The sequence below is a fragment of the Pinus tabuliformis genome, chromosome 9, assembly GCF_031772625.1.
Source record: "Pinus tabuliformis cultivar Carrire ecotype Pingquan chromosome 9, CPIR1, whole genome shotgun sequence".
NCBI lineage: Eukaryota > Viridiplantae > Streptophyta > Pinopsida > Pinales > Pinaceae > Pinus > Pinus tabuliformis.
This window is the reverse complement of record NC_142307.1, coordinates 511121348-511193436: the sequence shown is the minus strand read 5'-3', so window position 1 is coordinate 511193436 and position 72089 is coordinate 511121348. Positions and strand designations below refer to the sequence as shown.

The 72089-nt window shown below is 36.6% G+C and overlaps 1 protein-coding gene across 1 annotated transcript; it reads left to right on the top strand.

Annotated features, from left to right (window-relative positions):
- The first annotated feature begins 39559 nt into the window (after window positions 1–39559).
- Window positions 39560–41387, top strand: LOC149149450 (uncharacterized). Its single transcript, XM_089440925.1, has 2 exons — window positions 39560–40306; window positions 40513–41387. Exons 1-2 carry the CDS (start codon window positions 40028–40030, stop codon window positions 40876–40878), a joined length of 645 nt encoding a protein of 214 aa, XP_089297051.1. The 5' UTR covers window positions 39560–40027; the 3' UTR covers window positions 40879–41387.
- The last annotated feature ends 30702 nt before the right edge of the window (window positions 41388–72089 follow it).

The following is a 72089-nucleotide window of genomic DNA, read 5'->3' as shown; positions in this document are numbered from 1 at the left end:
CATGAAAACTACATCCAAATTTCTCTCTTATTTCTAGTTCACTAAGCAAATAACTCAATGATTAAACTTGGGACTTATCCATCTAATCAATATTACAACTTATATGGCATAATTTAATGATTTGCATGTACATAATTAATTAAATATTAATTAATATTATGCACATAATTATGCACCAACACATGGCACCTATAAAAATGAAATGGAATTTGACATAATCAATAATTTGTTTGTGATTATTTTCCCATTTCAATCTTAATACACTCCAATGGGCCCATCTCTTTTATGTATAACTCCACAAGAATGCATGTTATAGTCCTATAAGCACTATTTTTATAGGACCCATCAATGTTAATTGTCTTTCTCATATGGTTTCCTATAGCCCTTTGAATATAATTAGAGTACAGTTCTAGGAGCGGACCTAATAGTTTCAGCCAAATTAGATTCTTAGTAGAAGCTTCACACCTCAAATATAAATAAATAGACAATTTATTCAATGATAGAAATATTGGTTCCCAATATTTGTGGCTTCCTAATATCTACTTGATATTTGAATATCAACAATAACCATCCTCTTGGCATAAAATGAAATTCCAGTGGATACCCAAAGATTGGATCCCAAAATTTTTGAAGCTAATCATTAAGAGTTATCTCCAAAATTTTCCTCATATAAATTATACCTGTTAAGGCTCCTCCTTGAAGTTCCATCACTAGTTTCAAGAATGCAACATCCTCTACTACCATTTTCATCAAAACTCATGTTTGTTTCATGCATCTCCAACTCCTATTCGTTGCATTGAATTTGGGATTTCCCAAATCATAGCCTAATGCTTCACAGAAACCCTAATCCATTGTCTCTTCCTTTGGTGTGATACCTCTTGTCAAATCCTAATTGTTTAGAAAAAAAAAATTGTTTCTTCAACCCTAACTAAATATTTCTTAGGGGTTGCGCGTAGATCACCCTTTGATAGCAGATAGTGATGGAACTCACTAGCACTTACCACCTCATAATTCCTTCTCTTCGCACTAAATTCAATGTCCCCATCCAATTCTCTACTTGTCATAGTTCCCATGTTGATGATATTTTCAAAGTCATGAATAACAACTTTTGTTGCTTTTTCATCCACTTTTCAATACTTTTCTCAAGTCTTCTCCTTAGGGCTAATCATCCCTACGAAAATGCTTTCATTATCCTTTATGATAGAGGGGGTTGGCTCGAGGATATAAATACTTATTCTTCTTCATACATGGTCTAATCTAACAACAACTCTTTCATTAACTCCATCTGTCCTCCTCTAATGCAATTTCTTTATTTCAATATGTTTCAAATAGTTTCAAAATATTGTTTATCATATATTCATCATTTTTGTTTGAGAAGAGAATCTTAACGAATAAACATTTCACATTTGTTCATTCAATGAACCTATGGCATAACACATGTATTCGTGGAATATTATATAATACCCTTAATTTCACTAAATGTTAAAGAATACCTCTCCAATTTATTTTGTTGAACCTACCTCCCAACATTGCACCTTTTCAATTAAAAAAAAAAACCCAAAACAAAAAATATTTTCTATCCCTATTATGGTGACATAACACCACTCTTACAAAGATTGGAAGAGGATTATGTGAACTAACTAATGAACTATGTCTTTTATTCCTTATTTTAAGCTAACGTAATTCACCCACCATATCTAATTATGACCCTCATGTTATATAATAATTATAATAATAATAATAATAATCTAATTTTAAAATCATGGCATGATAACAAATTAGTATGTGATACTTCTTTATTTGTAAATTCTATAGAGATGTACATACTCTACTTCTCTTATCTCTCTAGAGTTAAACTTTTAACCTCTTCTCAGTAATTGTAAAATAAGATTTTTAATTATATTAAAAAATATAATTATACTATACTATATCAACTAAAATTATATATACCCTTGATAATGTATAAACATAATAAAGGCTTTTTTTATTTTATTTAATTACATGTTTGTAATTGTAACAAAAATCTAACAATAGGCTTGTATCCAAACCAAAAGCAATACATACATATAAAAATTCATTTTGATTGGCCAAATCAATTATATTTAGTAAAAATATTCAATTATTGATATTTTTTGGAAATATATTATAGAATCAAGTAAACACTCTTGCAAAGATCAAAAGCCTTCTATTCCTAACTTGTGGTGAATAAGAATATGATGAATGTGTTGTGGGACATAATCAAATATCCTAAGATTTGTTATAAAATTTTCCTACATATTTACTGTAGTCATATTAAAGTTTGTGTATCCTTTAGCAACATGAACTACCCTTTGATACATGTATCAGATATTGTTGGAAAAATCCATCTGATCTTGTACTTGAGTACAACCAGAAGCAAGGAAATATTTCACGGATTTCAAGGTTGAGAATGCATATTGATATATTGACAGAATTAGTATATCACTAGATGTAAGGGCAGTTGACCAAATCAAACACACGTAAAAATATGCACATTAAAAAAACATAGAATATAATATAACTTTTAATAGTGTGGGGTTTTATTTAAACACACCGGAACTTTTAGAATTAAAAAAAATGGCTGCATTCAATTTGGGCTTTATCATTATATATGTATGTGTATTAGGTGAGTAATATTGGAAATGTTTAATCTTTTTTATATTGAATTAAATTGTGGTAGTTTATTTGGTATAGACCATGAAAGTTTTTTAAGTTGAATTATTTAAAAATGGATAGAGTTTTGTTAGAATTATAAATTTGAGTTGTAAATTTTTTATAATTTTAGTGCTTCAAAAGTTTTCTCAGTTGTTGAATCCATATATAAAATTAAAAATGTATTTTAAATTACAAAAATTTATGATGTAATAATAGTTAGGAAATATTAGTTAAATTAATATGTTGAAGGATTATTCTTATTATTATTATTATTATTATTTAAGTTGTGTGAGTCTTAAGATTATTGTACCCTTAACTTTTGGCTTGAGAAATTGTGACCCAAGGGCATCTAAGTTGTCAAAATCACTCTGGGATCTGAAGCGACCCCACACCAATCATTAACATAATTGGATTTTTTCCAACGAAATTTCAAACAAATAACCTTCACATGACAAAGTACCTTGACTTGTAATAATAATAATAATAATGTTAAAAATGAAATAAAATAGTTAATATATTTAAAAATTTAAATTATAGAAAAATGATTTATTTGATATTATAAAAAAAATGTTAAGATTATGGATTTTTTGAATTCAGGCTTATGTGATCCATATTGAACAATTAAGAAAATACTTTGTGTAGTAATCACATAGGAGAAGTTTTGCAGATGTGTTTACCATCCTGTGAGAAGTTTGTGGATGTGTTTACCATCCAATGTGGTTCATAGTCAAGACAAGATGAACCGCATTGGATGGCTTGAAACACGTTGGCAAAACTTCTCCTATGTGATTACTACTGAAAATATTTTCTTAAAGATTATAGATATTTACATAAAAACTTGGAGAGTAAAGCAAAGTTCATTCTGATGAAATGGAAGTATGTTAAAAATATATTTTTATTATAATTTTGCCTAAATAAATTATAAAAATTATCAAAACGATGAACCACACTAATTGGTTCGAAACGGGTCGACAAAGGTCTTTATATGTTTAATTTACGCCCAAGCTCTACTTATAACTATTATGGATCACAAAAGTCTCAATTCAACAATAAAAATTGTAGTTTAACTTAAACCACTTTTATTAAAAATAATAATCATAACAATTTAAAAACATATTTATAAGATTTTCAATGTTATTATTTAGAATTGTTTTTTCCACTATAAAATGTACAAATATTTAAAAAGTTGCACAAATTTTTTGTATGATCTATTTCTATGTTTCTTATAAATATTATTAAAAATTAATACTTTTGTTTACTAAATTATAGGTTTCTTATAGGTATTATTAAAACTTAATACTTTTGTTTGCTGAATTATATGTTGGTGATGATGATAGAAGTGGTACGAAAATATAACAACCCTAATTTATTTTAAAATCGATTCACATTTGCATAGAATTCAATAAATTATAATATTTTTAAATAATATTTAAATAAATTATTTTTCATATTATCATACATTAAAATATTTATTTTATATTTTTTAATTATTAATTTTAAATAAATTATAATAATCTATAAAAATAATTTTATTATATATTTTTAAAATAATAATTTTAACCCCTATTTATATTTTCTTTGTCAACTTACTTTTTAGATTTTTTTTTAGATATCTATTAAAAATTATTTTCCTTTAAACCAACTCAATCAACATTGCCAAATTCAACCCGACACCGTGTTACAATTTATCACCATGCTTTGGCATGTCATTATATTCCATGTGCTAGTACGACTCTCTGTTTTTCAATAGAATGAATCAAACCTAAAAGATAGAGTGGTTAATTACTTGGTCAAACACCTTGATTTCATTTTTTTAATGAAAAATGTGTAGAACTTGAGAGTATATTAGGTAGGTGGGTCTAGTCTCCACCTTAAGTAAATATAATATTGAATTTGTCTCTAGATATGTTTAAAGTTTCAACAAAATTTGGAACATGTCATAACATTTATAAAGTTGTCTCATAAGAGTGCTCATTTTCTCCTTTATGAGTTTGACACCATGGTAACATGTTAGGTCAATATTAAAGGAGATTCCAATCCCTATTAAGGTTTGAAAAGGATAGAGTTGAGTTCATTTGTGGTGGTCACAAAACATCCCAACAAAGAAAAAGATGTGATACTTATCAAGGGAATTGGATTGGATGTGAGGGGTGGAAATTTGGTCTCCTTTATGCGCGCATCTGTTAGGTTTGTGTGGGTGTGAAGGTGGGATGTATAAAAGGCAGTAAAGAGGATGGTGGGTATTTGACAATTGAAGCAAAAGATTGACAATGGAAGCTAAATATGGGAGTAATCATGAATTGAGAATCTGTTAAAATGGTCATGACAAAAGTGGAATCAGTGGTGAGTGGCATGATTAGTATAAGGGCTGCCATGGAACCTCAACAAACGCACAGACGAAAATATTGGTGTGCAGAGCACCGCGCCGTTCAGTCCAATCTTTATGAATATCATCGTCATCTTTTTTTTGGTAGGGAGCCGCATGTCGGTTTTTCTGTGTGTCAGACAGTACGATTATTTATATATATAGATAATGTTAGGAGGGCGTGGGAGTCAAAGGGAGGTGGTGGGCAGCGGTGGGGTAACGCTGCCGGCGTTCTGACTCACAAGCGAAGTTTTGGAGTTGTGGGCTGATCCAATCGTCATTTGGCGTTAGCGTTACCCATTTTATTTCAATTCCTCTCACCCGATGCTCTTTTTTCACTCAAATTCTATTCGAGGGCGCGGTGCGGCGCGCAGGACCCGCCCGCTTCCGCTGTAATCCTGCCGTACCGTGCACGGCGCACCAATGTGCCAGGATTAGTCCCATTGAATTTGGTGAACTTTATCCACGCTGCCACGCCATTAATAGTCGGACGATGATGGGTATAGGTGGGTTTTATATACCAATTTAATAGGAGTGGTAAGAGTTATCAGTCTTGGAATTTGAAATTCTATACAAAGTGTTCTGGGGTTTTTAAATGTATTTGAAATGTTAAAAGTAATCGATTGGTATTTATCTTAATCTTTATATTTATTGAGGGATATAATTTTTTAGGTGTAATGTTTTTTTTTAGTATAAAATTTGAGGGAAAGTTTGTATCTTAAGAGATTGGATTGGTTATATAATACTATATAATATCTATATTGTATTTATTTGTCTCTTTGTTGTTCCCTCTTTCTATCTCACCCCCCAAACATACACACTCTATTTCCATATCTATCTCTGTCTCTCCTTCCCTCTTCCTCTCCCTCTCTTCCCCTTCTCTCTCTATCTCTCCCTCTCTATATGTCTCCTTCTCTCTCTCTTCCCTACCGCTCTCCTCTCTCCCTCACTCCCTCTCCATGGCTCCCTTATCACTCCCCCTCTCTCTCTCCACCTTTCTCTCTCTATGTTTTTCTGCGTCCCTTCCTCTATCTCCCCCTCCAATTCCATCTCTTTCTTCCTTCCTCTCTCTCCCATCTCTCCACCTCCCTTTGTCTCTCCCCCCCATTACTCTCTCTCTTTCTCTGCCCTCCATCTCTGTGTCTCCCTTTCTCTCTCTCCCCCTTCTCTCCCTATGCCTCTCCTCTCCTCTTCTCTATCTTACCTCCTCTCCTCTCTCCCTCACTCTCTCTCCATCTCTCCCTTGTCACTGCCTCTCTCTCTCTCTCCACTTCTATCTCTCTATGTCTTTGTTCTCTCCTCCCTCTCTCTCCCCCTCCAGCTCCATATCTCTCTCTCCTTCTCTCCTTCTCTCTCCCCTCTCTCTATCTTCCTCTCTTTGCCTCTCTCTCACCTCGCTCCCCCCCGATCACTCTCTCCCCCTCCAGCTCCATATCTCTCTCTCCTTCTCTCCTTCTCTCTCCCCTCTCTCTATCTTCCTCTCTTTGCCTCTCTCTCACCTCGCTCCCCCCCCCGATCACTCTCTCTCTCTCTCCAGCCTCCAACTTTGTCACTACCCTCTCTCTCTTAAATTTAGACCTTTAATCTATTATTGTTAGGCACTTTGTTTGCTCTCATCTCTTGGATCCTAAGCTAAGATGGATCTATGTTGGTTCATATATATATATATATATATATTCTAATTTTTAAGTTTATTAAAACCTTAATTTAATTTCTACCGGAATATTTTTAGTAGTGGTGAGGATAGAGGGTTTAGATATATCTTATAAGTAATTTTAACTTTTTTGCTTTTAGATTCAATTAAAAAAATGTTATAAAAATAAATTAAAATAAAATATTTTTAACCATGAAATAAGTTATCGTTTTTGGGCATGTGGTATTGATAAGCCATGGTATTGCCCCACGATATTGTAACAAAGCCCACTTACAAGTGAACATCCATGGTAAAGTGGGGGTGAATATCCATGGTTAAGAATCTTGTCATATTGTTATAAAATATTTTGGTTTTGAAAAAAGTTATGGTTTTAGGCATGTAGTATTAATAAATCATGGTATTGACCATGGTATTGTAATAAAACTTATTCACAAGTTCATAATATCAATGGCAAAGTGGGTGTGAATATCCATGTTTAAGAATCTTTTCATATTGTGAAATGAGTTATGTTCATCCATGGGAAAGTTGAGGTGAATATCTATGGTTAAGAATATTTTCATATTGTTATAAAATATTTTGATTGTGAAATAAGTTATGTTTTTTTGGGCATGTGGTATTGATAAGCCATGGTATTGGCCCATGTTTTTGTAACAAAGCCTATTTTGTACAAGTTAATAATATCCACAATAAAGTTAATAAGTAATGGTTTTTGGGCAAGTTAATAATATCCACAATAAAGTTAATAAGTTATGTTTTTTGGGCTTGTGGTATTGATAAACCATGGTATTGGCTCGTGGTGTTGTAACAAAGCCTATTCACAAATAAATAACAAAATCAAAATATAACAAATTGAATTTTGTTATTTTTATTAATTTAACTTTTTATTATTAATTGGGCCAACATTTAAATGTTTACACTCGACTTTTAACTTTTTGTTTATTTCTATTAACTTCTTGTTTATTAATTTTATTTAAATGTTTGCACTCATCCCCGCTATCACTTTTAACTTCTTCTTCTTTATTTAGCTGACATTTAAAATTGTTTACATACTTACATTACACCTACACATATACCCTATATGCACTATCGAGTGCCTCTTAGTGAAAAAATTGAAATCATAAACTTCACGTCCAATATTTAAGTTAAATCATAAATTTCACCTCTAAGTGGTCACTTGGTCTATGGCATCTAGAAAGGACTTTTGAAAGGTTTACTCACTAGAGGTGGAAGAGTTGATAGAGATAATAGTTGAAGCTAATATCAATGCAAATGATAATCTGTGTAGTCATTTTGTGGGCACTTTGATGGACAGTGGAGTCGAGGTGACCCTTTGTTTTGTTTCAGATAATGATGGTAGCCAAATTGAGTGTAATGATCGGTTGGGTTTTAGTTTGAAATTTTGCGACCACAAAAAGATCGTTATTAAAACCTATGACAAATTCTAGTCTTATATCGGGGGTGGATATTTTTTGAGATAACTTGGTGGAAGGCCTCAAGCAAAGGGCGCTCGTTGGAAGGTGGAAATTTTCAAAAATGACTAGGGAACAAATGAAAGGATGGGTAGATAAGTGTTGGTACCCTCTTTTGAAGTACCGACCAAAGATCAATGTTATGTTCAATGGTTAGATTTCTTTTCATTCCCTGTTCTTAGAGGACGCGAAGAGTATTGTTGTTATTCCTTAGGTGAGAGGAAGGGGGTTTCTTTCGCTTCAGCAATGACATGCAAGTTTTAATCATATTAAGGAGATACCGAGGTGGAAAATATTATGGGTAAAATTGTTTGGCCTTCCTTTGGAGTTGTGGTCAAAGTAGGCCATTAAGGCGATTGCAAACAAAAATGGTACTTTTTTCTATTTAGAGGAAGGGAATTTGGGGAGTCTTGACAAAAGGATAATATGGGTGTTGGTAGAAATTGATTGTTCAAGGGGATTACCAATAGAGATTAATCTATATTCAGGGCCTTTCTATTTTAGAAAATGCATCGATTATTGCGGAGTTCCCTTTCATTGTCTGGGATGTCATAGTATAGGTCATTTGGTGGCGTAATGTCCCTAGAGGTTTGGTTTCGAACAAAGAAGGGAAGCTTGACACGAAAAAGTGGGTTTTCTTAACAAAGAAAAGCAGATCCAAGAAACGCTCATCCAATTAGACAGTCTCATCCCGTTCGTTCCAGGTACTCGTCCATCAGCTCCTCATCATAATATTGATGTTTCTCCTTCAAATGTTTATGATGGTAATAAAGATCAATTTGTTTATGAAAATTACAGTTCTATGAAATGTAAAGATCCTATCATAAGGGAGGGTCATTTGGCATACCGTTTATCATTTTCATCGGCCATAGGAAGACATATGGGCTGGGCTATGACAAGCCATATTTTCAGTAATCCTCCCTCCAATATATTGGAAAAATATTGGGAGGGAAGGGATCATATCTCTATCGGGGCATGTTATTCTTCCCTTGTCAAAATCTGGGTTGATTCAGGTAATTCATCTCCCATAGTGTTTGAGGACCCAGAGTTGTGTAATCTGGGTAGGGATAAGACTATCAGTTCGGAGCCTCTTACCATTAATAATTCATTTGTTCTTGAAGATTATATTTTTGCGACTCTAATCTCTCAGAAAAACATAACAGTTACGAAGAAGAAAGACACAGAATACAAAAAGGTATATATTTATTGCTTGGTTCCTTTCAACCTTCTCTCATCGTTTTAGGATTTGATGGAGGCCCCACATCCTCCAGATAGTGGTCCCCTCTATCATAGTGAGGGGAATTTGGATGTTCATATTCTTGTTTCTTAGATCCTTAGAGGGAATCCACCTGTGATAGATTTTCTTGAATGATAATTATGTCTTTTAACATTAGGGGTCTATGATCTGCCCCAAAAACAAGGTCTGTATGGAATATTATTTAGTCAAAAAAGCCATTGGTAGTGTTATTTCAATAAACTATTATACATAGGGATAAGTTTTGGGCTTTCTTGTCAGTTATTTGTCCTCACTGGAATGTGTGTGTGACTCGTTCTACACGACTATCGGGGTGCATGGCATCCATTTGGGATCCTAATATTCTTAACTTTAGAGCTTACAAATTGTTTACAGGGATTCTTTTATCAGGATATTGAAGAGGGTCAAGCATGTGTCTTGATATCCTCAACATTTATGCTCGATTATCTAACAGAAAAGTGTTTTGGGACCAACTTGATGTCAGTGGTATGATGGATTTGAACTCATTAATCCTAGCGGGTGATCTCAATATGACAATGGATTCAAATTTGGGGTCTCAAAAGTAAAGAGGATAAGTTGGGGGTATATTTCAAGGATATTTTTTCACAACATTCTTTAATGAACATCATTCCTGATCTAAAATGACCTACTTGGAGAAATGGCCATTGGAGGAACGAAGGGATTTGCAAAAGACTAGAAAGAATTTTAGTCCATTTTGATTTGGTAGGTAGATTGGGGAATTCACATTCATGGATATACAATTCCTTTATTTCTTACCACAACCCAATTTTCCTGGAATGGGTTGGGGAGGGCAATAGCAAAGCATATCAGTTTACATTCAACCATTGATGGTTGAAGGAAAAATATTTCCCCCTCTTGAACTGGGATAATTGGCAATCTTTGACATTTTATCAAGGATTATTATGTATGGAGGCTATCTTTTATAAACTAAAATGGTTAAATTGGGTTGTTAGGAAGTGAGTGAGCAAGAAAAAGAATCCATTGGTCAGGGAGTTGATAATGATTGAAAAATTGATTAATGCCTTGACTTATGCAAATTTCCCAATTTTTTTCAAAGTGGACACAAAAAAGAAGATATTATCATTGGAGATAAGAAAGAATGAGATTCTTAAACTAAAATAAGAGGAGTGATGTTTGAAGAGCAGGTCTGTCAGACGGTGATGAAAACACTAGCTTCTTTCATAAACAAGAATCTTATAAAAGGAAGAAAAATGTCATTTTTTCTATCAAAAATGATGAGGGTAACATCCTAACATCTAAAAAGGACATTGAAAGGGAAGCAATGAGATACTTTAGCAATCAAAATATAGAAAATGAAGGAGTAAATTTAAAAAAGAAGATGGATATTACTAATGTTTTTACTAATATGGTTAATTAGTTGGATAATGACCATATGGGGAAGTTGATAACAAAGGAGGAGGTATTGCAGGTTCTGACAATGATGGTCAGGGACAAGAGTTTAGGACCAGATGGATGGTCAGTAGAACTCTTTTTATATTTTCAGGATGTAATGATTGAGGAACTTGTGGAGATGGTTAGGGAGTAAAGGCGTCTATGCTCGATTTTGGGGTCAATGAATGTGATGTTCATAGCTTTAATTCCTAAGTTTGAAAAGCCTTCAACATTTTACGTTTTTAAACCCATTTACTTATGTAACATGGTGTATAAGATGATTTCAAAATTCATTGCAAACAAGATTAAACCAACCTTTTCAAAGCATATTTCGCCAGAACAATTCGGGTTTTTAGATAATATACAGATACACAATGCAATAGACATCACACAAGAATGCATTCACTCTATTAAAACTCGTCAGATGCAGACTTGTCTTATGAAGATAAACTTGATAAAGGAATACAATAGAGTGAATTGGGAATTAATAAGGTTCATCCTTCATAAGATCAATTTTGGTGTTTGGATAGTAGATTGGATTATGGCTTGTATAACATTCGACAAAATTTGTTTTCATCATTAATGCACTTCCTACTGGTGTTTTTAAGGCATCAAGAGGTCTTAGATAGGGGTGTGCTCTTTCACCACTTCTGTTTTTTCTTGTTATTTATGGTCTAAGAAGAAGGATTAATGATGCAAGTTCTAGAGGCATTATTTCAAGTTGTAGGATGTCTTGGTATATAACATTAACTCATATTATGTTTGTAGATGATGTTCTCTTTATTGGGGAAGCCACAATCTTTGACTGATAGGATTTTTATCAGACTAGCTACTTTTGGGGAAGCCTCGGGTTTATATATGACCAAAGGAAAATATGCTCTGATTTCGACAAAGAATGGGGATTGTGATAATGGAAATTTCCAAGATATTTGAGGTACATTTGGTCACAATGGAAGGAGGCTTTAGATATATCAATTTATTTCTAAAATGAAACACGTATGAGATCAAGGATTGGGAATGGTTAATAAGTAAATTTGAGAAAAAATTATCATGTTGGAGACATAAATGGATATTGATGGGAGGGAGGCTTGTCATGATTAAAATGATTTTGTAGAGTATATCCATACATTGGATTAATCTCTATAAGTTTCCTAAAGAGATCATTAGCAGAATAAATTCTATCATTGCCAATTTTATATGGGTTTGTCCGAGAAAATTGCAAAAAAATCATTTAGTTCATTTAGATGTGATTTCCCAACAGGTGGAAGCTGGTGGTTGGGATATTAAATATTTAGAAAGTTTTAACATGGATTCAATTGTCAAGAATCCATGGAGGGATTTAAGAAGAAAAGGCATATGGCAGTAAATTATCAAAATTAAATATCTTAATAACAAATAGTTGGTTAATTGGATCAGAGAGGGGGTTTAGGAAAAGAGGGTGGAATCCTTCATTTGGAGGCGTATGATGAAGATTAAACAATGGCTTATAGGTAATTTAAGGTGGGAGGTTGCGAAGGGAACGATAGTGGAGATAGGATTGTCGTCCATTGAAGGTATGGTTGGTAATAATTCTTTCTATGTTCCTATCATAAGGTTGTTACATAACAATGATTTCTTTTTCCTAAATCATATTGATGTCGGTCGTTATCCAAATTCGATGTCAAATTCCTAGTTAGATTTGGTGGAGGTTGGACTTACTAGACCACTAGCAGTTGAATGGGATTAGTATGTCCTTCAGTTAAGTTTAACAGGGATATCATTGTTGCAGAAACATGACATCGGATCTTGGGATGGATGACTTTATAATGGTCAGATATCGGTCAAAGATATATACACACACATTTCATACGGACAAAAGAAGGAGGCAAAAGCATTATGGTTCCAAAAATCCTAGAAGTGGGAGATTTTACATAAATTGAAATGTTTTGTTTGATTGATAGTTCTTAATAGAATTTTAAGATGGGAAAATATTCATAAAAGGGGATTTTAGGGTATGGGGAGATGTACTTTATGCAGAGAAGAGACAAAAGATGTTGAACATATTTTTCTCAAATGTTCATTTGTGACTTCAATATGGATTGGGGTTATGAAAATGCTTAAGTTATAGGCATGTTGGGACAATAATTCCATTGTGGACTGACTCACATGGGTTTGTGGATAATAAAGGATACCATTCTTTATCTTTCTATATCATGTTGGGCATATGGAGGTAAACGGACATTATGATATTTGAACAACTAGAGCCAGACATTAGAGGAACATGCCTAAAGATATTGACATACTTTATGAAGATTAGGACAAACAAGGAGAAGTTTTCTTGAAGACAGTGTCAAATCAAGAAGATATGTGCAAAGTATCCAATGGGTTTTTCAATGCAGCTTCATCTTTTAGGGTATGTGGCAGTGGGGCGTTTATATTAATGAAGCCTGAGCAATATTTTCATTTTAGTTACGTACAATGGTGAAGGCATAAACAATAGAGCAAAGCTACTAGCACTTTGGGGAGTCTTATTTTGTGTTAAGTGGCTCATAATTGAAGAGACTGATGTATATGAGGATTCTAATGTGATCATTGAATGGGTATAGAGGAGATCAAGCTTCAAGTCAACATCTTTACAAATTGGATGCATCGAATCAGACAGTTGATTAATACTTTCAAGAGGATTTTTTTTCACATATATTCAGATAACATAATCAAGTTACAGATGTTCTGTCAAAAGATGGTTGGTGTTGTGAAATCGACAAGACCAAGTTCACACCATTTGAAGAGGGATCCTTTCAACATATGGGGGTCATAAAAATATGAATCTTGTAATAGAATTTTTTATCAATTTGTCTTTTTAAATAGGTTTATAGATCAAGTCTTTTTCCTTAGTCATATTTCTTATAGATCATATAGATCTTGGTAGGAACAAAAAAGGGTAAGCATGTTATAAGAAGCCATTAATGTAATAGATACTAAAAACAAATGAAAAAGTAGAAGAAAATGATGGAGGGCCCATTAGGGACAACTGTCAATAGTTATGTTTTGAGGGACAGAAATGGGATGCAAGAATATAGGGGGATGAGATAAATCTGTGAAAAATGTAATTACTTTTCTTTTTAATGAAAGTACGTGAGTTTTTTCTTATTGAAAAAAAAATTATCTATGCATATTTAAGTTACAGATCATAAATTTGAGGGGTTTAAATTATCATGAGTCGTAAATTCTAATGGGTAGTTTAAATTCTAATGAGTGATTTTGATAGTAGCTAAGTTAGAAAATCTGCTTAGTTTCAATATCTATCCACTAGAGATGAGATTCTTATATACACAAAAAGTAATACAAAGAAGGATTAGAGTAGTGGCATTCTCTAGTTGGACATTGTTGGCATACATTTGATAAACAATTTTTTGATGTGATAGAGAAAGACTAGTGAGGGATTGTGCTTTCTTCTACTAAATATAACTACCTTCAATCTTTTCTCCCAATTATTATAAAAAATTTCATATTAAAACTGATGTAGACCCAAATTAGATCTTTTGATCCACAGTGTCGAGTTCTTTTCTCTTTCCAAAAAGACACTTCCTTCAACCCTATCTTTTTGTCACTTCCCGGGATAATAAATCCCTTTATATAAATTATATTGAGAGATTTAATTAAATAGTGGGAGGAGCCAAAATATTAATACATTCAATACATTTCCCAAATCATTGCAGGCCTCTCTCTTTAGTTTCGACCCTTATGCAAATTCAATATAGACACCTCGAAGCATCTAGGCTACGACCATTAGATTAAGCCCTTTCGGGTGGCCCACTTGCCACGCAATCTCAGTTAAATAAGCAGGTAATATGAGAAGAGTGATTATAATATCCGTTGGGTAGGAGCTTCTAGGTGGGACCCTGAATTAATGTTTTGGGCTTCTCTTTAAAGTCGGTGCAATGGTAGTGGCATTTGCAAAAACTTGTTGAGATAGAATCCATGGGCGGGACCCACTTATCCTTACAAATTTTCAAGTCCAAATACAATAGCCTGACTCTTTGCGATGTTACAATTTTCTAACTTCTAGGATGATACTTCTGGCCTGATGCTATTATTTGATGCCTCCCTCTCGATGATTCTATCTCTCGGTGTTGTTAATTAATGGTTTCCATAAGACCTTTAAAATACTAAGTATTTTTTCCTTCGCCTGTGTATTTGGGTTTTGCTAACACTCCTCTCCATTCACTCTGGCTCTGACTTGTTTATGTGGCCTTCAACTCCTCTATGTATTCATGATCATTGATCATACAATTGATCAATGATCAAAAACCACATTCCTTCCATTATAAAAGAAGTTCTCACTTCACTGTAACAAGACATTCGACCCTCTCCAACCTTCACGCTTCCTCTTTGCTACTCTAATATTTCGTTGTGGTGGGATCATTGATCTCTGCTTCCAACCAAATCTAGGGAAAAGGAAGAGATTATCGCCTTCTCGCTTCTCCAAAGCGCCATCACTCCAATTTAATCGGTATCATATTCATTCTGACTATGAAAGAAAGGCTCAACCCCCACTAAAAAAATATTCTAACTCTCGTACATTGGTTTCAGCATAGGTTCTCAAATTCTCTCTCTCCATAGCTTAACACAATAACTAAGCACAACAAGTTGAAAATTAATAAAGGAAGGCTCGCATTATGGATCCACACACTAAAAACAGAGTGTTCTCATATATTATATACAATAGATTACAAAATCCCCGTTGGATTGGAATATACCATTTGACCTTCTCTCATCCTTTTGGCCCTACTCGGCCCTAAAACCTATCAAATCTCTTCTATGCACTTAGCCCCTATTTCCATGAAATTGATTCCATTTATACAAAAATATCCAGAACTAACTTCTAGTTTAGATCCACTATTCTCTCACTTAAACTAGATCCTTTAGGTCTATATTTTCGTGAAAAGATATAACTAATCCCAAATCTCTGTAATTCTCTCAATATTCCCAAGACATCTCCCAAAGAATATATATGATTACAATTATATTTCTAAATACATAATTTTTCCTACAACTCTTTAAAAACATAGGAAATACAATAATTGCATTCAATTAGGGAACCAACTCCCTTGGTAAATGAAAATTCCTAGGTCTAGCCAAAATACAATTTTGATTTGGAAGTTTGAATGTTCCTACATTAGACTCCCAAGGTGAAAACAATTCATGGTCTCTAGACCATATTTTGATGAAATTTCTTGGATCCCAAACTTTGTTTTGCAACTGATCCTTTTCTGTGCTATGTTGTTGCTCTATTGTAGTCTTCTCCATTCCTCCAGGTTTACAAATTTTGTGTTGTAGTTATCCTCCTTCCTTGTTGATGTATACTTGTTCAACCATCTGCAATATGTTGTCCTTTATTCCTTCTGCCCTAAATACCTCTTCTGGTGGTGCTTCTTCAACATCAATTTCCTCCTTTCCTCTATTTCTTCATCCAACCTATCCATTGGCTGACACCAACCACTGGTTCTTTTCTGAAATTTGTTATTTCCTTATTGAACTTTGTTGTTGTCCTCCATTGACATATCAAGATACTAGTTGCTTGGGATTGTTTCCACCATTCCTTGTATTTTCTGTTGGAACTTTCCATCATTGTTGTCCATTTTTTGTTGCATCTCCTTCATGGAAAATTTGACCTCATCCTCAATTGGACTACTGCAATCTACCATCCTCAAATTCTCCAACTAGTATTCTAGAAATCTCAATTCAGTTGCAATGTTTTCCATGCTTACTCTTATGTAATCCTGTAAGTCCTCTTCCAATTGTTATTGTACTTCATTAATTGAAGTATTTCTAGACCATCTTACTATTTCTTGCACATCTTCATTACCTGTAGACACAAACCAATTGTCAGTTTTAAAAATATGACATTTTGAAGTCTCTTTTATTACTTCTAGCGTCCTTTCCTCGTGCAAGAGTAAAAACTTCAAGATTCCCATCAAATATTCTTCATTGTTGGATTCTAGTTCCTTCACTGTAACAACTTCCTCCTCATCATCCTTATTATCCACACACATGTGCTCCTCAATCTCAGGTTGTTCCTCCATATCTTCACTTTGACTAAATTCCAAAGACAATTATGTATTCTTTTCAACCTATTCAACATTATCCAATGATTATTCCTCTTCTTGGCATAGAAAAGAATCAATGTTCCATCCTTCATCTGGAACAACTCTTGCATTCATGTATTAGTTATTAAAATTAAAATCAATATGGCCTTTATCTTATATCAACATTTCGGCCATCACTCGTTGACTGTCCAAACATTTTGTAAGATTCTCAAAACGTCTCATCCTGTTGTAGCAGCTGCAACACCCTCCAAAATTTCGGCCTACACTTGAATCTTGGAGCCTACTATGGATCTTGTGATCAATGGTTCCTTAGTCACTTATTGGTAAGTTGATGATCCCAAGCTCCCTTCTTCGATCTTAAGAGTCGCTCATGCTTTTATTTTTATATAGTATGTGTCATCTTTGGGCATGGGGATTATCGCTTGTCGTGCAAAGGGAATTTTTTTTTGCTTCAAGTGGAAATCATTGTGAGAATGGGTTGTTCTCATCACATAGTCATGTTTCACACTCATTTCGTACACTCTTTCACAAGGGTCACCATTATCCTCCCAAATTCTATCATCGGAGCCACACTTGTCGTAAGTTGCCACAATTTTTGTTGCATGAAGCGAAGTATGTTTTTATATGTTCTGGATGGTCTATTTTGTATCATTAAGTGTCCAAGTGTGTGATCGTAGTTAAGCTCTATCATTGTTCACATTGGTTCCACTGATCCCGCACTTGGCCAAATTCAGGAGTTTCCCTAGCAACCTAGCCTCATCTAACTTTATTGAACTTACTTCGCATCTGCAACCCTCAAACTTTTCCCTTTCCTACAAGAACTGTGTAATGCGTAGAAATCCTAGCCTCTCTTGGCATCCAAAAATGCGTAGTGGTTTCCTCCAGTGTCCTCCCCTCAGCTGGAATCCATTGTCTCCAGAAACTACATAGTTTTGTCTCTTAGGCATCTCAGCTACCCAGTCCACATTACCTACTAAAACTGTGCAGATGTGTCCTCCTAGTGCCTCATCCCGCAACAATCACTGCCCACAAAAACTGCACAATTTTGTCTCTAAGTGGCCATGGAGATGGATGAAATTCTAGATGACTCTCAAGGACCTGAGGAGAAAAGATAAGGAGGCCAAGGGAACCAGGGTATGATGGAAGATCAGGACCACATGAAGACTCCATCTGATGCATAACCCTTTGGAGGGTAGGTATGGAAAATAAAGCACATATTTTGAAATACATCTCTTAGTGTAGTATGAAGGATTACTTATTGTTGCCGTATCTTTATGTCTTCAATGACATTCATGGTTGCAAGCACTGAAAGTCATTCCATGTGCTTCCTCTAAGTGTCTTGCTCTCTTTTGCTTATTGGATCAATTGTCATATTTTGGCATGTTTGGTTGTTATGTCATGTTTGCGAACCTATCTAGTGACCTCGAAAGTTGGTCTCCATGTATACGAGTTGTCGTATCCATGTAAATACCTATCACACTTAGACACCAAGTCTTGAGCACTGTATCATAAGTGTTGTCAAGGTCGTCCTAAGGTCTACCTCAAGTGTCGCACCTCTCATTTCTTGTTGTGAGATATTCACTCAAAGGGTAATTCTTTTCTTGTTGTTCCGATGGTCTATTTTTGTCGTGTCGTCGAAATATACTAAGTGTGTGATCAAAGTTCAATTTCATCACAAGTCCATCTTCCTCCCGCACTTAGCCATTTTCAGAAAATTTTCCTAACTAGGAAACTTAGCTTCATCGGGCCTCGACTAAGCTGCACATTGCATAGTGTCAGCCCTCAATGATGTGACCTTGCTCATTGGAATTATGCAATGCATAGACAATATCCTCTAGGGTAGTTGCACTACACAATCTCAGATTTTAGCAACCTTCCTTGACTCCCAAAATTACGCAGCAATTCCTTCCAATCTGAATTGAACTGTGAATTTCGCACTTTCAGTCCTCAAGTTTTTCCCTTGCCTGTTGGAATCCCATAGTGTGCAGAGAGCCCAGCCTCCCTTGGCCTCCAAAACTACGTAGAGATGTCCCCAGTCTCCTCCCTCAGCCGGAGCTCATTTTCCTCAAGAATTGCATAGATTTATCCTCTAGGCCTCTCTGTTGACTAGTCCTCCTTGCCTCTGAAAAATTCCTAAAACTAACCTCCCTTGGCCTCAACTTGTACTAGCCATGGTTGACTTGAACTGTGCAATCCTATCACCCAGTGGCCACTGTGCAAATTTTCTCCTCAGCGAGGACCTTGCTCAAAAGTTCCTCAATCAAGTTTGAGTTGCGCTTTGCGCAATCTCAGTGATCAAGCTCTCTCCCTGCCAATTGGAACTGCGTAATGCACAGTCACTAATCCTTGTCTCCCAGCTTATGACTTGTCCCAAGATTAGCCCATGGATGATAATGCACCATCTTAAAGTAGGGAGTTTTCAGATTGATGTCATCTCGTCATGAATGAATTGCAGGAACAGGTACACTGTTAGATCATGACGAGATGATGAAGAAGGAGAATAAGGAGAAAAATGCTAGAAGACTCACTTACAATTGGATGGAAAAAGAATCTTATCAAGTACAAGCAAAGAGAACACATGCATGCAACCACCTCTCAAGACCAAAGATCATTGAAGACCCCACATCATCAAGCTATGTGAAGGAGAAGAGAATGTGCATCCAAGAACACATCCATCACTCAGCAGCAATAACGGCTTGAAATTGCCACCTCAGCAAGCTAGTCCATGTAAGTAATGTCATGTCAAGTCGTGTCATGAGTTGTCAAAGGCCACATCACTATTATGGGCCATGTCTATTGTAAATCGAATGTAATTTAAATGTGGAAGTCAAATGGACACACATGAATACAAAGAATCATGTCATTTGAAAGGTCATAGGAAGTTGAACAGTAATGAGGGTAGTCAAAGAGTCACAAGGGTCAAGCATCACCCCTTAGTTATATATACCCCCTCATTGTATGAGCAAAGTACTTTTTCACCTTTGCTCCTCCCACAAAGCATAGCGAGTTTCATTCAATTTCTTTGAGGAGCAAGCAAGGAGTGGCTCCAATTTCCCACTACTAGGGCTAGTGATGTATGATATGAATATGTGTCTAGGGACTTTTTCTTAATACATGAGCATGTTCAGGCCAACACGTTTCCATGCATGACTTATGGATATTTGTAAGACTATTCTTTCAACATTTGTATTTCATGTTTGTTTCACATGTACTAAGATAGTTGAACTATTTCGGTTGTTAGTGCTTACCGCATTGGGAATGTGTTATATTGGTTATCATTGTTGTCTCATCCTTGTGGAGTACTCCACAGGATACTAGACATACCTTCCTTGCTTATTGGTTATAACAATCGTCACATCCATTGTGGACTATTCCATTGGATGGTGGAAGGACTTTCCTGGTTTGTGTGTGTCTCTTCCTGGGTGGTACTATTACCTCTCACTTAGAGGCTCACTTTTCTCCCCCCCTTTTGCAGTAAGAGAACTTTGACACAATTGCATTGCACACTCACCAGGCACACTTACCTTACTATTTGACGATACCATTGCATCATTTTCACGTGCTAATAGTTAGAGCTAAGGTATATCTTTGAGTATTTGGCAACTATGCCTTTATACCGAATGGGACTCCTATACCAAACAATGTGAGGTCTAATTGGGACTTCATATTAGGGAGATCCCCTTGGTTGATGGATTTCCATCACCGTCAAAAAAATTGCACTAGAAGGAGGGCTAGATGAAAAGCTAAGCCCATTGCATATGTTTTGAATCTCTTATCTAAATTGGCTCATACACAAATCATACTCCCAAGGTGTTTCTCCAATTTTTCTCTCTATCAGTTTTCACTCCCCAATGAGTCTCTCGATCACTTGTTTGAGTTAAACTTTGATGGTGAGGATGGAACATCCATAACCGAACACATATATGATTTTCTTAAATTTTGTGGATCTTGTGAAATTGATGATGAATAGTTTTCTTGTGTTCTTTTCTTCCTCACCCTTGAAGATCGTGCTAAGCGGCAGTGCCATACCTTGCCACCCGCTTCCATTCATTCCCTTTGTCACTTCCTCCAGGAGCTTCATCAAGCCTTTGGTAAGTATAACCACCAAGATGTTTGTGAAAGAATCCATCGTTTAAGAATGGAGCTTGATGAATTAGTTGAGGATTTTGCTGATCTATTCCTTCACCTTTGTTGCAAAATTCCTAAAAAGGATCTGAAATTGCATTTCTTGAGACAAGATTTTCAATGCGTGGTTCATGTTTCCTTATATGGTGAGCCTGAACCTCCTATTTTCCCTTCTTCCCAAACTCTTGCGGATCATGAGGCACCTCAAATCACAGAGGAGGAGCCTACTACCCCTTTTGTTCCTTGTCCTCCTCCTTTTTCAGACCAAATGTGGGTGCCTCCTTGCGGTGATTGTAAAACTGGGAAGTTTGTGAATCAAATCTCCAACCCATCTTCTCATTCTTCTCCTGCTTCAATGGAGGAAATTTCATAATGGCTCAGGAAGCCTACCATGAAGACTCACTCCTCCATTCCAAATGAGGATGTCATCGTTCACAATTCTTATCTCAAGGCTGATCCAAATTTATGTTATTCTCTATCTTCTTCACATCATGACTCTTTGTACCATGACCCGCTTGGTCAATATGCTTCACCATCTAATTTTTCACATTCTCTTGATTCTCAAGTTGCTGGCTCAAATTGCGACCAGGTACAAGGCAGCCACATTATGCATGTAAAGGAGCAAAAAGGTGAGGAAACTGTCAATTTTTCTGCTATATTTCAAAATCTTCGGTGTCAAAACAATGAGTTTCCATTCTTGAATGACTCTCAATCTGATAATCTTGGTGGAAAACCCAGTACAATCAATTCTTTCAATCAACCCCAAAACTTGGGTAGTAATAATTCCAATATTTCTAGATGTCATGATGAATGCCCAAGAACATCATATCATCTTTTGGTTTCTCATGAATATTTTAATTTAGATATAGAATCTTCGGTCAAATAAGATGTTCATATTGAAACTTCCCCTTCACATCACTATCCCTTGTGTCCTACCATTCACAACACATCCACTTGTCATGGAAATACTCCATGTTATTTTGCTTCTTCATCCAATGAGTTATCCCCTCAATTGACACAAGGCAGTGAGGTTTTCCATGATGAAATTGAAAACATTCAAATCATAGAGAACTCTTCCCACCCCTCATCATCTCTTTTTTTGCATGAAGACAACTCTTCATATCAGCTTCCTCATGAGATTTCACTAAGTCATTTATCTTTGAATGTGATATTAGAAGAGCCTCTTCAATTAATTAATCTAATTGTTGAAGCTGAAAATTCCGGTGAGACCTGTGACAAAGATCACTTCCATCCTATGAGCAGTTTTGAAACCAACAACAACAGTTATCCTCAAACCATTCATGATCTGGTTCAAGCTTCAAAATGTGATTCTACAATCCTGGAAAGTTCTGGGACCTACCAGGGAATCGAGGCACTTCAACTTCCATTGATGGTTATGTCAAGATCTCATGACTCTTGTAAGCCTCCCAAACTAAATCAGATCCAATTTCTCTTGCACAATCTGTCTATCTTCATGGTTTCACTCGATGTGTATTTCTGCGTGAAAAATGTTTGGTATTCCGGGTGTAATCTTTCAATTTTTCAAATATTTTACTTCTGAAAAAATTCAATAATATGTCATAGTTCATTCGTCTTCATCCAAATTTATCAAATCAAAGTCAGGTTGGGAATGTCTATCTCTCATGAAGTCATGGAATTATGAAGTTGATCATCTCAAAGACTATCTTTGCCCGCAAGAATCATACTTATCGAATTTCTCCCTTAATGGTCAACTCCTCGATCTTCTTGTGAATCTTATATTGCAAATATGTCCTCTCATCACACTAGCAATCCCCTTGAGTGACAATCAATGCACAAGTTGTCACACGAATCAATTTCTTCTCCATCCACCATGCCTCAACTGGTTTCATGGATTCACGGTGCAACATCCTTTTTAATCTCTTTTGATGACTATGATGCTTGTACAATTGGTCAGTAGTTGCAGGAAGGTGGTCTATCATATATGGATCGCAAGGAACTTAGTTCAATGGTTCAGAGCATTCACAAGTTTGTTCAAATTGATTTGTTCATCACAAACTAGGAATCTAATGTTTCAATCAGATCTGACCATTTCTCTATCTTGGGTGACTGTCATTCAACTTGTCATTTTCCCATATGCATATCTAATGACAGTTGATTCACACTCTTTGATCTTCATTGTTCAAAATCTCTCTATTCATGTTTCTGTCAAGAAGCTGAGGCACTTCAGCCTTCGCTGGTGGTTATGGCGGGTCCTCACTGTCTTGGCATGACTACCGAGAATGATCAGATCTATTTTCCCTTACAAGATTCCCATCGTGATCCCTCTCCTCGAATCAAAAAGTCATGTTGTCAAGGATCATGAGGCTTTCGATAGGCTCATCATGAATTTTATGATCCAATCACTGAATGGTTGGAAAAATCCTATTTGGCAATCTCTATTGTAGACAACAAGTTTCAATCCTTCCTCGCGCTTGCTAACAAGCTCGGCATAGATGAAGACATATCTGTAAGAGGCTTCTGAGGTGTGTTTAAAAATGGTATTCATAAAAATGGTAAGCATGTGGATTGGGTTAAAGTAGTGGTTGTGGCACATCTTTCCGCCCACAAGCATGACCTTCCATTTCTTGTGCAGGTTTTTCAAGTTTTTGTATCTTCTGTTGCACATTGCTTTATATATTTTTTAATCGTTCATATCTTTGTGGATGCAAGTCGGGAACAATCACGACGATTTCTCTGGAAATTTAATTTTACGTGGCTTTGACCTCCTAGCTGTTAGGTTAGGAGTAGGATTAGCTGCATTGTTAACTTTCCCTTTCCTGCAATCATTCTGCACTCATTCTCCGTAGTTCATCCTCGTTTCCTTGTTCTGATTCTACATCAAGTTTAGTTTAGTCATTTTGTTCTCTTATTTTTTGGATTTGCTTCCTGGTTCTATGTTTTCTTTCTTTCTTCTTTATTTTATTCCTTATTGAGTTTTCCTTTTGGTTTTCATCATACATGAATAAGTGTTGTGCCTTGCTGCTTTGTGGCTTCCGAGTGTGTATGTGGCTGAAGTTCAAAGAGTCTTGTGACACTTCAACATTTGCCCAGTCTTGAGTCTAACTTCCTTGTAATTGGTTGTATCTTTTGGCCAATGAAGTTCTGACGGAAAATAATATCCGTCCATAAGGAGAGCTTTGGTCTAACCATGAACCTGTGCCCAGTCTGGGAACCTAATGCCTATACTTAGTTTTCTGCTTTGGTGTTTTCAAGCTTATCCAACTAGTAGAAATGGGGAAGGGGAAAATCAAAACGTGAAAACCTAAATCAGAGGTCTTTATATACTTCTTTGAAGGAACAACCTCTCTTGCTCTCAATAAGTTGGGATCCCTTTTCTACCCCAAAATAAATAAGTTCCAAAGCATATTTCTCTTTAATAAATAAATGAAGGCGAAAGAAGAGAAAGGCTTCCTACGTAGAGAGGTGAAGCAAGCAACTCGACCGGGGTACTATCCAGGCTCGATGGCAGTGGAGAAATGTTTGTGTTCCTGCGTGATTCCACCGGGGTATTGTCCAGGCTTGCTGGTAGTGGGGCAACACCAACGATGAAAAACTATACTCTGAAAATTTGGAGCTCGCGAGCTAAACTACCCTTCCTAATTTGAAACATTGTGATCTGGTTGAATCTTATGTTGTGTTCAACTGAGAAGGTACAAAGGGGACCATGTCTTCCCATGGGGTAAGTGGGGAAGCCAAAGTAATCTACACGATGAATCAATACTCCCTGAAGGACCAAGGCTCCACACTAAAAACGAACTAAGATAGAGAAACTAGAATTCAACAAGTGTGTTGCCAAGTGTTGTAGCAGCTGCAACACCCTCCAAAATTTTGGCCTATACTTGAATTTTGGAGCCTATTGTGGATCCTGTGATCGATCATTCCTTAGTCACTTATTGGTAAGTTGATGATCTCAAGATCCCTTCTTCAATCTTAAGAGTCATTCACACTTTTATCTTTATATAGTATGTGTCATCTTTGGGCATGGGGATTATCGCTTGTCATGCAAAGGGAAGTTTGTTTTTCTTCAAGGGGAAATATTTGTGAGAATGGGTTTTTCTCATCACATAGACATGTTTCACACTCATTTCATGCACTCTTGCACAAGTTTCACCTTTATCCTCCCAAAGTCTATCTTTGGAGCCACACTTGTCGTAAGCTGCAACAAAGGTTGTTGGATGAAGCAAAGTAAGTTTTTATATGTTCTGGATGGTCTATGTTGTATCATTAAGTGTCCAAGTGTGTGATTGTAGTCAAGTTCTATCATTGTTCACATTGGTTCCACTGATTCCAAACCTAGCCAAATTCAGGAGTTTCCCTAGCAACCTAGCCTCATCCAACTTTCCTGAACTGCGCACTTCACATCTACAACCCTCAAACTATTCCCTTACCTTCTGGAACTACGCAATGCACAGAAATCCTAGCCTCCCATGGCATCCAAAACTACGCAGTGGTTTCCTCTAGTGTCCTTCCCTCATCCGGAATCCACTGTCTCTAGAAACTGCGCAGTTTTGTGCCTCAAACATCTCAGCTGCCCAATCCACCTTACCTCTTGGAACTACGCAGACGTGTCCTCCTAGGGCCTCATCTTATAGAAGTCATTTCCCGGTTAATCTGCGCAATTTTGTCTCTCAGTGGCCACAGAGATGGATGACATGCTAGATGACTCTCAAGGAGATGAGGAGAAAAGATAAGGAGACCAAGGAACCTAGGGTACGATGGAAGAACGGGACCACAGGAAGACTCCATTTGATGCATAACCCTTTGGAGGGTAGGTATGGAAAACAAAACACATCTTTTGAAATACATCTCTTAGTGTAGCATGAAGGATTACTTATCATTGTCGTATCTTTATGTCTTCAATGACATGCATGGTTGCAAGCACTGAAAGTCATTCCATGTGTTTCCTCTAAGTGTCTTGCTCCCTTTTGCTTATTCGATCAATGGTCGTCTTCAGGAATGTTTGGTTGTTATGTCATGTTTTCGAACCTTTCTAGTGACCTCATAGGTTGGTCTCCATGTATACGAGTTTTCCAAGCCATGTAAACACATATCGCACTCAGACACAAAGTCTTGAGCACTATCGCACAAGTGTCATCACGGTCGTCCTAAGGTCTACCTCAAGTGTCACACTTATCATTTCTTGTTGTGAGATAGTCACTCAGAGGGTAATGCTTTTCTTGTTGTTCCAATGGTCTATTTTTTTCATGTCGTAGAAGTATGTTAAGTGTGTGATCACAGTTCAAGTTCATCACAAGTCCATCTTCCTCTCATACTTAGCCATTTTCAAAAAATCTTCCCAATTGGCCAACTCAGCTTCACGGGCCTCGACTAAGTTGCGAACTGTGTGGTCTCAACCCTCAATGATGTGACCTTGCTCACTAGAATTGTGCAGTGCGTAGACACTGTCCTCCAGGGAAGTTTCACTATGCAATTCCAGAGTTCAACAACCTTCCTTGACTACCAGAATTACATAGAAGCTCATTCCAATATGGCTTGAACTGTCAATTTCACACCTTCAGTCCTTAAGCTTTTCCCTTACTTGTTGGAATACCATAGTGCAGAGATCCCATCCTCCCTTGGCCTCCAAAATTGTGCAGAGATGTCCCCAGTGTCCTCTCTCAACCTGAGCTCATTGTCCTCAAGAACTGTGCATATTTTTCCTCTAGGCCTCTCTGCTAACCACTCCTCCTTGCCTTTGAAAATGGTGTAAAACTGACCTCCCTTATTCTCAACTTGCACCAACCACTGCTGACTTCAACTATCTAATCATGTCCCCGAGTGGCTACTGTGCAAATTTTCTCCTTAGTGAGGATTGTGCTCAAAATTTCCCCATTCAAGTCTGAGTTGTGCTCTGTGCAATCTTAGCGATTAACCCCTCTCCCTGCCAACTGGAAGTATGCAATGCACAGTCATTGAGCCCTGTCTCCTAGCTTGTGGCTTGTCCCATGCTCAGTCCATGGATGATAATGCACCATCTTAGAGTAGGGAGTTTTTGGATTGATTCCGTCCAGTCATGAGTGAATTGTAGGAACATGCACATTGTTAGATCATGGTGAGATGATGAAGAAAGAGAATAAGGAGAAAACATGCTAGAAAATTCACTTACAACTGGACAGACAAAGATGCTTATCAAGAACAAGAAAAGGGACAACATGCATGCAACCACCTCTCAAGACCAAATATCATTGAATACCCTGCATCATCAAGCTATGCGGAGGAGAAGAGAAAGTGCATCCAAGAACACATCCATCACTCAACATCAACAATGGCTCGACATTGTCACCTCAGCAAGCTAGTCCATGTCAGCAATGTCATGTCAGGTTGTGTCATGAGTTTTCAAAGGCCACATTACTATTATGGGCCATGTCTATTTTTATTCGAATGTAATGTAAATGTGGAAGTCCAATGGACACACATGAATATGAAGAGTCATGTCAAGTGAAAATTCATAGGAAGTTGAACAGTCATGAGGGTAGTCGAAGAGTCACAAGGGTCAAGCATCACCCCTTGGTTATATATACCCCCTCATTGTATGAGAAAATGACTTTTTCACCTTGGCTCCTCCCACAAAGCATAAAAAGTTTCATTCAGTTTCTTTGGGGAGCAAGGAGTGGCTCCAATGTCCCACTACTGGGGCTAGTGATGTATGATGTGAATATGTGTTTTGGGACTTTTGCTTAATAAATAAGCCTATTCAGGCCATCACATTTCCATGCATGACTTGTAGATGTTTGTAAGACTATTGTTTCAAAATTGTAATTCATGTTTGTTTCACATGTACTAAGATAGTAGAACTATTTCGGTTGTTTTAGTGCTTACTTCATTGGGAATGTGCTATATTGATTATCATTATTGTCTCATCCTTGTGGACTACTCTGCGGGATACTAGATAGACCTTCCTTGCTTACTGGTTATAACGACTGTCACATATGTTGTGGACTATTACACTGGATACTGGACAAACCTTCCTGGTTCACATGTGTCTCTTCCTGGGTGGTATTATTACCTTTCACTTAGAAGCTCACTTTTCTCCCTCTTTTTGCAGTAAGAGAACCTTGACACAGTTGCGTTGCACACTCACTAGGCGCACTTACCTTGTTGTTCGAAGATACCATTGCATCACTCTCTCGTGCTGACAGTTAGAGGAAAGACATATCTTTGAGTATTTTTCAATCGAGCCTTTATACCAGATGGGACATCTATACCAAATGGTGTGAGGTCTAATTGGGACTTCATATCGGGGAGACCCCTTTGTTTAATAGATTTTCAACACCGTCAACACATCCCAACATATTCAGCATTTGCATCCTCTCCTAGGATTGATCCTCGTTCTGGTGCAAAAATGCATTCTGCCTCATCCTCATATTCAAATTCTTTAAGCATCCTCAACCATTTTCTAATCAAATGCTTCATCCATTTTCTCTAATTCCTTGCATGCAATTTCTTGACTGGCCATTAGACTAGTTTTCCAACATAAATTTGATTTCCTAATCCCTTCTGCAACTAATTCATCTATTTTTGTAGCTGTTTCTTCAGTTAGTTGAGTTCCTCCTTCATCTCATCTATCTCCTGCTCTCTTTCTTCATCACTCATTCTCCTTTTCCTAGTTGTCTTGACATCCTACCTTCATTGATCGTGACCTATCTCTAAACCCATCACATGACTGTCCATAACCATTTTACCTCCTCCTTCTTTTCTTTTGTGAACTCTCCTTGTTCACCTATGAGTTGCAACAAGCCTTCTCTCTCTCTGTTTTTGTCTTTGGGCAATTCTACCCACACTCACTATGGAACTTCTTGCAACAACTTCTACCCAAATTTTATGTGTTGGAAGTTGTCATTCTCATGGTTCTCTATAGTAGAACGTTTTATCCTTCCTCTAGAGCACACCTACTCTTCAGCTCCAAAAGGTCTTAGGTTGCTGCAATTTCACCTGCTCACTTCCTATTTAGAGAACTTTTGTTGTCCTCTCTCTTTCTTCAGCAACCCATCATGCTACTAGGTTCTGTCACAATCCTCCTTTCTTCTAAGAGCCTAATTTCTTTCATTTCTCTTTCACAACATTGTTATTTTTCTGACTTATGTGAACTTCCTCCTACTAGTGTATTCTCTACCCCACAAGCACATTCTCATTTGGGGTTTCTCCTATCACAACTTCAGTTCTAGTATGGCTGCTACCTACAACACAACACTTATGATCAATGTCAATAAAAACATCAATACTTATCAAGACATTTCCCCAAGATCTCATCCTTTCAATAATTTTGTGCACCTTATCTCTTCTCATACACTCCTTTGTAGATATTTCCTCATATTAAGAGCATTTCAACCTGCTCAATCCTTTATAATTCCTATTTAATTGCAATCTTTCAAACAAGCATCTTCGAATCCAAAAAAATATATATCTTGTGTCTAAAGGATCATCAAGGTTCAATCATACTAAGAACAATATTCAAACTTGTCTTTTTTCTTATCCAATGGTTCTAGTCTCAAACTTGTTCCTCTATTTTGATCTTCTATTAGCGGTGTTTTCTTGTTGTAGACTTATGTGTTCACAATCTCTAGGGTTTTCATAAATCTTCAAAGATTCTCCCTATAATCAACAATCTTCAATATTTAAAATTGCAAAATAAATCAGAACTACCTTTGTTGTAGCTCAAATTCTTCTTCTCATCCACTCTTATTTTGGGTTCAGAGCTTTGAAAGCTCTGATACCACTTGATGAAGGCCCAAATTAGACTTGTCGACCACAATTTTCAATTCTTTGCTCTTCCCAAAAAGGTGCTTCCTTCAACCCTGTCATGTTATCGCATCTTGGGATAATAAATACCTTTATATAAATTACATTAATATATTTGATTAAACAGTGGGAGGAGTCGAAAAGGTTGATTCATTCAAACCCTTTTCCAAATTGGAGCAGGCCTCTTTCTTTAGTCTCAACCCTTACACAAATTCAATACAAGCACCTCGAAGTGTCAGGGCTGTCGGAAATATTGGGGGGGGGGTGAATCAATATTCCTTAGCAATTAGTATTTTTAAATCTTTTCAGAGCATTAGTCAATATTTAATTATTATTACTGTTTATTGAGTAACAATAGTAAACAAAATAACATAATAAGCACAAGAATTTTAGGTGGAAAACCCCCTCCGAATCAAAAACCACCCAACACTTTTCTAATAAATTCTTTAATCTTCAGCCCCAACTGAAATGAAAGTTACAACTTCCAATAATTCTACAAAATCATTCTTCTCCAGCTCCCACTGGAAGGACGCCCCAACATCCTAGACCAACCTACCACCTTGACGTGTTCACAGGCTCCAACCTATAGGTGACTTCATGCACCTTCCTAGCACCTCCCTACCACCCTATAATGATCAGAAGTAAGACAAGAGTGTGGAGTCCCGTACCAGGGACAATGATCCATGATACAATATGATTTACAATGATTTTCTTGTACTTGAGCAAACACCCAATCACACTATGACCTGCAACCCAACCATGACATCATCCCAACATTGACTCATATACCTCCCAACAATGCCTCTTCGACCCTAGGAAGATTGACTTGTTTACAATAATGACTATTTTACAAATTTACAATGATGACTCTTTTATAGTGCTAGATTTTTGACAAGACTTGACACTTGACTCAACATTGCTTCTTAGATCACTTGCAGTTGCTGAGGTATTGTTGTGCTTGCTTCAAGTAATGGTACTTTGGCATTGCATGTCCTTCTAGTATGTGTCTGAGTTTTTCTAAAGTGTCATCCTTCCTACACATGCATTGGCAAGCAAGACCCAAACAAATGAAAAACAATATACTTATGTTTTCCTACAAAAACATATGTCAGATATGATACTCAAAATTCACATGCAAACACTAATCATACATACCTTGTTGTAGCAGACTTACGCTTGATTGTTGATGTGTGGTCCTTGCTACAGTGATCCTTGAGTGCATGCTTTTTCTTACCTTCTAGGAGCTCGATATTGAATTTGTTGTATCTATGTAATTTCAGATCTTCAAGGTCTAACATTACGTCCTGTGGTAGCCCTCTGAGTCGTCTTTCCAATCCCACATGTTTGATCGAGATTGGATTCTTCAAGAAAGAGTTATGCCCAATCTCCCACGATGACTTGATTACAGACTAGTTCAGTAGAGTGAACTTGTATGAAGTGCCATGTGTCACTGTTTTGACCTTCAGCCCTGAAAAAGATACCCAACAAACTAAATTCCTTCCTCTTTCTGTCACATTTTACGAAATTTGAATCCAATGCTCAGAGAGAAAGTTATGACAAATTTCTCGAGGTCACTTGTTTGACATGGAATTCAGGAGCCTATTTGAAGTAGCAAAATCCTAGAATCCAAGGCTCTAATCTTGCTTCAAAACAGACCGTCAAACTTGATCATAATTTTGTGCCCTAACCAGACCTCAATGAAACCTTAAACTCCCTGCAATAGATCCTGCATTAGAATCTCATGAGGGCCGAAAAATTATAGATGTCTTCTCACAAGATAGTTCATTGAAAAGTGCTTGCTAGAGGAGGATATGAGGATCACTATTTATGGAAATGTCTTGAGTTGAGAGGGTCATCAACAAGTGAACGTTGGAGGGATTTTAGGAGCATAAAACATTATTAATTATTGACGATTCAATGACCACAACCAAATATGAGTGTCATTCCACAACCCCATGGGGTTTTAGCCCACTAATTGGGGCTACTAACTTCAACATGAATAAATCTCAAACCATGAAGAACTACGTGGCGTGCCATATATCAACGGAAACATCTCTATGAGTAGAATCCATCTACAAGATCCTTGACTTAGAATAGGATGAGTTGTCAGTTAAAATTCCCATGCAAGATCGGGGTAGCCGCTGGTGCTGCTTGGGTTGACATCAATGACAAACACTTATCAACAAGGGCTACAACCACCAGATTAAGCCCTTTTGAGTGGCCCACTTACCATGTAAGCTTGGTTAAATAAGCTGGTGATATGAGAAGATTGATTATAATAGTCCTCGAGTAAGAGCTTCCAGATGGGGACCTCGACTTAATGTTCTGGGCTGCTCTTTAAAGCTGGTGCAATGGTAGTGGCATTCACAAAAATTCGTTGGGATAGAATCTCTGGGCGGGACCCACTTATCCTTATGTCTTTTCGAAGCCACTCAAGCCTGACTAAAATAGCTCGACTCTTTGTGATTTTACCACTTTTTAACTTCCAGGATGATACTTCCAGCCTGATGCAGTTAGTTGACACTTCCCTCTTGACGATTTTGTCTCTTGACATTGTTAATTAACAGTTTCCATAAGACCTTTAAAATACTAAGTATTAGTTTCTTCGCTTGTGTATTTAGGCTTCGCTAGTGTTTAGCGCTACTATGCATTCACTCCGCCTCTAACTTGCTTCCATGGCTTCCATCTCCTCTGTGTATTCACAATCATTGATCATACAATTGATGAATGATCGACAACCTCATTCCTTCCATTATAAAAGAATTTCTCGCTTCAACTATAACGAGACATTTGACCCTCTCCAATATCCACGCTTCCTCTATGCCTCTGATCTTTCGTTACAACAAGATCATTGATCACTGCATTAATCAATGATCTTTGTTTCCAACTAAATCTAGGGAAAACCGAGAGATTCTTGCCTTCTCGCTTCTCCAAAGTGCCATCTCTCCTCTTTATTCTAGATCGTATTCATTCCTATTGTGAAAGAAAGGCTCAACCTTGCTTCAAGAGGATTCTAACTCGCGTACATTAGTTTAAGCATACGCTCTCAAACACTCTCTCTCCTGAGCTTAACACAATAACTAAGCATTACAGGTTGACAATTAATAAATGAAGGTTGGCGTTTTGGATCCACACACTCAAAACATAGTGTTTTCATATATTATATACAATAAATTACAAAATCCCCCTTGGTTTGGAATATACCATTCAACCCTCTCTCAGCCTTTTGGCCCTAAAACCTCTCGAATCTCTTTTATGCACTTAGATCCCATTTCCATGAAATTAATTCCATTTATACAAAAAGATCTAGATTTAAATTCTGGTTTAGATCCACTATTTTCTCACCTAAACTAGATCCTCTAGATCTATATTTTCCTCAAAAGATTCAACTAATCCCAAATCTCTCTAATTCTCTCAATATTCCCTAGACTTCTCCCAAAGTATAGATCCCATTACAATTGTATTTCTAAACACATTTTTTCCTATAACTCTCTGAAAACATAGGAAATATAGTAATTACATTCAATTAGGGAACCGACTCCCTTGGTAAATGAAAACAAGTAGGTCTAGCCAAAATACAATCTTGACTTGGAAGTTTGAATGCTCTTGCATCAGTGGTTTAAATTCTAATGAGTGATTTTGACATTAGCTAAGTTAGACAATGTGCTTAGTTGCAGTATCTAACCATTGGAAATGAGATTCTCATATACACAAAAAGGAATACATAGAAGGATTAGAGTAATGGCATTTCTTGTTGGACACTGTTGTCATACATTTCTTAAACAATTTTTTGATGTAATAGAGCAAGACTAGTGAGATATTGTATTTTTTTCTACTAATAATAACTATCACCAATCCTATCTCCCCATTATAATAAAAAATTGCATATAACAATACAAAAAAATTTGACTACATTAATCTACATAAAAAAACAAATAACCATCATTAAATTTCCACTTGAAAAAAAAAGGATAAAATTGAAATTTCAAGACTTAAACTTATGATATACTGTTCAAATGACAAGTTTCAAAGGATATAGGTGAAGCAATATACAGTTGCTACGATTTATATTTTAGAGATACACTCTGATATGCTATATAATCACTTATTCAGTGGCAGCGCTGTTAATTATTGACGATTCAATGACCACAACCAAATATGAGTGTCATTCCACAACCCCATGGGGTTTTAGCCCATTAATTGGGGTTACTAACTTCAAACATGAATAAATCTCGAATCGTGGAGAACTACGTGGCGTGCCATATATCAACGGAAACATCTCGATGAGTAGAATCCATATAGAAGATCCTTGACTTAGAATAGGATGAGTTATCAAGTCAAAATTTCCATGCAAGATTGGGGTAGCGCTAGTGCTGCTTGGGTTGACATCAATGACAACCACTTATCAACAAGGGCTATAACCACCGGATTAAGCCCTTTTGAGTGGCCCACTTACCATGTAAGCTTGGTTAAATAAGCTGGTGAAATGAGAAGATTGATTATAATAACTGTCGAGTAAGAGCTTCCGGTTGGGGACCTCGACTTAATGTTCTAGGTTGCTCTTTAAAATTGGTGCAATGATAGTGGCATTCACAAAAATTCGTTGGGATATAATCTCTGGGCAAGACCCACTTATCCTTACGTCTTTTCGAAGCCACTCAAGCCAGACTAAAATAGCTCGAATCTTTATGATTTTACCACTTTTTAACTTCCAGGATGATACTTCCAGCCTGATGCAGTTAGTTGACACTTCCCTCTTGATGATTTTGTCTCTCAACATTGTTAATTAATAGTTTCCATAATACCTTTAAAATACTAAGTATTAGTTTCTTCACCTGTGTATTTAGGCTTCGCTAGTGTTTAGCACTACTATGCATTCACTCCGCCTCTGACTTGCTTCCATGGCTTCCATCTCCTCTGTGTATTCACAATCATTGATCATACAATTGATCAATGATTGACAACCTCATTCCTTCCATTATAAAATAATTTCTCACTTCAACTATAATGAGACATTCGACCCTCTCCAATATTCATGCTTCCTCTGTGCCTCTGATATTTCATTACAACAGGATCATTGATCACTCCATTAATCAATGATCTTTGTTTCCAACTAAATCTGGGGAAAACTGTGAGATTCTCGCCTTCTCGCTTCTCCAAAGTGCCATCTCTCCTCTTTATTCTGGATCATATTCATTCCTACTGTGAAATAAAGTCTCAACCTTGCTTCAAAAGGATTCTAACTCACGTACATTAGTTTAAGCATATGCTTTCAAACACTCTCTCTCCTGAGCTTAAAGCAATAACTAAGCATAACATGTTGACAATTAATAAATGAAGGTTCGTGTTCTAGATCCACAGACTCAAAACATAGTGTTCTCATATATTATATACAATAAATTACAAAAGGCCCCCTTGGTTTGGAATATACCATTCAACCCTCTCTCAGCCTTTTGGCCCTAAAACCTCTCGAATCTCTTTTACGCACTTAGACCATATTTCCATGAAATTTATTCCATTTATACAAAAAGATCTAGATTTAAATTCTGGTTTAGATCCACTATTTACTCACCTAAACTAGATCCTCTAGATCTATATTTTCCTCAAAAGATCTAACTAATCCCAAATCTCTCTAATTCTCTCAATATTCCCAAGACTTCTCCCAAAGAATAGATCTCATTACAATTGTCTTTCTAAACACATATTTTTTCCTATAACTCTCTAAAAACATAGGAAATACAATAATTACATTCAATTAGGGAGCCAACTCCCTTGGTAAATGAAAACCACTAGGTCTAGCCAAAATACAATCTTGACTTGGAAGTTTGAATGGTCTTGCATCAGTGGTTTAAATTCTAATGAGTGATTTTGACATTAGCTAAGTTAGACAATGTGCTTAGTTGCAGTATCTAACCATTGGAAATGAGATTCTCATATACACAAAAAGGAATACATAGAAGGATTAGAGTAATGACATTTCTTGTTGGACAATGTTGTCATACATTTCATAAACAATTTTTTGATGTAATAGAGCACAACTAGTGAGATATTGTGTTTTTTTCTACTAATAATAACTATCACCAATCCTATCTCGCAATTATAATAAAAAATTGCATGTAACAATAAAAAAAATTGACCACATTAATCTACATAAAAAAACAAATTACCATCATTAAATTTCCACTTAAAAAAAAGATCAAATTGAAATTTCAAGACTTAAACTTATGATGTACTCTTCAAATGACAAGTTTCAAAGTGTATAGGTGAAGCAATATACAATTGCTGCGATTTATATTTTAGAGATACACTCTGATTTGCTATATAATCACTTATTCAGTGGCAGTGTGTGAGGCACGAGCAACAAAATATAAATGTAAATGTCATTCATAAATATAGAGTAACAAAGTAATGGTGGTTAGTGGAAAGAGATGCTATAACAACGTGTGGTTAAGATTGTCAAAATGAGATTAATTGATAAGAAAGATATATAAAATGACAACGTATTGGTGGATAAGATTGTCAAAGTGAAATTAATAGATGAGAATTCAAATTACCATGTGTTCAAATAAAGGAAATAAGACAATTAACATGTCTACATTCTATATAGTTATAAAGTCTTATTCATTAGATATGATTAATTAGATGTGATTAATGTAACAACGAGGAACAATGAATTTTGTATTTTGTCTTTTATATTCACCCACTATCATGTTTCTCTACGTGTAATAATAATATGGGGATGCATTATCTTCATGCCTAGGAGCTTCATGATTATTGAAAGAAATATTATGTCCAGTTGGATATTAGAGAAGTGCATGAGATTTGAATGGATTAAGAAAACACATTAGAAGATGATGATTGATTGAAATTTTGTGACTTTATTTGGTTTATGAAGCCAGAGGAAGTTGATATTTCTTACCATCAAATCTAAGATTCGATTCTTTATGTGTAACCTTTGCTTCCTAAAACCTAACCAAAAAGTGTTTTGTTATTTTAATTGTTTTGTCGAGTTAATTCGATCAATCTTTTGTTCTCATAATATGAGCATCGTTAGTTTTTTAAGATCAACTTTTTATTTTTTTTAGCGCTTTAGTCTGGTATGTATGTGACAAATAATATATGATCATTTATAATTATTTGATAAAGATATTTATAATATAATTATAGAGGAGGTTAATAAAACATATTAGAGATATATTTAAATTTTATTAAAATATTAATTATTTTTATTAAAAAAATTAATTGTTTTTTTTTTAAATATTATGAGATGTTTAATTTTTTTTTTCAAAATTTTCAATTAAAATTTTTTCCAACTAATAGTCACATATCCACCAGCAAAGCTACTAAAATAGTGAAACTTAAACCTTGGTAGAATAGAATAGAAAACCTTATAAGAAACCTCACTTTTAAATAATTTGTATAATTTTTACCCAATAAATTATTATTAATATTTCTATTTTCAAATTAAGAAATTTTTTATCATTACTCTAAATTATACTTGAAAGAACATTTTTTATACCACCGTTACTTTCATATGAAGTATTTCATAGCTTATTCATTTTGGCAAAAAAAAAAAAAAAAAAAACATTTCTCATCATGAAAAGGTATATAAATCATGTAAGATGCACCTTGAACTTAAAGAATGTTTCATTTTTTGGTTAAGTATTTTATGAGATTTCTAATAGATACTAACATAAATTTAGCATATATTCTCACACTTTAACCTTGGAATTATTATAAGTGATGGAAATGCGTTTTCTTGAATTTTAAAAGATGTATTTTCACACTTGTAAATCTAATTTCATTGAAAAATATAGCTTTTTTATTTCTATTAAAAAATACATCGAATATATTGCTTTAAAAAAAAATTAAATTGAATTTTGTATAAATTCAGGGTACAAAGCTTTTTTATTAAATTTATAACTTTAAATAATTATCTTAGTTGCAAAAAATTATCATTTATAAATATTATATATTAATTATAAAATATTTTGAATTTATAAAAAATATTGAGTCTAGATTTTTGTTTAACTGCATGTGGTATTTAAATAAAGAATTAGGAAAATCTATCTTAATATTTTCTCATAATTATATATTTTAAAATTAAAATATTTTATATTTTATTTTTAAATATATTTATATAAATATAAAATTTTTTTATTAATTTTAATTTATATAATATGTAAGTTATAAATATTATTCAAGTTAAGTTGTAGAATAATACATTATTTTTTGTGTAATAAAAAAAGGTGACATAATAACTTTATTTGTTTTGGGTAACAAATCCCTTTTTAAGGAAGGAGAGTAAATATTTAGATAAGTTTATTTATTTATTTTTTATTTGTCAAAATTATAATTTAGATGGGTAATATTGCAGTTTGAAAAGTTTGTAATGTTAACTGTTTAATATTTATATTTCTATTTTTTAATATAATGCTAGTCAATTTATTAAAAATATGAATTTCTTTTATATTATTTTGAATTACTAGAAAAATATCAATTTATTAAGCTATATTCTTAATCTATTTATTCAAATTAAAAAATATATATATGAGATTTTAATTTTCTTAGTTTTAGATCATTTGCAGAGCTCCAATAATACTGGAATCTAAAAATAGAAGTTGATAGTCTAATTGTTTTCACTAACAAATTATTTAAATTATAATATTTGCTCATTGAATATGGTAAAATGATTCAACATAAATACATATTAAGAGTAAGTTCTTGGTTCTCAAATTTCAAACTTCAAAATTATTTAATAAAATAATATTGAAATTAAAAATAAAATCATACTCAAGAAAATCTAATTTTCCATCATATACTAGCTATAAATTAATCAAAATACCATATACATACGGTAAATTAATGAAAATAATCATGCTAAAAGTAGAATAGTGTTTTTAAATTCCAACCGTGCGTGAGATACGGTGGAAACATAAGTAAAACTATGATGTAGAAAATTCTGATCCTGTCACAAGTAAAATCATGATCCACAAAATCTCTGAGTGGAGCTAAAATTTCTACCTGTCAGAATGCATAGCCAAACCAGAGATGTTTTGTGAACAGTCTAACCCACGCTTTCTTTTATTTAAAGAAATCAATGGAAAAAGACATGCCTCTCCCTGGGAATTATTTAAGGGAAAACTGACTAGGGTTACGTTTTCAAGTGCGCTACGTTGGGCTGAATGAAGAAAAAACATATATCATCGTTAGCTGGCATGTGGCGACGTGTCAGCTATCCAAGCGGCTAGCAGCAACTTCGAACGCCTCGAAAGTGACATGAGGTGCACGTGAAGCGCCCACCTACTCCGCGGAGGAATGACACATTTACCGGCGCCACGTGGGTCCTACAGTTGGCCCTCAGCCTACATCCTACATCGACTCTACAGCTTCGGCGTTGGCGTTGTCTAATGAGATGACAATTTTGCCTGAGACGGTGAAATTTCTGAACAGAATCTGGCAATTCTTTCTTAAGAAATTCCATCACAAGTTTTTTTTACAGTGGATTCAACGGCATTAAGAATCTCTGAAAAGTCTGAAAATCAATAATTATAATCTGAATTTGCAAAAAAATTCCACCTAAATTCATCAAAATCATGCCAAATTTTACATTCCTGTTGAATTTTGCATTCCTTTCCGGCCGAAAACGTCCCCTCCTTGGACTTCGCCCCCTCCGTCTTCTCCCCCTCCGTCGCAGCCATTAACTCCCGTTTACCTTGTTACTGTTTGCCCGCTTTCACACAACGATCGTGTCGTTTTCTGTCCGGACACGCCGGCGCTACTATTTTAAGAAGCGTCCCGCACTCATTCGGGAGTCGGGAGGGATTGTCGCATTTGTAGTTGCAGTGCGTCGAGATCATCGCCTTCATCGGATAGTGTCCTCTGCACAGGGAGCATCAAGCGACTGACCAGGATCTCCAAGCTCTCTCGGGACTCGAACCCCAGACCACATCTGATCTGGCCGCCGGCATTTTCCTTTAAACCCTCGTCCTTCCAAAATCCCCACACGCTTCTGCTCGTCTGCCCGCGCTTCGAAATTCTTTCCCCTTCCCCTTCTCGCCCTTTCTCCGGTCGCCGCATCGAAGCCCTTCCAGCGCAATAGCTTTCCCCTCTTTCGGGATTTCCACTCTGCGGCCGTAACGAGGAGGCAAAGATCGAAGAGCCGGGGAGCAATACCGAGGATCTTTCCCAAATCCCGGTGGTCGGCAGTTCAAATCCTGCACAATGAACTGCGGAGGAGCGCCCTGCGGAGCCTGCAAATTTCTGAGAAGGAAATGCGTGAAAGGCTGCGTGTTCGCTCCATACTTCGGTTCTGAAGAAGGCCCGGTGCATTTCGCCGCAGTTCATAAGATCTTTGGGGCGAGTAATGTATCCAAGCTTTTACTGCATATCCCCATGCAAGAACGTTGCGAGGCAGTTGTTACCATATCGTATGAGGCAGAGGCACGTCTCCGAGATCCCGTCTATGGCTGCGTTGCGCATATTTACGCCTTGCAGCAACAGGTATCTTAAATGTTCACCGCTTCTTGAGAACGTATATACAATGTGTATATGTCGATAGCCTCTGCAGATGCATTTCTTGTTCTTTATATTTGCAGAAATTTTCTTTGTTCTTTATATTTGCAGAAATTTTCTTGTTCTTTATATTTTCAGAAATCGGTTCTGCAGGTGTCTCTGGACTCAAGATATGTGTCATGAATGTATTACAGGTTGCAAGTTTGCAGGCGGAGTTGGCATTCATGCAAGCACAGCTGGCGAGCCGCGTGTCATCCGGATCAGCATCGGCCTCCGCGATTTATCATGTCATGTCTGCTTCATCGTACAGTCAACATCCACATCAGCTCCCTGCACCCTACCATATGATCCCCCAGCCATATAACCCTCGAGTCCTTGGTGTGAAGGAGGAGAACGCCTGTGGTTTCGCTAATTCCATGGACTGCGAATTTTCCGTGTCTCCCAGTGATAATTCGTCGCCACAAATGGAGGTCCTCCAAAGATGCAGAAATCTTGAGAAAACTGGAGACGATAGCAGAGAGCTTGAGGCTTTGGCCCATGCTCTTCTTCTGAGAGGTTAAACTTTTCCAAATTTAGCAAACCTTGGAGAAGATAGCAAAGAGCTTGAGGCTTTGGCCCATGCTCTTCTTCTGAGAGGTTAAACTTTTCCAAATTTAGCAAACCTTAATAATTTCATTGCGTTGACCTGTCACCGCCGCCAAATTGCTTCCAGATACCTCTGGATTTGCTTTCGTTCAGTTTATTTTTGACAAAGGACTACGAAGAGTGCCAATCTGGCGATGAATTTGGAGGAAGATACTTTGATGGTAGGTGGTTTTGTAAAAGGAATATGGATAGATGGCGACGAATTTGGAGGAAGATACTTTGACGGTAGTTAATTTTGTAAAAGGAATATGGATAGAGGGAGTAAGTTTATAGGTAATGAAATGAAGGAATGTACATGTAAAGCCATCTACCAACCGTGGAGAGGAGCCGGAGATGGAATCCCACATTTCACTTTACCTATGTTGTAATATATTTTAACCAAATTAACGTCTTGGTCTCTATAGTTTTTCGTTACAGTTATTTATTGCTCTCTTTCAATGACATTTCAAATGTATAGTTTTAGGTTGAATTTCTATTATCAAGATCTCTTTTCTAATATCAATTTGAATGGCTTATTTACTCAAACTCAAAATCAATTAACAATCTCTTTCGATTATAGAATAACTCTTGTTTCTACTTTCTAGTAATTAAATTGAGGCTTAGCTATGAATTGATTAAGTGTACTATCTAAATATGCAATATTTACCCCAGTTGTAGTGATATAATTCAGACTTCCCAACAACTATCAATATAAAGTACCACTCACTTCTTTTGGTTCATCATCACTACTAAGCTTGACATTTTGTTCTAATGGAATAAACACTTGTTTACATTCACACATATTAAACTCCTTACACTGCATTGTATACTTTCTTTTTGTGATTAGTGTTTTTCCATGTTCTTTCTATACTTCAAGGCCTAAATAGGTCCTCCATCTCAAATTCCTTCAACAATTATGTTTTAATTTCTTCAATTAACTCATTAGCATTTCCTATTATAGTAGGTCATCAACATATAAATAAATCAAAGTAATATGATCATTTTCATCCTTCTTCATATAAAGCTTTGGATCATCTTTACTTTTAATAAAATCCTTTTGAAATGAGAAGGTATCAATTTTCATATACCACTACCTAGGTTCTTGTTCAAGTTCATATAATGTCTTTTTAAACCTACATATAAGGTGTTCTTGACCTTACTTTCCAAACCCTTCTAGTTCAACTAGATGAGCATTTTCCTTCAATTCTCCATTTAGAAAAAGCTTATTTAACATCCAATTAATGTAATTAATTCCCATGTGTTTTTTTTTTTTTTAATGATAGAACCATATTCTTCTTTCATGATATCCATCAATTATTTATGGTCTTTAGCTTGTTCATAATTTAAGGGTTCTACTAAATTCATAACTTGAGCCATTAATACTTAATATTTATACCTTATATGTGTCTAAGATGGTAATGTTGGTCTCCTTGGTGTTACATTGTTTTGTGGAGTTCCTTCACCAATTCTTCTGCTTTGTAGAGTTCCTTCATCTCTTCTTAGCGTAGTATGGCTATTTGAAGGGTCCATGCTACTTGAAGCTTCATCTTGAATCAGTTCAACATCTTCATCTTTCAGAACGATTTTTTAGTATATTTTTTTCTTTACGTTGTTACAATACAATATGTATATCATGTAGCATCCGTAAACAATCAATCCATTAACCATGGATTAGAATGCAACCATAATTTGTTAACCATAATCACAAAACCATGGGTTGAACCACCATGTGTCGCAAAACCACTAAAAACAAAAACCATGTGCCAAAAACGACCAAAATTGGATGCAAAATCCACCCATTTTTTTCAAGGGAACTACTCCCAATGTAATGAATCACATTATGACACCCCTTTTTCATTTCCAAAAAAGTTTTGATGTAATTAACTACTTGTGATGTTGGGTTACCAATATTTATAGTATGTACTACTTTATTATGTGATATATTGTTTTCTTTTATTAATAAAAATTTTAGACGTGAAGGAAGGGAGAAACCAACAAATCATGACGCCTTAGGGAGGGGGGAAAGCTTGATTAGGGAGGAAAAGGTGTAGGGGAGTGGGAGAAATCCTAATCTTCCTTGAATAAATATTATTTTCCCTTGATGAGATGGTTAGTATTCTCAATAAGCTTCTAGCAAAAGAATGGGAAGATGAAGGATCGAGGTGTGATTGTAAAAATAAGAAGGAGAAACCATCAAGGGGTTCCTGGTTTTATTTTCTCCTCATTTTTTCTCTCATACTCTCTAACTCATAAATTTGCAAGACAAATGGTGAAGAACTGAGAGAGGTTCAGACCTTGTGATTGATTAAGAGATATGAGTAACAACCTATGTGTCTGAGACACAATTTTTTATGTGTGTGAAGGAGAGTGGTGTTCAATTTTTGTGTTAAATATGGTTGATGGTTATGATAGTAAAGCATAGAGAAGGGGATTTGAATTCACTTGGATGTGGAATTTAAATGAATTGGGATGCATGGAAAATACATGATAATTTTTTGTAATTGTATGTCCTCCCAATTAATTACATTTTCCTCATGTTGAACACATGCTCATTTTCTTTAATTTCCTCCACATGCTACAAGTGATTTTGTAACATCCCTCATGTTACCCCCTATTTTTTGTAATGTTAAAATTATGACTATGTAATGCTAGCATGGGGGCAATGACTGGTTAATACATTATGTGTCAACATAATATAAATTAAATGTGAATTTTAATTAGCTGCCTTGAAGAGATGAAAACACGGATCCAAGTCTGAGGAGAGCGGAGAAGTGGGAGAGTGGTGTATGGTGGCATAACAAACTAAAATACCACCTCATGTTGGCATTATGGTGTGCATAATTCCAACTAACTGATGTTGGCATTGGTTCATGATGGTAGCTAGCTCATGTTGGCATTGTTGTCAACCCTATGGTGATCTAGCTTATGTGTTGATGCCTTTCTTGTAGCATACTTGCATCTAGTTGAGTTGGCATTGAGCTGATTATGTTGGCATTGATGTCAACCTTATGATATCGCACTCATCATGGATAGATGATGTCATTGGTGTGGTTGATGGTTATGCATGTACAAGTGTGTTCATGACTTAGTGCAGGATTGGTTTAGTGTAGGAACTGGAGGCTGAGTAGACATGGTTGCAGGACATGTTATGATGATGTTGCTACATGTAGAGGTTGTTGCTACAAGTATTAGAGATGGTTGCTTAGGTGTCCATGTTGTTGAGTTGGAATACTAGGTCTTCATGCTTATACTCATGGAGATGACTAGTTGCAATGATGGTTTGGCCTGATGATGATGATGATGATGATAATGATGTAGAGGTGTTACAATAATGTTTAGTGGTGTTGCATCTTGTGTAGATGTCAGAGGAGAGTAGAGCATTTGTTGGCACTCATGCCAACCCTTGTTTGTTGACTTCTAGGTCAACTTGGAAGTGACACTTGGGAGACATGTTTGACCCACTTGCAGAGGTATTACTGAGCTTGATAAAGGCTTGGAGGTTTGTACAGGAGCTGGAGAAGGTGACCAATCAGTTGGTTGATGTTCGAGGATGAGGTTTCATGTTTTTCTTTAGGTTTTGCCCCAATTGCACCCATGCATGTCGTTGAAAGGTTCCAGCTGCTGGAAGACAAGCTTGTGCATGGAGTTGCAACGTAGATCAACTAGTTTTGTGCATGCAATTGAACTTTGACAAAAATTTCTTCAGATTCCTTGTGCAAATCAGATGTAATTTGGCATGGAAATTCCTAGAGGCTTTTATATTAATTTGTAAAGGCTAGGAATGGTTTGAAAAGGTCCTCCAATGATTTGAACACCTTTAGTGCACACATAGTGGTGATAGTGGATTGATTTCCTCAAATTTATGACCCTTTGATCCCAGTCCAAAAGTGAAATTCACTCTACATGTTTTATATTCTACATTTTGGAGCTGGTTGATGGTTGATTGTGTGATAAGGTGAGTTAGAGAAGGTTTCATTGTGTGAGTATACTTCAAACCTTGATGTGAGCATAAATGCTTCAATTTATGTGTTCTAATGGAAGCAAAATGAGCACATCTATTTGCTGAAGCAGTGATTTGATTCAGAACTTCAGATTATAGATCAGAGAGAAGATAATTGTAGCAAAGGTGTTGGTAGAAATGGAGAGCTTGGTATAGCTCCATAATTGAGACTCTCACTTTATTTTGCAAGAGATGCTAGTTCATTTGGCACATATCCATTGTGTTTTATGTTGTTGATTATATTACACAGTAATTATATTTTGGAGTGAGATTTTGATGTTATGGTTGAGCATATGATTATGGTGATTTGATTTGATTTGTTGATGATGTTTTATTATTGGAGATCATATTGTAGAGTTGAATCAATTTGAGCATAAATTCTTGGGATCTAGTATGAAAAGAGATGAAACAATGTTCTCGTAGAGTATAGGAGTAGTGACTTGCATGGGTGTGGAGTATTGATTGAGATTTTTCAACGAAAGGAACAATTTCTCCATCCAATCGGAGTTGGATAGTCCAATCGAAGTTGGATGAGGATCGTTGATCATGGTGACTTTCAGCAGATTGTAGTACGTAGATCCTTGTGAGAACAAATTTCTCAGATAATTAATAGTATCAAGTCTCTTGTCTGATTGATGTTGGCCTACTGTATATGAGGTCGAGTCTCCTTGCTGATGGGAGTTAGAAAAACTATGTAAAAGGCATACTTTTCTTAATAGAAGATTTAGAGCAACACATTAACAACAAGGGTTTTTTTTCCCAGTGAAGGGTTTTCCACTATATATCTTGTGTCTCTTGTGTGGATGTATTTTGATGTGTTGTTTATTGTTTCTCTCATGGTTATCTTGTTTTAGATGCATATATGGTTTATGTTTATGAGACAATTTAATGTGTTGTTGGTTAATACATGTGTGATTCAGTAGAGAAGTTTTAATTGGTAAAAATTATTAAGAAGTCACACTATTGATTCACCCCCCCCCCCCCCCCCCCCTATAGTGCTCAAAGGTTTCCAAAAATTGGTACCAGCGAGGGGATCTTTGTTGTAGCTTGATCACTAGTGAGCAGATATGGGGTTTGCTAGCAAAATTTTTAATTTATTTTTAATTTTTTTATCAGAATGACTTTTCAAGGAGTGGTTGTCCTCACCACTGCAAATTTCAAGGTATGGATAAAAAATGTTAAATCTCAGTTTTTGCCTTGTGGATTTAACATTTGGAGATTAATATGTGAAGGTTGTGGAAAGGATCCAATTGCAGATAAATTTTTACAGCAAGATGTGCAAGCAAGATGCATAATCTACAAGAATCTCATGATGATGATTTGAAGAAGTTAGTAGGTTTTAAATATGCCAAATAAATGTGGGACAAGCTAGAATCTATATTTGGAGATTGTACCAATAGCAATATGGGGAATGAGAAAAAGAATAGCAAAAAGAAGAACAAGAAGAAGGGCCTTCAAAAACAAGAAGCTCAACAACAAGAGTCTCACCCTACTAGTGCAAATGATTCAGTTAATGATGAGAAAAAACCATAAAATCATGAACATAAAGGTATAAATATTAATGATTTTATTTTGAGTTACAATTTCAATGATTTAGATTTTGATCATGTTGAAGGGCCTCGTGAAGATGAGAATGACATTAAGGTTCTTAGAGATGAGATTTCTAAGCTAACAACTGCATGCAAGGATTAAGAAACAGTATTACATATCTGTGATGATAAGGAGGCTAAGCTCAAGGAGGAGATTATCAGCTTAAAGATTAAATTGGCAGAACCAGAAAAATTTGAGGAAGGTATGAGGAAGCAGTACCAAGAAAAGGAAAATGAGTGTGAGAGATTAGAAGTTGAAGTGGTGTCCTTGAGAAAGAAATAGAAGATGGAGAAGAGAATTGTGGCATTGGATAGTTTGCTTGAGATCCAAAGATCATCATTGGATAAATTGGGTGTTGGATTTCAAAAAGGTGAGTCTAGTTTGCATGCAAGAGAAAACAACAAAGAAAAACCCATGAAGCCTATAACAAACAATACTAGTAGCAAGAGTACCAACCAAGGAAACAAGAAGCATAACCAACAACATATCAACCAACAAATCCGACAAAAACAGAAAAGAAAACCTCAAGGAGTGCCTACATTTAGAAGATCTTTTGCTCCAAGAGGAGATCATGGAAGATTTGTAAGATTTCAAATGAATCGAAGCCCCTTCATTCCTTTGATGAGAAAGGTTGAGTGTTACAACTTCCACAAATTTGAACATGTTGCAACTAACTATAGGAGCATAATGTACAGATCAAATCAACAGAACTTGCAACAATATCAACAACCAAGGAGATCATCCATCATGTATAATCGTGTTTTTTATGGTTATTTCTATTCATGTAACCTGTTTGGCCATAAGGCATGTGATTTCAAATCTAACCAATGTAGGAGAAGCACATTACATGCAAAGTATAGATCTAGCATGAGCAGTAGGATATTTGATCATCTTGTTTCATATCTTGGCCACATGGCATGCTACACATGTCATAACTTTGGCCATAAGATACTGTTTGTTGCCCCGTTATTTAAGCAAAATCAGAAAAGGCAACAAAAACAAAGAGAACCTAGTAGAAAACTAGTGAAGGAAGAAAAGAAGCAACCAAAACCATGTGGAGGAAGAAGTAGCATTAGCTCTTCAAGTAGTGAAGAGCATCCCCTCCTATAGTCCATGATTATTTCTTGCATTCTCATAAAGGATTGTAGAGTTTACGAGAGGTGCATAACCTTAGGGGGAGTAGATGACAGAAGTATGATATTTTGATGAGTACAAGTTGGTGTACTAGCATATTATAAATTGATTCAACCTCATGCAGATTTAGGTCCACACAATCAACCTGTCTATTGGAGATAGATTGAGCTCAGCGAGAGCTATGAATGGTATGATATTTGCATGGACTTTTTGTCTTTTTTTCATTACTTACACTCAGTTATTTGCAGCAGTTATATGCATGCTTTACTGAGAGAAGTGGATACACTTTTCAGCTAGACATATGTTTTTGCTTTCCACTAATAGTTTGTTGAAAATATGTGCAACCATGCATAGAATGTGATAATTGCTTCAGCCATGTATAAAGATGACATGATACATGGACTAGCCATGTAGAGGTTGTTATATGCAGTTTATTACAACCATGTACTTACCATTGTTTCATAATTATGTATTGGTTGAAATTCCAATGATTAGTAAGTTGATTCATCATGGTGATAGGCATGTTATCAAGGAGTTTTATGGAGTCATTTTGTAGCCACATCTATGGGCTAATGTTGATGAAACAGACATGACGTATCATGTTTTTGGTCATTGGTCCATAGGATATTTGATAGAAATAATGTATTTCATTGATAAATGATGTAAAATGCTTGTAATGCCCTATACTTGTATTGTTTTGTCATTAGGTCTTCTAGTGGTTTGGTGCTAGAGTTGGGCATTCATGTAAAAATGGGTCATGAGGTCATGTAATATTCATGTATGAGGTTTTTGTATCACTACTACAACCATGCATTTTAATTGTATATGTCATTTTAGTCATGGTCATGTGGAGTCTTGGTGTTTCTTTCTTGGCAAGGAAGCAAAGTTTGCAGTAGAAGTGGTTCATTGCAGGTTGGAGACGATTTTGGTAATGACATGTGTTCAGGGGGAGCATTATTTGTTCCTACTCTTCATCCATACGTTGTTGGAATCATGATCCGCTTGGATGATTTCATGATTTATCTCATGCTATGATCATGATTGTTTGGGTCTAGACCTCATTATATGAGCAGAGAGGAGATGTTGGCCATTGGTGTTTCTTGCTACTATATGATTACTATTGGGAGTGTGATTGGTGCCTCACGTGGATGTTGCTACATATTGTTGCATATTATGTGATGTTTCTCACTGATGCTATGTGATTTGGTTTGCTACTATGAAGAGTTAGGTTGGTGCCTTATATGCTTGATGTTGCTTATGATTTCCATATGTTGGCATATTGTTGCGTGCTACTAGAGTTTGTTGGTTGGATATGCTACTCTGAATGACGAACGGTTTATAATGTTGTTTGTTGATATTATATGAGAGGCATGGATGATTTTTGATGTCTAGTATTTTTCATCCATATGGAGCTCTGATGCTTTAGTGGTTATGTTTCACTTTTTGTTTCCTTATTAGATGGAGTTGACCCTTTTCCATTTATGTCAAAGGGGGAGTGATAAAGGAGATTGGTCTAGAGTTTGTGTGTGGTTGCCATCAATGCCAAAGGGGTAGATTGTTCACATTATGGTGTGCATGGTTCTAGCTAGTTGATTTTGACATTGGTTCATGATGGAAGCTAGCAAATGTTGGCATTGATGTCAACCCTATGGTGATCTAGTTGATGTGTTTATGCCTTTCTTGTAGCATTATTACAGCTAGTTGAGTTGGAATTGATATCAACCATATGATATCACACTCATGATGGATAGATGGTGGCATTGGTGTGGTTGATGGTTGTGCATGTATGCGTGTTCATGACCTAGTGCAGGATTGGTCTAGTGCGGGAAATGGAGGCCGAGTAGACATTGTTGCAGGACATGTTATAATGATTTTGCTACAAGTATTAGATATAGTTGTTCAGCTATCCATGTTTTTGAGTTGTCACACTTGATGAGTTGGAATACTCATGGAGATGACTTGTTACAGTGCTGGTTTGGCCTCATGATGATGATGACATTATAGAGATGTTACAGTTATGTGCAGTGGTGTTGCATCTTGTGTAGATGCTAGAGGAGAGTAAAGGACTTGTTGGCACTCATGCCAACCCTTGTTTATTTACTTATAGGTAAAATTGGTAGTGACACTTGGGACACATGTTTGATCCACTTGCAGAGGTGTTACTGAGCTTGCTAAAGGCTTGGAGGTTTGTACAAGAGCTGGAGAAGGTGACCAATCAGTTGGTTGAGGTTCTAGGATGAGGTTTCATCTTTTTCCTTATGTTTTTCCCCAAACACACCCATGCAAGCTTGTGCATGTGGTTGAAAGGATCTAAATGTTGGCATACAAGCTTGTGCATGGAGTTACAACCCATATCAGCTAGTTTTGTGCATGCAATTGAACTTTCAAGAAAATTTCTCCAGATTCCTCATGCAAATTGGATGTAATTTGGCATGGAAATTCCCAGAGGCTTTTATATTAATTTTTAAAGGGCAAGAATGGTTTGACAAGGTCCTCCAATGATGTGAAAACATTTAGTGCACAAGTAGTGGTTATGGTGGATTTATTTCATCGACTTTTTGCACCTTTCATCCTAGTCCAAAAGTGAAATTCTCCCTACATGATTTATATTTTATATTCTACATTTTGGAGCTAGTTGATGGTTGATTGTGTGATAGGGTGAGTTAGAGAAGGTTTCATTTTGTGATTATACTTCAGACCTTGTTGTGAGCATGGATGCTTCAGTGTATTCGTTCTAATGGTAGTAGAATGAGTATATCTATTTCTTGAAGTAGTGTTTTCATTCAAAAGTTCAGATTATAGATCATAGACCAGAGAATTGTAGTAGATGTGTTGGTAGAGATGGAGAGCTTGGTATAGCTCCATATTTGAGGCTCACACTTTTGTTTTGTAGGAGATTCTAGTGCATTTGGCACATACCCATTGTGTTTTATGTTGTTGATTGCATTATGTAGTAATTATAGTTTGGAGTGAGGGTTTGATGTTATGGTTGAGTATGAATTTTATTTTAGCTGTTGGTGATAATACTGTTCAGTATTTGTTGGATGGATTGTGGCCACTATTTTTCTAGTGAGGAGAGCATATGATTGTGGTGATTTTATTTGATTTGTTACTAATGTATTGTTGTCGGAGATCGTATTGCATTGTTGAACCGAGTTGAGCATAAATTCTTGGGATCTGGTATGAAAATAGATTAAATAAAGTTCGCATAGAGTACAGGAGCGGTGACTTCATGGGTGTGGAGTAGTGATTGTGGAGTTTCAGTAAAAGTAACAATTTCCCCATCCAATCAGAGTTCGATAGTCCAATCAGAGTTGGGCGAGGATCCTTGATCATGGTGGATTTCAGGGAATAATAGTCCATAGATCTGCGTGAGAACAAAGTTTTTATTTTCTCAGTAGTATCAAATCTCGTGTATGCTTGGTGTTTTCCTATTGTATATGAGGTCGATTCTCCTAGTTGATGGGAGTCAACAAATCTATGTAAAAGACATATTTTGCTTTATAGAAGATTCAGAGTAGTGCAACAATAGCAAGCGTGGGTTTTTTTCCTAATGAATGGTTTTCCAACAGATATCTTGTGTCTCTTGTGCAGATGTATTTTGATGTGTTTTTAATTATTTCTTTCATGGTTATCTTGTTTTAGTTGCATATATAGTTTATGTTTATGAGACAATTTAATGTTTTTAGCTAATATATGTTTGATTTAGTAAGAAGTTTTAATTAGTAAAAATTATTAAGAAGTAAAACCACTGATTCACCCCCCACCCCCACTCTCAGTAGTGGCCAAAGGTTTCTAACACCTCACACATGGGAAGATATGATCAGATAAGGAAAGTGTAGACGTTTTTTCCCATGACATGAGAAAAGGTGAAATTAACAGTCTCTTAGGATATGAAGGGCCATAAGGGAAAAAGGATGTAAAAAGGAAAAATGAGCGAAGAGAAGGGAGGACATCAAACAAAGAGAATTATAGGAACATTGAGCAGGAATGCAGAAGCAATGTTTGAGTTGCAGCTGAGATCTGTACTCTAAATTTTGGGATATGTTTCCCTAGATTGACGTGTTGAAGTTGTTGGACTATGGTTTCCAAACCTAAATGGCCAATGTCAGGCTCCGTGGAGGATTGAACTACGAGTGTTTTCCAAGTAAGCTGAAAAACCACTAAGTGCATGTTGGATAGTTGATAAACCACTTGGTGCTTGCTGAATGGGTTGGTAAACCACTTAGATGCTTGCTTTAACGCTGATAAACCATTAGGTAGGGTAAAAAAACCATCGTGTTGCTTTCTAGGAAGGTTGATAAACTACCTGAACATTAGGGATCCTATAGTTATTTCCTTGAAAATACAGTTAATAAACCACCTTAATGGTAGATTCAAACTCCTAGAACTGAGAAATACACTAGCTGAGCCTTTGTTGAATTCCCTGAGCAAGCATCCCCTCAAACTTTGGATACAACTCAAGGGTGTTCAACTATAAGAAATATTGTGGTGTAGCTGGCCTATGGTTGGGTGGAGGGTTGAATTCCATATTTTAGTTTCCATTGATTTCAATTTATTCAAATAAGTATTGTGGCTATTGCATCAATGAAATATGGGTAACATTTGTTTGATATGTTATTAGAAAATTTATGGTTCAACATTACTCATGGAAGTTTACTAAATTCATTGCATGTTCATGGGGAATGACTTGTCTCATATGTCTGCACATGTGTTGAACCTATGGTACTATGTGATAATTAATATTTTCATGAACTACATGGTTCTTATATGATCATGTCTTATTGTATGAGGTATCTCTGTGAACTTGTTATTACAGGTGTTTTCCATCCATCTGATATGTTTATAAATTGATTGGATCATTCTCATACTTAAGATTATATCACATGATAAGAAGGTAAGCTAAGTTTTGGAGGTTAAATGATGATTCGGTTTTTACTATTATTCACATGGTTAAGGAGTGATGGAATGATTTTATAGTTTACACATACTTATTTGTTGTTGAGAGATCTTGATATTCTCTGATCGAAGCTCTAAAGATTTATTATGAAATATGGCCTTTGGAGCCACTTTTTCCATTGTAAGTTGAATTATAGTGGTGCCTTATAGTTCTTGTGGAAATGTCATAGAAAATATGAAGGTTGTTCCTCAATATTTAGCCATTCTTATAGAGATGTGGTGCTTTGATAGAAACATTGGTTCTTCAAGGAATTCTATTAATTTCCTTTGAGTTTCATATTTTTCAAGTCCTATTAGAAATACATATTTATCTGTGTCAGATGGTCCTCTAAAATGACTTTGTATCCAAACTAGATATTCTCTAATTTTACTAAGTGTCGTTTATATATGGATATATGAGGGGTTGGATATCCAAACCCTTTTGTCGATTCATCTAGTGATCCAAGCATCCAGATGGGTGAGGCATGTACACAATTGGAAATGAACCAGATATGATTTGACATGAATTTTGGTTAGTGCACCATTCATAACTGGAAGTATAGGATGGGGCCAAACAATGGTGGCTCATAGGCATAAGGTAGGATTCACTTTTTTTTCTTGATAATTCAAAATTGTATCTGGGACCTAGGGAATATGGACATGTAGGAGTTTTTGCACATGTAATGAGCCCTGCATTTCTTTAGTACTGGATATAACATAAAATTCATGTGTAACATCGAAGGGGGGAACCTAGTGGATACCACGACGAGTAGAGCCCTAACACTGCTCACAACCTCTTTTCCTTATTTAAACATGAATGAACTGGTAGTGATGGCCTTGGGAGGCATGACCTAGACTTGGGGGTGAGCCCCCTTCTTATTGAATTATTGGGTGATGTGGAGGCCACATGGTTGTCACATGACGTTACTACCACCAACCTCCCGCTATTAGTGGTTTGAGTGTGTAGTATGGGTGTGTTAGTGAAGATGAGGCTGACCCAACTATGGCTAAGGTGTGGAACCATGTTACTTCCCACTACTCATCACCATAACCAATGTGCAGTGTAACCTAGAACACGCAATGGCAGTGGGGTGACGACATCAAATATCGTGAACTTTGCCTTTTTTGGGGGGTGTCAACTGATGGGTCCTTCCATTGTGCATCAGATCATCCTCTTATAGAAACATGGCTAGATCAATGGCCATTATTCAATTTAGGCCCCCCTTTGTTTGTTGTAAGTTAATGGAGGTGGGGGGGGGGGGGGGGGGATCTGTTGATATTTTTTTATTGTTAAGGGAAATGTCAACATCATATGGCCTAAGTGAAAGTCCCTCTACGTTATTATAGAGGTGGTACTCCTCTATTGAGAACAGTTGGATATGCATATGATACAAATAATAATATCAAAACAGTCAACTCATGCACTTGTAAGTGAAACAGGTGTTTAGTGATGTTTACAAATAGGTTAAAATGATAATAAATTAAAATAAGCTCACAAAGTTCATTCCACATTCTCATCTATTAACATATCGTGAGGGGATATAGTTGAGGCATATTCAAATTGAAAAAAACATAAAACATTGGTCCATATATTTAAAGAATTATAAAATGATTCTATATATTTAAAATCATAAAGAGCATGGGAAAAAGATTCATGATATTCCTATTTCTTATTCCAAGAATTAAGCTTCAAAACCAAAAATGTATAATAGAGTTAAGTGCTTAGAGCACAATCACAAAATCTAGTTGTTTAAAACTGTAAAAGGATAATGCATTCATCCTTAAGGGGCTAAGACTGGGTTCCCATGGATCAATAATGGTAAAAATACGATATCTAGAAGAAAAAGAAGAAACTACAGTTAGGGATCGACTTCAAAAAAATTTAAAACAATTTAATAAATATGGATGATGAAAGATTGGGAAGAAAGAATGGAATTGCTCCAAAGAGAAATAAAACACTCACAAAAATGTTGAAGGATAATAAGAGGAATGAAGCCTTTGTTGGAATCATGATTTTCATTAGACTAAAACCCGAAGGCATTAGTCTCCACTACAATCACCAGAGTTAGGATCCACGAGAGGCAGTTAGTCCATGTTGTGAAACGCACGGGAAGTGTAGAACCCAATGTCTAACAATCTCCCCCCAGTGCAATTTAAGTGAGTTTCGAACTCGAGACTTTTCACTCTAATACCACTTGTTGGTATCACGATTATCGTTATACCAAAACCCATAGGAATTAGCCCTTTCTACAATCGCCAGAGTTAGGATCCACGAGATGTGGTTAGTACATGTCATGAAACACACGAGGAGCATTGAACTCAATGCCCAATATCCTCCTTTCTTCGATTCTGACCTTCTCCCTTTATAATATTGTCTCTATTTTTGCAACCATTTAAATATTAAGTTTTTTGTCTTTGTTATAACTAAATAAATATCCTTTTTTAGAAATATACAGTTATGAATTTTTCTGCCAAGCTAGGTCCCACTTCAAATATTCCATATTTCCCATTTTATAAAATATTTTCTCAAAATAATTTGGTGACCAGACCAAAATAGTTCGTGACAGTTATTTCAATTTTTAGATATGATATCCATAATTTTACCCCTAGATACCACTTCAAACATGTTCTCCACTCTTTTACCTTTCCAGCAAGCTCTCATTTTTTGAAAACAAATAATAGAAACTCAAGTGGTGGTTGTCATAATTTCATGACTCAGTCTCTGTAGATTTGTTTAGAGGTAGGGTGTGTGGAGGTAGGTGTGTGGAGGTAGGGTTGTGTAGAGGTAGGATATGCATAGGTTATGGTTGTGTGGAGATAGGTGTGCATAGGTTAGGGTAGTGTAGAGATAATAATGTGCAAGGGAAATGGTATGAAAGCACAACTTAGAAAATATCTAAGTGTTGGAACTAATATATGCAAGGAAAAATAGTGATATCTTTGGCATATGACCTCTATATTTTATTCCATCAAATGTTGGATGAAGTTGATACATAGGGATATCTAGTGAAAAAAATGGAAATTAATAATTTATTTATGTATACTATCTCTTCTTTTCCTATTTCTTTTCAAAAGAAAAGCCATTTTTGCTAAGAAATCGGTTAAGTGATTGAGCTTTATTATAGGTGCAAAATTTTGGGACAACATTTGGCTCCAACTATGGATAGTGACCCCTTAAGAGTTACTACGAACACCAGAATATGATTGATTTACTTCTCCGTTAGGATTTGGAGTCATCCCAACCCAACAAATGCTTATTAGAAAAACTTGACCAAAATAAATAAATAAAATTATATACAAAATCTACCTACCCTAACAAAATTGGAGAGAATTGTGGCTCTCAAGTATAATTAGACTTCTAATGGATCCATGTAAATAGAAAATTAATGTGTTTTCTCCTAGCCGTGTTTGAAATTTATTTCTTTATTAGGAATGTTTCGAAGATACTCCACCATAAAGCAACAACAACTCTTCCTAATGAGGCTGCAAAAAAAAAATTGATGTTGAGAATCCATAAAGAACTGGAGGGTTAGTTCTTGTTGTTTATCAAAAATATTATTGTCTTTGAAAATAAAATAAATGATCCATCCTTCTTGTTGTATATGTCCCTTGTTGATGTTGCCTAAAAGACCTCTTTCTTGTTATACTCTAGTTGAGATGAGAAGTCAACATATTGAAAGTAACCACTTTTGTTGATCTTATGTTTACATTCCTCTTGTGGTTTTGTATAATCCAACCACATTCTTTGAGAACCCATTACAATATATTTGTCATGACCATATTGAATAAAGTATTGGGGTGCATCTAGTGGAGTTTATCAAATTCACTCTTAAACTTTTTGTCAACCTTATTGCCATATAAGAGGCTAGAATTTCCCTCCGATGGATCATGTGGTGGAGCATATTCCTCTTTAATTGAAACATTACAGTTCTCACTTTCAGCTTTAGAAACACAATCTGGTATGGATAAATTTTCATATATTTCATTATATTTTTCTTCTAAATCCCCATTTTTGTTTTCTTGAAGCCATGTTGGAAAGTTCAGAGATCAACATCGCTTTCATGAATATTTTCTTCAATGACCTAAGCTTGTTTCATTAACTCTTTCTAATTTCAAATTTCCTCTTACTTCAATAAAGATCTTTGGTTTGCAAGCAAAGCATTTTCTTAGAATCTAAAGGAGGCTCAAGTCATTGCCAAAGTTGCGCAGTTTCACCATCGCAAATTTAGAGAGGCCCTGGAGATTGAGAAAAGGCCAAACAATCTTAATAGGGATGATGGCTGGAGGATTAGTAGTTGCTGGGTCCCAGCCTTGTCTTCCTAGCCTCCTCATTCCCCGTTTGCTAGGTCTTAGGGTTTCTGTCTTCCCTCTCCTTAAGTTTTGTTTTGGCGGGTTAGTCCTATTATTATGGAGTGTTTGAGTTATTATTAAGTTATTAATTAATTTCGGGCTAATTATTGTATTAACCTTATCCCGTTTATGATACTATTGGGTATATTATAATTAGATTAGAATTTTTGCTTCCTTAATTTCAAATATTTATGCCTTTATATTTAACTCTACTATAAATTAGTAAGTAAATATAGATTAGTTATTAAACATATATTATTGTATACAACTTATTAATTTAATGGACCATTATATTTAAATAATAAATATAAATGATATATTTTAAGATCTAATGGACCATTAAATAATTATTATTAAATATATACACTATTACCTAATGGGACTAAATTCTAAAAATAATAGTAAGGTAATACCATTTAAATAATAATGGAATAATAATAAATATAGATTATATAATGACCATTATAATTAAATAATAAATATGGATATTTTAAGTATCAAATGAATTCTCTTAATATATGAGCTAATAATAATGAATTTATTTATTTGTTTTTAGATATTCATAATCATTTTCTTAAATTAACATATTTACCTGTTTTAGCTATTTCTAAGAATATTAATAATTAAATTGGTTGTTTTAGCTATTTCTAAATTGGTATTATAAATTAGTAAGTAAATATAGATTAGTTATTAAACATATATTATTGTATACAACTTATTAATTTAATGGACCATTATATTTAAATAATAAATATAAATGATATATTTTAAGATCTAATGGACCATTAAATAATTATTATTAAATATATACACTATTACCTAATGTGACTAAATTCTAAAAATAATAGTAAGGTAATACCATTTAAATAATAATGGAATAATAATAAATATAGATTATATAATGACCATTATAATTAAATAATAAATATGGATATTTTAATTATCAAATGAATTCTCTTAATATATGAGCTAATTATAATGAATTTATTTATTTGTTTTTAGATATTCATAATCATTTATTTAAATTAACATATTTACCTGTTTTAGCTATTTCTAAGAATATTAATAATTAAATTGGTTGTTTGACTAAGATCATTAGGTCAAAATTAGTCGTTGGCAATATAGCCGTTTGAGTCTTTGCACACTCTATTTATTCAAGCTAAGCCTGATTGGTTCTTCAACTTGTCCTAACGATGAACCACACTGGTTGGTTCGAAATGCGTCGACAAAAGATTGGTTATGTGATTTTGCCGAAGATTATCTAAACAATCTAAAAGTGATGAAATTTTCAGGAAAAATTTACAGAGTAACCTCTTGAATAACTTTCATAAGTTTAAGAGTAAAATTTTTTATTGTTTCTTCTTCATTAATTTGGATTTCAACCATCTTCAAGGAAAGAGAGTATGGTCTTTTCTTGGGCAATATTCCTCAATAAATAAATTTTCTAGTACTTCCCAAGTTGTAATGGTTCAAGATAGTAATGATTAAAACCATTTACGAGAAATTTCTTGCAGAGTCAAGGTAAACAATATTCAAACAACATCCCCTTCAACCACATTATAAACGTCACATGCACTAGCAAACTTAGCCAAATGATTGTCTGCATCCTCTGAAGCATTTCCAAAGAACATAGGAAACTTCTCAATGGAGATATTTGGTAGGGAGTGAATCTTTCCTTGAAGAATGAGGGGACTTTTGTATACTCATTTCTTTCTTTGAGAACCTTCTCCTTTAGCCATAACTTGGACAAATATTGATTGGCTTATTGGGGAAGGAATATTATCATTACATGATCCAGATTTAAACAGGAACGCAAAAAATTACAGATATAACCATAGATACAAAGATGCAGTAGAAATAGCACTTCATTTCATTAATATCAAATACTAAAATATGCTTACAAATAGAATGGGAATAAGACTAGCTCAGGTGATGGTAGCTTATATCTGAAAAGAGATGTGGCAGCTACATGCCTCCAAACTGTGTTACAATGAGGCTCAAAGGGCTATTTATTATTGAGAAACAATGGAAAACCCTAAACATCCAAAAACCTAGCCCTATGAGATGAAGTGCCAAAACTGTGGGCCTCGTTTGGGTAAATTGGTACATCAACTTCCTGGGGTCGTAACTTTGGCATACGATCTCCATTTGGCTACCATAATACCTTATTTCGAAGATCTCAAAGAAAAGGCCAAAAACAAATGACAAGCCAATTTGGGGTGTTTCCGGTCTGTCCATTTTCCCTAAAAATGCCGTTTAGGGCCTCAAAAGGGCTCTGGAAGTTTAGGACCCGAAAAACTGCAGAAATAGTAAACTGTCCTACAATTAAGGAAACCAAAAAACTGAAAGAGACGGTGTTGGGGGTCCAAGTGGAATAGGCAAGTGGCTACCAATATCTACCTGGATCATTCCTCCCCCCTTAGGAAGCAATTGTCCCCATTGCGTTGAGTTCCTCCATGAGATGAGGAAACTTCTGTTGAACTTGGTCCCTAGTGAGCCACTTGCCCTAGTGAAGGAGTTGGCCTGCTTTGACAACTCGATATAGTTGGATCCTTTGTTGTCGGGTGTTTTTGATTTGTGTGTCCATGATTCGATTAGTTGTGGCTTGTTCCATGCAATGTGGATTTAACTCTGTAGGTGTGAGCTGTTCTGCAATGTCTAATGTGTCTAGCAATGGTGGAAAGTATGGTCGAAGGCTACCCACATTGAACACTGGGTGCAGGCCAAGGAATGGGGGAATTCTGAGCTCAAATGCATTGTCTCCCACTGCCTTGGTAATGGTGTAAGGACCATATCAAAGTGGTCTGAGTTTTCGATAGGCTTCAGTAAGGCATTCCTTTTGCAAAAGCAACTAGACTTTGTCGCCCACCTGAAACTTGTGTGGCACCCGATGTTGATCATGTCACTGCTTGTACTTGGAATTTGATTTCTCTAGAATGTCGTGGACTTGCTGGCGGATATGTTGGATGTGCTCAATGAAGTTGTTTTCCTTATCGGCTTCAGACAGGACATGAGTCGAATCTGCATGAGTAGTTGCACATGGCATAGCCACATTAATGGGACATAGTGGCTAGAATCCCAATCCCACCTTAAAAGGGTTGTGGCCAGTCGAGTTGTGGAGAGCCCAGTTATAGTTGTGCTAGACATAGGGGAGGCTCTCATCCCATGTGCATGGATGCTTTGAGTTGTACATGCGCAGAATGTGTACGATTATGCTATTGACGACCTCTGTCTGACCATTAGTTTGGGGATGGAAAGCTATGGACTTAGTGAGCTTGGTGTCCAGCATTGACCAGAGATTGGACCAAAATGTACTAAGGAACCTGCTGTCTCGATCTGAGATGATAGACTGTGGGATCCCAAAGTGTACCTAAACTCATTCAAAGAAGAGTGTAGCAGTGGCTTCTGCTGTGATATTCTTCTTGTAGACTGCCATAATGGCCATCGTCGAGAATTTGTCGATGATTGCAAAAACACAGTTGTTGCCATTCTTAGTAGAAGGAAGGCCCAACATGTAATCCATGGAGATGGATTCCCAAGGTCGACTAGGGGTGGGCAGCAAAGTATAGAGGCCTTTCTTCTCGGTGGCCAGTTTGGCAATGGCACAGGCAGTGCAGGATCTGATGTACTTCCTGACATCCTATCAAAGATTCGCCCAATAGAAAGACTTTTGCAGTACTGCCACCGTTTTCTCGACCCCAAAATGCCCAGCAGGCCGATTGTAGTGTGCTTCCCAAATCATCCTGGCACGCTCTCTTGAAGGAACACAAAGGTGTCCTAGGTGGCATAATAGGGCATCTTGGAGGTGAAAATCTGGAACTTTCTGACCCTCCAAGAGCGTCTAATATGTGTAGCCGAATTCTGGGTCGCTTTTGTAGAGAAGTGGCTAATCAAAAGTCTCATGCCCACAAGAGTTGAGCACATGGCTAACGCCATGATTGGTGGTCGGTTGAGGCAATCTGCAACATTATTGGTGCTGCCCTTCTTATACTTGATATTCAAATGGAACTATTGCAAGTATGTGGACCACTTCTGATGGCGATCATTCTGCAACTTCCCTTGCGTTTGTATGAACTGCAGGGGTTGGTGGTCTGTGTGGATGACCGTTTCCTTCCTCGAAATGCAGTGCTTCCATTGTCGGCAGGCCTGCACAATGGAATACATCTCTTTGTCATAAGTGGGATACTTATGGACTATGTCTGAAAGTGTCTCACTGCGATATGCCACTGGATGCCCCTGTTGAGTAAGGACTACCCCAATATCATAGTTGGAGGCATCTGTCTCGATCTCAAATGGTTGTTGCAAGTCTGGCAATGTGAGCACTGGTGCTGAGTAGAGGCGATGTTTCAACTCTGTGAATGCCTTCTATTGAGATTCATACCAAAAGAATTTTTCTTTCACTCCTCGCTTAGTGACTTGACTCTAGGACCAAGAGATATGAGAGAATCCCAACACGAACCTGCGGTAGAAACTGGCAAGTCCCAGAAAACTGTGGAGATCTGTCAAAGTGGTTGGAACTGGCCAATCCCGGATGACTTGGATCTTGGCTAGATCCACATGCACCCCTCGTTCATCAATAATGTATCCCAGATACTGAACTTGGGTCATGCCAAAAGTGCATTTCTCCAAATTGGCACAAAACTTGTGTTGTCGCAGTGTTCGGAGAACCTGTCGGATGTGGTGGAGGTGCTCTTCCCAAATCTGGCTGAAGATCAGGATGTCATTCAAGTAGACCACTACAAATGAGTTGGTGAATGGCCGCAAGATGTCATCCATCAGCCTCATGAAGGTTGCAAGAGCATTCATCAACCCAAAAGACCTAACTAACCATTCTCAAAGGCCCTCCTTGGCTTTGAAGGCAGTGTTCCACACATCGGAGGGTTCAATTGGTACCGGGTGATATCCTGACTTCAAATTGATCTTGCTGAAATATTTTGCCCCCTTCAGTTGGTCGAGATGGTCATTAATCCGTAGGATCGGGTACCTATTCTAGACAGTGATCTTGTTCAACATTCGATAATCAATACAGAGTCTCCAAGTCTCATCCTTCTTCTGTACCAACACAATCGGGCTCCCACAGGGCAATGAACTCGTCCGGATGTGACCTTTCTACAACAGCTCTTGAATCTGCCTCTTTATTTCATTGTTCTCCATAATGGAGCATCGATAGATTGGTCCATTGGGCAACGGCGCACCTGGGGTCAGATCAATGGAGTGCTTGACCTAACAATGCAGAGGCACCCTTGTGGTGGAGGTGAAGATGTCCTCGTACTGCTCCATGACCTTGTCCATCTGTTGTTGTCATGCGGAGGGGCCCTATCTGGAGGTCGTGGCCATCGTCTTCTTCTTTCCCTAAGGGCGTATCATTAGGAAAACAAATTTCCCGGTTTTGGAAATGAGCTTACTGCATTGTTTTGCATTAACCAAAGAGATGGCGGTAGGTGGTGCTACCTTTGGTATCCTGTACAACTTATTTTGCAAAGTAACAATAACAGCACGAGGCCTTGACTCATACACACAATGTTGCTTCCATAAGTATGGTTGGCATAATAATACATCACAAACATCAAGGGGAGCAACATCACATAATTCTTCATCTGTGAAGGGCTTGATGCTGTATGGAAGGCGGCATTGCTGGCTCACGCAAAGATCCCATCCTTGGTGAAACCACCTAATGGTGTACGGTTGTGGATGTGTTGTGGTTGGTAAGCCCAGCCGCTTCACGACCTCTACCGAAATGAGGTTCTTTTGGTTCACACTACCGATAATGAACTGTAGCAGGGAACCCTTTACCCACATCTAGGAGTGGAAGAGGTGCTCCTCTTCCTCTGGATCTTCGGGTTCCTCCTTCTGGATCTTTGTGGTGGCAACGGTGGCGTTGGGCTCTATGTCAATAATCTTCTTCCCTTTGTCATTCCCCTTGTCAGGTTCTGACTCAGAACCGGAACATGCCTCTGATTCCGAAGCCTTTAGCTCTGCCACCAGTGACTGCTTGGCCTAAAACTCACTTGTGTTATGAGTGGAGCTCTTACGAAACTCACACCACTTTCCCGTGTCCTTCTTTAGCTTCGCGGTGTTGTTCTTTACTTGCAGCTTTGGTGGGTTGTCATGAGCCGCCTTGCCTTGGCTTTGTCCTTTGTTCTACAGTTTGGGGGTACCTTTCCCTTGCTTCGAATTCGCAGATCCAAAGTCTCACTTCTTTTGTTTAAACTTTTGCTCGATCTTGACGGCATATCGGCATGTCGTGCCGAGCAAGGAGATGTTCAGGAACTCCATCTGGTCCTGGATGTATCTATGTAGGCAGCTGTAGTACTTGAGAACCAAATGGTTCTCAGAATCCTTGATACCCAATTTCGTGCGAAGGGTATGAAAAACATTGGTAAACTTCGGTACATCTTGGTCCCTTCCCTATCGCAACATTGTCCACTTTATGTATTTATCCTCATAGCCCCCGACAAGGTAGCACTACTCTTTGATGGCATCCCAGAACGAGCTCCAAGTGGGTGCGGTTGAAAACAGTGAGTTTGTACTTTCATCCTTCTGCTCACAATAGGTTCCCCACTAGTCCTTGCCGTGGGGGGCTGCTTTGAGAAGTGTAAAAGTGATCTTTTCCCAGATGGAAAAATCATGAACGGAAAAATATCCTTCTAGTAGATTTAACCATTTACCTACAGCGTCTGCATCTATCTGACCCTCAAATATGGGAATGTCAAAGTTAACTTGTACCTTAAAGGGTGTGATGCTTCCAGAGTGGTTGCTTGAAGTAGATGCATCACCCTTGGGTGACTGCTGAAGGATCTAGACAAAATTGTTCACCATTGCATTCCTTTGTCGCTTGAGGGCTTCTTCGAGCAAGATTTCGATAGGATCTCCTGCCCCCTCATCTTTCTTTTCATCCACCATGGGAGACCGTCGGGATTTTTGAGGCTGGTCTTGCAAAGGTTCGACCAATTGAAGCCCTAACTCCTTATATCCCGACCTCATTGGGGACATGCAAAGAGGAACAGAGAAACAACAGATCGCTCTGATACCATTGATCCGGATTTAAACATGAACGCAAAAAATTATAGATATAACCATAAATACAAAGATGCAGTAGAAATAACACTTCATTTAATTAATATCAAATACTGAAACATGCTTACAAACAGAATGGAAATATGTCTAGCTTGGGTGATGGTAGCTTATCTCTGAGAAGAGATGTGGCGGCCACATGCCTCCGAATTGTGTTACAATGAGGCTCAAAGGCCTATTTATTATTGAGAAACAATGGAAAACCCTAAACATCCAAAAGCCTAGCCCTAGGAGATGAAGCACCAAAACTGTGGGCCCTGTTTGGGTAAATTTGTACATCGACTTCCCAGGCAGTCATAACTTTGGCATACGATCTCCATTTGGCTATCATAATACCTTGTTTCGAAGATCTCGAATAGAAGGCCGAAAGCAAACAAAATAAATGGTTTGGGATGTTTTCGTTCTCTACGTTTTCCCTAAAATCGTCATTTAGGGCCTCAAAATGGCTCCAGAAGTTTAGGACCTAAAAAAATACCAAAAATAGTAAACTATGCTACAATTAAGGAAATCAAAAAACTAAAAGAGACAGTGTTGGGGGTCCAAGTGGAATAGGCAGGTGGCCACCAATATCCACTTGGATCATTACAACATGGAAGAAAATTTTGATTGGATTTTCCATATAAATCTTCATGAGATTATGGGATCTCTTTAATGGAGTCATCAAGGAATGTTTTTACAAAATTACAACCTTCGATAATAGAGTTGTCAGGTAGCTCATTCTCCTAAATCTTACACAATTCTTTGTCTTCAAGAAATTTCCATAACAAATCTTTACGTTAATTTCCATAACCTTGGAGTCCATGTAATGTTCTTTGAAAAATGTTTTCAAGAATAAACTTTATATTCAACTATATGGAAAAAATTCTACCAAATCCTTTTCATAAGAAATAAAAATGTGAATTAGAGAGCTTCTAGTTCCTCAATAATTTTTTATCCTTAGAAGGAAGTACCATATTTCTTGAAAATATATCATTTCCTCTATATGGTCACCAAAAACGTTGATCTTTTTTCCTGTTAGGGGAAAAGTCAACCTCCTAGGGCCTGAGTGCAGGTCCCTCTAAGTTTTTATAAAGGTGGTACTCCTCTATTGAGAACACTTGGATATGCATATGATACAAATAATAAGATTAAAACATTTGACTCATGCACCCATGAGTGAATCAGGTGTTTACAAATAGGTAAAAATGATAATCAATAAAATAAGCTCAAAAAGTTCATTCCACATTGTCATCTATTAACATATCATGAGGGGATATACTTGAAGCATATTCAAATGGATAGAAATAGAAAACATTGGTCCATATATTTAGAGAACTATAGAATGATTTTATTCATTTAAAATCATAAAGAGCATGGGAAAAACATTCACGGTATTCCTATTTCTTATTCCAAGAATTAAATTTCAGAACCACAAATGAAATGCTCTCATGAAAAGGAGCTCTCTACGAGAGTCAAAAATTAAAAAATTAAAAAATTACGAAACCTAAATTTGTAATAGAGTTAAGTACTTAAAGCATAGTCACAAAATCATGTTATTTAAAATTGTAAAAGGAAAATGAATTCATCCCTAAGGGACTAAGATTGGGCTCCCATGGACCAATAATGGTAAAAATAAGATACATGGAAGAAAAATAAGAAACTACAGTCATGGATCATATTCAAAAACATGTAAAATAGTTTAGTAAAGTTGGATGGGAAGAAAGAAGGGAATTTCTATAAAGAAAAATAAAACACACAAATTTATAGAAGGATAACAAGTGGAATGAAGCATTCTTTCTTCGACTCTAATTTTCTCCCTTTATAATCTTGTCTCTAACTTTGCAGCCATTTGACGTTTAGGTTTCTCCTATTTGTTATATATGAATAAATATTCATTTCTAGAAATATATAGTTATGAATTCATCCTCCAAGATGTGTCCCACTTTAGATACTCTATATTTCCCATTTTATAAATTAACTTCCAAAAATAATTCGGTGATAGGCCCTGTTGACCACTACGTGTCAACGACCCATAGCAGTACACCCCGTTTTTTCGCAAAAGGTATATCGCCTAATTGATGTGTCTGTGTCGTCCAGTTATAATCATCAACCTGGTTACCATGATATAATGTAAATCCATTCTACATGAATATTGTGTAAATAATCTCAGCATATTCGTTTCGTGTGTGTAACAACCTAGGTCAACCTACGTTTTTAGTGATGATCTCCACTCTAGGAGTTTTTTTATCTGACCAATCCATTTTCGAATGGTCGCCAGAGTTTTTCCCTCCAGTCTTACCTCAAAGCTGGAATGGATTTTGTCGTTAGGATCTTAGGCGAGTCCTAGTGTTCTAGATCGAGTCTATGTAAAGCAATTTGGGAATAACACTAAATATTTGGTTAGATTATTTTATTACAAATTTCTCGGTTTGTTGGATCATACTTGTGTTGCAGAAATGGGTAGTCTATGAGAGACTATAACAAATGGGCTTCCCCCCTTTCTGGTGTAAAAATGTGTAAATCTTGATGTAAAATGTCTAGCGCATGGTCCCTCATAATTATAAAACCATGGCTAAACATTTAAGCGTTGAAAAATAATTTATTCCCTCATAGGTTAATTAATTAAATTTTCCGGCCCAAAATTAATTAAAATCCTAAGCTAGAAATTTAAGCCGTAGGTAAATTTAAATTCTCCAAAGGCAAAATTGGTCAGTCCTAAAAAAATGAATTTTAAGAGGTCCCAAGATTAAGGTAAATCAATTATTTTGATAAATTTTAAACCTTTGATCCCTGTGGATTAAGTCAAAGTCAATTTTTTGGGGAAATTAACTCAAAAATTCTATTTTTTTAGTTAATTAAAATGCATTTAAATGAAAAAATCAAATTCCCTAAAAAAATCAAATATTTCGATGGATGAGATTAAAATGTATTTTGATCTTTATCAATGGTCGATATTACTTTGACGAGGATCACTCAAACTAGTCATTGGAGGATTTATCTTTAAATAGGAGGTCTGATCTCTAAGTGGTGTGCTTAGCAAGAAGCTCTGGTGTAATACTTTTCTCAATAATAAAGAAAGACTTTGGGGTTAAATTTTGCTGGTGTTACTCTTCATGGGAATGTTGTAAGATGTTTTATTTCATGCATAATTTTTTCTAAAGCCATTGATGATAGTTTTTAGAGAGTGATCTGAGCACATGTAACTTGTTCAGTTTGCTGGGATTTGAATAATAATTTTAATTTTGAATGTAATAGCAGGTATCTCTATTTGTCTAAATTTAATTATTATTTTCTTGCTCTATTTTTAATGGATGGATCAAGTCTTTTAGGGAAATCTTGAGATAGATTATCAGAGGTTAGGGGATAGTCGCCAATTGGACTTGTTATCACCCCAAGAAACTCTCCTAGGTTGTAGCTTGGAGATGCTCGGGAACATTACAAACTCAACTTAATGTTGGAAATGGATGAATGGAAGGAATGATGCTTGTTCAAGCCATATAACCACTTCTAATATGCTTAACTCCAGACATGCGTGAACACCCACAGACTACAAGGCTTCAGACCACCAATCACTCACAGTTTAAAGATTGGGTGAATATGGAGAACACTGACCACACCAGCAGATGCACAAGATCTTGTGATGGTCGGCTGCAACCAGTAAAGAGGTCTGCAAATCTAATTCCCTAATGCACAGACAGGATGACAACTCTCTGTCACTAGGTGAAAGAAACCTGAATAACACATTCACTGATACATACAAGATTCTAACACAAAGGTAGGATGACAACTCCTCTAATGCTAAACATCAAGAGTTCAGGAAAACTGCATAACAGGCACAACCTAGAATAGAATAGAAATGGAAAGTGAGCAATTAATAGCAAAAGAAGCTTATATTAGCTGAAAATGAAGACGAGACGCTGCAAGTATCAAAGCAATTACAGTCTCCAGAAGTTGAACTTTACACCAAAACAACAACCATCAACCCTAATTACATCTCTTTTCTTGGTATATATAGAGTTTCAATACAAAGGCACTCGGCCCTTCTAAGTATGGGGAGGTCATAATTGACCACCAACCACTTTAACTGCCTAATGGAGTTTCTGGTGCAATTTGCCTGCTTCAGTGAACAAATCTGATCATCTCAGGTGCTCTATTGTCCTTCTCGGGCAGGTGGAGTCTCACATGGGATAAAGTCCCATAACTATTAAATGTGTTCACCTGCTCGGCTCTGCCCTTTTCCTGTTCGAGCTTACTATCTCTTGAATGCGGTTGTTGAGGAGAAAATGCACCATGTACTAGTAACTGGTCGCCTTCGTCCTTCGGGTGCATGGGACAGTTCAAGGACGTGGACTACATAGCAGATTTGATGAACTGGATAGAGGAATAACATTGGTCATCGGATTGAACGGATGGACGGTGGATATGGCTTAGTGGGGACTATCGGCAAGGTGAGGCGGAAGATGATCGTGAGCCGTTGGATCTCAGGTAGATGGATCCAACGGCCATTGGGCATCGAAGGTGCACGAAGTTTATCGGGCAGGAAAAGCGGGCTTGAGCGATAAGCGATATTGCTCGCACCACTATTGAGGGTCGAGCGGTAATCGTACAAGGGCGAGCGATCCCACTCAGATGGTGACGCGTGGCAGCGGGGAAACTCGGAAACCACTTTTTATCGCGAGTTAACATGCGGTTGGTTTGCGAAGGTGGGAGGAGCGATCGCCATCCGATCATGGCGGAGGTGATCGAACGGTGGAGGTTCAATCGAGCAGGTTTTCATTGAATGTGGCGGGGAACCGTCGGATCAGGATGTGATGATCGACGGCTATGATCAAAATATGACGATGAGTTATGGAGGCGCGGGGTCGTGTGGATACGGTCTGATGGGGTTTTAAACTTAGCACTCAGGCTTAAGAGTGAGGGCACTTTATTATGGTTTTTAACCGGGAAGCATGAGAAATGGAGATAAGAGGGGGGCAAGGGAGATAGAGGAGGAGGGAAGGGCAACCACCATAAGCCTTTCTTCAAGCACGATCGAGGACCAAACTTGCCTCTAGACCTTTAGGATCCACGTTATGTAGCGGAGCTAACACTGGCTCCTTCTGGGGATGAGATCCTCCTTGCGAGGTCTCAAGAACTTGTAGATCAATGTCTTTCCTGTTAAAACAAATTAACAAAATTTCCTAGTGTTCCATTGGGCATGGAGTCTAACTGAGTCCATACTAAACAACTAAAATGACATATTTACAATCTTAAGGCCAAAAGACCTTAAACATCATAATTTTCAAAGTTGCCCATTTACTGGGCCATCAAAATTGTTTCTCCTCCTATTGGTCAATATGCCTGTCAGCCGGTTCATCAAAGACTTGAAAAATCGGATTTATTTAGTCTTTTACCTCAAAAAGTTTAGGAAATTTGACCTTATTAGGTAGATATGGTTTATAATTCACCCCCTCTTTGTATGCTCTCGTCCTTGGATGCTCTTCATGGAAGCTTTTGTACACCTACTGAATAACAAGGGCTACTGTGTACTCGGTTGTGTCATTTGTGGCCTGAACAATTAGTATAAATGGTGAATCTATGTATCCTTGTGTGGGGGATGCAAAGACTTCACCTGCTCCTGCAGCTTTCTTAGAACAAGCCCCATCCAAGGAGGTGTCCCAAATCTGTGCACCTTCTTCCTCTGTGATCTGGCAAACTGCCTTTTCAAGCTATGTGGAGGCCACCTGGGTGAGCTTCGGAATATCAAGACTGAGATTACCAGTATCAGCCTTGGGCATTGTGTTGGAAATAATACTGAGAGGGGGGGGTGAATTAGTATTATCAACTCAAACACTTTTTCATTTTCATACTCAGATTCATATACGCTACTTCAGTTCATGATATCCACGTATATATGCGACTGTGTTAAATGCAACTAGCATACATACAGTAATCTTATGATTCAGTTAGTTTATCTTCAGTGAATGCATCAGAACATTATTAACAGTAAACAGGAGCAGTATAACATCACACATAAGCCACACACATGAACACCATGATATAAGGTGGAAACCCAATGTGGGTGAAAACCACCTGCTGCAATTTGTTTCTATCTTCCTTTAATAAGAAACTTCTTTTACAATGTACTGGTGCAGTCCTTTACTAGCACGCAGGCTGCAACCTGCAGAGGGCTACAACCCTCTCTCGTTTTCCAACTTCTTCTGGAAGGGAGCTACAACCCCCTTAGCTCTTGAACTAGCCAAGATACTAGTACGTAGGTGCTGACCTACAGAAGGCTACAACCTTCTTTTCTTCTAGGGACCACGTTTCATACATTTTCAGACTGGATCCATAAGTACAAAACAAACACTGCTACAATACAATCATCAACTTATACTTGCATCATAAATCTCTAAATCACCCAATACTGAATCACTGTAACCCTGTCATCAAAAACACAGAACACAAACCAGAGCCCAGAACTCTGCAATAACCACTAGAATCAACAGCAACCTGAAACACCAAATCTCATAATGCATACGCTACTTGACTATATCAAAACCATGTGTATACACGCTTTCACTAGAGACAACCCGTGTACAGATCTAAAGATAATTACTTATACCTTCGTTGTCATATCCAACCCGAGCCAAGCATCACAAACCCATAACCAGCAATACTAGATCTTCCCACTTCGTCAGACATCCATTCCCTGCTTCACTTTGCCTAATGATCTTCTCCTTATATAGGTTAGGCTTCTCTCAATACCATGGTCCAAAACCATGTAGAAACAATACCATGGACCCAATACTTGGGATCAACACTTCTGACGAGATACCATGGTCCACAACCATAGGTTCAAATACCGAGGGCTAAATACCACGAACCAAAACATAAGTTCTCCCACATGTACGCACTTTTCCTTGCGTGAAAGTGCATGTATACGCATACGCATCTTCGGAACACCTAACCCACATGTATACGCGGCTTTGTCACAATGAAACTGCGTATATCTCTCTCTTGACCTGCTGTACTAAGATCTGTCCTCTGATTAAGTTGCCATTACCTGTATCAACCTCTGAGTGAGTTGCCATCAAGGACAACACTTGTATCATAATGCCAACAATCTCCCCCTTTGGACTTGATGGCAACCACTACACCAAGTCACTCTCCCCCTTTGACATCAAGGGCAAAGGGTAGATCAAGAAGTTCTTTCCCTCTGCTGTTCATACTCCCCTTGAGTACTTGTTGAAATCTCTGATTGGGCTCCCATTTGTATATGCCAAGTTGTATCAATCCATCCATGCTCCCCCTGAGCAGATGCAAGTTCTAAGACCAGCAATCCATTCAAGACCATGATAGTCATTAGCTACCTATCATACATCATATATGATCTGCACCATAAGCATCAACATCCAAACCTGCAATATCGTTCCTTTGATCAAACAACAAGATGTATTATTTAGCTTCATAGACTTCATCACCAACTTCTGACCATAATGCCAACAATGCATTATTTGAAGTATATGCTCCCCCTGAACCTGTGCCAACCATTACATATCATGACCGAACCATTTCCTGAGTCTATTCTACTGCCTTTTCTTCTGATCTCCATATACGCGACTCTGCAGCCTGTAACTCGCGTATATACGCAACTTGTCTTCATTATATCAGCGTATGCAAGATGGAATACTGAATTTCTTCACTTTCAGTTTCCCCTATGTCTGTTATGTCAGCTAACTGAGTTATGTCACACCTTTCTGTCTCTAATTCTATCTTCTTCAATTCCTGGAACTGTGATGAAGTATGGTCCTCTTGTTTTGAATTTTGAAATTTTCTCCTGCATTCCCTTGCTTTATGTCCAAGTTTGTTGCATGTATAACATCTTACATATTTCATGTTCCTTCTATTGCAATCAAATGCTTTGTGTCCAAACGCATTACAGGCAAAACAATATCCTCTGAAATACCTGGAATGTGATGATCTTTTGTGATGGCCTTGAACCATTCTACTTCTACATCTGGCTGCAACATGTCCAAGATTATGACATACATAACATTCAACATTATTCAGTGGAGGAAATAATCGTCTATCACTTCCATA

What these genes read in the sequence shown, in the direction of transcription:
- LOC149149450 (XM_089440925.1), top strand. Translation starts at nt 40,028, where the DNA reads ATGAACTGCGGAGGAGCGCCCTGCGGAGCCTGCAAATTTCTGAGAAGG. An exon ending in TTTACGCCTTGCAGCAACAG is followed by an intron (nt 40,307 to 40,512) that starts GTATCTTAAATG and finishes AATGTATTACAG; the next exon opens with GTTGCAAGTTTGCAGGCGGA.